Below are 72,089 nucleotides of genomic sequence, written 5' to 3' on the forward strand. Positions count from 1 at the left end.
TCAGTATCGTTTTAAAGTTCGATCCTTCATACGACAAATATCGAAACATTGGCAAAAACATTAATATCTTCCCCTTAAAGTAGACACTTTTCTACAGAGGGGATGGGTCACTTTTTTCGCCGATATTTTTTTAAAGTTATCCTCTCCTTTAGATTGTCTAGCCTTAATTTAAAAAAATGTCGGTTCCGCTTTTGTGGTGGTCGTAACAGCATAAACGTTAGATTTCATCCCGTTCTTTTCCTCCTTTGCGGTACGGGTTCGAGCCTGCCTTCCTACTACCACTGTTTTTTTTTGCTCAACATACACATCCAAACACGCGGGCAACGCCGGGCGCCCATGCTAGTATATCTATAAAAGTTAACGTGTCTGTGTATCTGTCTGTCTGTGTATCTGTCTGTCTGTGTGTCTCTGTATATTTTCCTTCACAATAACTCTAGCAATTTTCAGTCTACACACTCGAAATTTGATATACAGGGTAATGAGATTTGGGAAAATCGATGTGATCGGTTTTTGGCCAGAAATTCTGCGATTACGGGGTCAATGTTCAATGATTTGACCTTTGAGAACTCTACCAAACTCCCCAAACACTTGAAATTTTAGATATCGATTCCTTGGACATGGATCTTACTTAATAACTCAATTTGAGTCCAAAACAATAAATTTTAAGGGTAATAATAGGGGTCAAAGTTAAAAAAATTACCGTTTTTTTTGCTCAACATACACCTCCAAATACACGGGCAACGCCGGGCACCCATGCTAGTATATATATATATATATATATATATATATATATATATATATATATATATATAGACGAATATTGGCTGAAGAGAGCTCGATAAGGATACCTTAAACGGGCCTTATTATCGGGCTTGAAACCGACGGTACCAATGACCTGTCTCAACTAACAACTTTCTGTACACAAAATATATATATATATTTCTGTAGAAATATATTTTCTTATAATATATACCAATCCTTATTTAAGAAGCTCAGTGTAATACATGAGAAAAGCTATATTGCAAAATTAATGGAAAATAGTTTTGTTAATTCTCTTACTCTCTCTCTCTCTCTCTCTCTCTCTCTCTCTGTATATATATATATATATATATATATATATATATATATATATATATATATATATATATAAGCGAAAAGAAATTATAACTGTAATTGAAATTTACGATTAAATTTAATGTTCGACTGAATACGCCAAAAACAATTTACAAAGTCCATATTCCGTGGAGTTTTAAAGAATACTATTCTTGCTATTATTCTCATCAGAGGACAGAAGGAAATCCGAAATGTTTATACACACACGCACACACATACACACACACACACACACACGCACACACATATATATATATATATAAAGAAATAGATAGATAGATAGATAGATAGATATAGCATACATAGAGAAAAAGAGAGGCCAACAACCTGCTCCTTTCCAACACGACACCGCTATTAGCTAAATTCAATGAAAAATTGTCAGTGCACCCAGCATCTCTATACGCACATCTATACGTGTGTGCACCTGTATGTGTCTGTATGTATATGTATGTACTTATATATATATATATATATATATATATATATGTGTGTTACTGATAGAAATTTTGCTAAATATAACAACCTTAGCGAAATAACACCTCTTTTATAATGTAACTTGTTATAAATTTTGTTAAGAGTCGCGGATAGATAGGAATAAAAAAAATAATTGAAGTAATCCCTATTTTCGAGAACCGTAGAAATTGATAAAGCGTACGAAAGAGCGTGGTTAACTTTGACCTTTAACTCGGGTATTACATAAGCACATTTATTCAGAGAGCAGTAGAATAACAAGTGTTTCTAAATTTCGGCAAAGGAAATGCACACACGCATTACAGTGAATCAGCCTTTTCTGTCCATTTTGCGTACAATGAACCATGTGCTATAAGAGTTCCTCGAAATACCACTGATACAACAGCACACACACGCGCGTGCACACACACATACACACACATATGTATCATGTTACTTATATTCAGGAAAAACAAGACAATTTCTACTGAAAAGTAAGGTAATAATTAGAAATCTACAAATTTGTTCTAATAGACAAGTTTTGCCGATTAGCAAAATAAAATAATTATACACACAGAGACTCAACAGAATATAGAAACATTATGTATATATATATATATATATATATATATATATATATATATATATATATATATATATATAGGGTGACCCCCAAAACGTGATATCTCCATTATATATTTACCGATTGCCTTATTTTACAGGATATGGCAGAATCAACGACCGTGAGTACAGCAAGACCCCAGTGGGAGCTAGGACAAAGATTACACTGTGTTAAATTTCGTTCGGACAAAACACTAAGACAGCGCTCTAATTAGAGTTGGGGCCCGTTTTTTGGGGTCACCCTGCATATATATATTTAATTATTTGTTTTTTTTTGGGGGGGCGAACACTTTATTAGAGCTATGAAAAAGGAAGACTGTGTTTTTTGTATCCATGATAAAAAAAAAGACGGCGGGAAAATATTTAATGAAGGTAAGAAAAAATAGATAAGGTTTCGCCATCACTTTTCAAAAGCCAAACGGAGGGTTTTCTTTGTTTTTCGTGTTGTTAGAAGCTAAGAAAAAACAAGTCTTACCGTGAGTGCTCAGTACGTGAGTTCAGGCTGAGAAAAGGAAAAACAAAGATGGCGGCCAGCATTTTATTACGTGCGTTCTCGCATAATCTCGTGTGCGCGTGAAGCTGGAAACTACAAAACGAGCTTCATTTCTCGGTGCTGAGCGATTCCAGATCGGGCAAGAGAGTTGGCGCAACAGGAGTGGAGATACTTTCTGAAAGTATAATGCTTTTTTGTGTGTTTTAGGTGACCCCCTCTCCATTACGAATTTAAACTTGGGGAGCGACTTAAATAAAATAAAATTATCGGGGGGAAGAGAAAGTAAAAATGAGAGGAAGGACTAAAATAAATCTATCGTTATGATATGGAGAGAAAACGCCTTAGAGTTAAATCACATCCAAACCTAAAAGGCGATCCTTCTGCTTACAGAGAGAAGGTCTCATTAACCGGACGTGAATAGTCTTCAAGACCTTCAAATGAAATAACGAGTATGCGTGACTCAGGATAGAAAATGCGTCACTGCTGATATTCATTGCAGATCGCGGGTTTTTAAGCAAATGGTCCGTTATGGCGGAACCATATGTATTGCTCAAAATGTCCGTTGGTTGGTAGATTCCATTCCGGATTTTACGAGGTACATGTTGTTGGACGTGAACATCTAACTTGAGGGCTGTTCTGCCCACGTATTTGGCACTACAACTACATTTAAATTGATAAATAACATTATTAATATGATCGGGGGCAGAACATCCTTTCGAGAGGATTTATAATAATTGTTTTGTCGCAAACACCACACGTACATTGGAGGCAAAATAGCAATGTTTATCAGATGAGCTAATCTGTTTGCCGAATTTTTCACTTACCATCCCTAACCAAGGTAAATGAATGTTTTCTTTTTATGACGGAGTTGATCATATCAAGAGGATACCCATTATTGGACAAAGTATTAGTAATCATTTTTAGTTCTTCATCCAATTTAGATTGTGAACAAATCACGAGGCCCCGATGTGTTAAGGTCCAAATCAAATTGTACTTTCGTTTGTTAGGACAAAATGAATGCCACCTTGTATACAGACCAGCAAATGTTGGTTTACGGTTAATTGATGGTAGATAATTTAATGGAGTTTTCGTTATCAATACATCAAGAAAGGCTAAAGTAGAATTGCTTTCACCCTCATAAGTATACTTTAATACGGGATGAATTTTGTTGAGTAAAATGAAGATTTTTTTGCCTCTGTTTAATTATTGGAAAGGCAAAATGTATCATCTACGTATTGAAATAGCGATTTTATGGGTCCAGATAACAATTGTTTTTCATAGAAACCCACAAATATATTCGTCATTATTGGTCAAGGACCGAGCCAATTGCCACGCCATCTATTCGCCGATAAATTATATAGTTGAAACTGAATTCAACCGATATTCTGGCAAATTTCATTAATTCAATGAATATATTTTAAGGAATGGAAGGAGGTGATATCTGACCATGATATAAAAAATCAGTACAGATATCTATGGTCTCCAAAATAGGGACACAAGTGAATAAGTTGCTAATATCATAAGAGCACATGGATTTATTGACAACTTTATAATTTTGCATAAAATTAGCAAACTCAAATGATTCTTTTAAGCAGTAGTTACTATAATAATTCGCTACTGGCTGTAAAATGTTGAAAATCCATTTTGCAAGCTTGTGTTGTGCAGACCCTACCATAGAAAGAATAGGCCTTAAAGGAATATCCGTTTTATGTGTTTTAGTTAAGCCACACAGCCTTATGTGTGTGTGCCTAAATTCGTGAATCGTTCAGTGGTATAAAATGTTTTTTTCTTGAATGTGTATACAGAATGAATATACGTTTGTATATACGTGTCACGGTCATATATCTATGACGTGTGTATATACATGTGTTTATCTATGACCTCCAGCGTTGTGATCGTCTGATCTAGTTTTTTGCTATTTTTCGATGAATTGATTCGTGAATAACATGTAAGATAGTGTTGATATAATTACAGATACAGTTTAACAAGAGACATATAACATTTACAACACTAAACGACAAATAACAGCCCCTGAGGTTTACATTGGCTAACAGGAGAAACCCACCTGGCCCATATTAGTCTTGTTTTGCGGATCCTCAGAAAATATGCAAATAAAGATTCGTACAGCAGCTATATTACGGATGTTTTCTCCATTGGAAAGCCGCAAAACTGGTCCTAGACTTTAACATTCGATCCCTTGCCCTACTTGGAGCATCACCGTCCGTGTACCGTCTTTCTCATCCTGACCACGAACTCGGCCTGCTTATTCTGTCTCCCGACTTTTGTTACAGCTCGCAACTAAACATACACGTCGTTTATAGCTGGTCGTCAGCCAGCTCCCGATGCTCCTCACTTCGCTTTCATTTATTCTTATTCTTCAGTAACACCTTCACTTTTTTCTTTTCTTACGTCGGATGTTTCTGCGCTATATTCTTCCTTTAGTTTGGCCCATCTTTTTCGTGTTCTTTGTATTTCTCCGCATTTTCATGTTATTACTTTATACGCGAAAAAGAATTCTTCCATGTCTGTTTCTTCTGGTTATTCTCATTCCTTACAGCGTCTTCATCGTCATCTCCATCTGCTTCATCGTCAGCGTCTTCTTCTTCATCATCAGCTTCGTTTTCGTTTTTGGTGTCTTCTTTTTTCAGTGTATTATTTTTTTCATCTTCCTTTTCAACCTTTTCTTCTTCATCCTATTCTTTATTTCATACGTTTAATTCCTTTTCATCATATTGTCTGTCTTCTTCATTTTCTATTTTTTTTTCTGTTGCATCCTTTTCTTCTCATTCTTCTGCTTCTTTTTCTTATTTTACTTTTTTACGTCATTTTCTTCTTTCTCATCTTCTGCATCTAAATCGGCATATTAGCTTCATCATTTTTTTTTAACTTCTCTTCCTTTTCTTTTCCATTTTTTCTTTTCTTTTTATTTCCATTTCTTTCTTACACGTTTTCCTCTTACACATTTTCTTCTGATTCTTTTTCGTCGTTTACTTCCATAAAATTTTTTGCAGATTAAAGGCTACGCTACTGATTAATTATAGGTTATTTTAGAAATATGGCTGTCGACTAGGCAATTTAAAGGCTTTAATGTTCCTTTCAATTTTAGCTCTAAACACTACAACTTTTCTTGAGCAAATAATGACTGCCACTAGAAACAGCCGCCATCTATAACTGTTAATATTTTTATCTGTTTATTCATAGTCAGTAATTTATGTGACTCACATAACATAGTGCACTAGGTAATAATAAGTATTGTTTGCTTTAGAGGAGAGGACTTCATCGTAGCTGTTCTGACTTCGGGCGAGACTTCTACTGGGCACGGCTAGTACATGGGTCCTGCTAGTATAAAGTAAAACTTAGAAGTAAAACAATTTTCAGTTTAGAATTCACTGACCTTACGTGAACCGTTGCATAAAATGCAATAAAACGTCAAGGAAGACATCCTGCTTACGTAAGGAAATCATTCTTATACATTTTAACATTCACATAATTTTGTAGCTTAGGACTAATTGGTGACTATGTGAAGTAGCCTCAACAATTTTTAAACTCTTCATCACGGTATATCTTTCGGTTTGCTTCATTTAAAAAAAATAAATTCTCGTAGAAATGATAGCAGTAATAATTTGGATAGATCTTTTAGAACCACCTTGTATATTTGAACACTGAATGTTATTATAATTGAAGTAGTTTTATCTGCACTTAAAACAAACATATTCAATGGAAAGAACGGTTCGTTATTACTTCTATAGCATTCTCTTAATATATCTTTTCCCTTGCTCATGACACAGCGACAGTAAATCTAGCCTATTATGGTTCTCTGAAATTTTCACTATTCCTTGAGATAAAATCTTATTTTCTTAAGGTGATGGACTAGAAGAAGTCTCTTTTGTATTAGAAACGTTATCGTCTTCAGGACTGATATTATCATCGCCTTAGCACTAGATGACCAAGGCTTTTGTTAGTATTGATAACATTGTGACATGGTCCTTCTGCTCCTGGCAACGACATCCGTTGGGAGTTCATATCTATTGACTAAGTGTGCAAAGTGTCTTTTGTTAAGAATCTTAACTCACGGCAGATACAAGCACATATTTCGATAATAGTGCAAAATCCTTGTATGTAATATAGCTAGGTAATTAATAAGAATTGCACCTGTAACAATAGTGGAAACAGAAAAGTTTTACTAGCTTCGCAAACAGTCTTAAGCTTATAAAAAGTCGTACAAAATAGAAAACTCAAGTTAAGTATGTCACAATAATGTACTAAAACGAATACATACATGAATGATTATAACGATCTAATAATAAAATAACGACGAGGAAACATTACACTTGGGGTGCGTTTGCACTCTAAACTCCATAGAATTACACCATCAGTTAATTAATACTATTATTATTGTTAATATCTTCGAGGAAATGAAAAGACGGCCTGATATGATTTATTTACGACTTCATATCAGGCGACGAAATATGAATAAAATATTAATGTTTGGAATCATTTATTGATACTTTTAATGCCATATCTTCTCTCTCTCTCTCTCTCTCTCAATTTCTTTCTTTCTCTCGATCTATCTATCTATCTATCTATCTATCTATCTATCTCTCTCTCTCTCTCTATATATATATATACATATATACTAGTTTTATCGATATTAACAGTGGTTAATTAAATTCGTTTTATAAAAATGATGAATAAACAAAACATTTATTAATATGTTATATTCATTGATTTTCAATGAAAATAATAGTAATGAAAACTATAATATATATATTTTATAGTAAAGTATACAATATAAGGTCGATTATTGAAAATAAATACTTTACGTTAGATTAATTGCCATTGGATGCGGAGTAACATTTAATTGCTTATTCGTAAACGATACTAAAACACACAACTAGAAGTAGTATTTAATACAAATTTTAAATAAAAATATGATTTAATAAATCATATTTTATAATTTCCTCATCTAATAATAGTAATATTTGATGGGTTTAATAATCGGATATATACGTGATAAATATTCTAAATAAAATAATTTGTTTTCTTGCTAAATCGCACTATTATTAAACTATGTACGTACCTTAATGTTTACGGGAATTGTGATTTAATTTAATTTAATTGTGATTTAATTTAATCTATATAATTTATGTAACCATAAATGTATATATATATATATATATATATATATATATATATATTCACACATTTGTGGTTGTGGGTTTAATTTGGTCTTCATTTTAAAGTATTCTGAAATATTTATATGCAAGATACGCTTTATAAAATAATTCATATCCGTAAATTATTTTTAAAAAATATTAGAGTATTAAAATGTTATAAAGACAAAAAATAATAGTAATGTTCGCTTATATTTCTGCTTGTGTTTTTTTTCTTTTCCTTTAGGGTAGGATGTGTGTGTGTGTGCGTGTGTGTGAGTGTGAGCAGAAAGAAAGAGTGAGAGAGAGAAACACAAGACAGGAGTGACCACAGCCCAATAAAAGAGTGATAAAAATTAAACATTCCAATGAATAGTAGACACTTTCACATTTCCACCTCTTGGAAACATTTCAAATGAACTACGAAAATGCTATTTTTACATCTCCAACATATTTTGAAAATAATTTATGAGGTGGACGCTTAACAGAACGTCTGAAAAGCGTTAAGAACGATTTCAATGATTTAAAAAATTATTACAATGATCTAAACACAATCTCCAATGCAAAATCAAGACACGGAAAAATAAAATAATGTTAAAAAATACACATTGTCGGTGACCACCCCCTTATTTAAATATACATCTTTCTTTCGTCGGAATTTCTTAACCAATTATATATATATATATATATATATATATATATATATATATATATATATATATATATATATATATGTACATGTATATATAATGGAAAACATACATTTTACAGCACAATACGCCTGGGCACCATGGAAGCATTCCTATTGAAAGCGGTCGCTAAATAAACTTATGGATCCAACCTTAACAATTTTGAGAAAAACGCAAAAAAAAAATAATAATAAAAAATAAAAAAATTCGAAGACTGGAGAAGGTAAAAATGAAAATAGTGAAACAAAAAAAAACCCATGCTTCTTAATAATATATATATATATATATATATATATATATATATATATATATATATATATATATATATATATATATGTACATGTATATATAATGGAAAACATACATTTTACAGCACAATACGCCTGGGCACCATGGAAGCATTCCTATTGAAAGCGGTCGCTAAATAAACTTATGGATCCAACCTTAACAATTTTGAGAAAAACGCAAAAAAAAAAAATAATAATAAAAAATAAAAAAATTCGAAGACTGGAGAAGGTAAAAATGAAAATAGTGAAACAAAAAAAACCCCATGCTTCTTAATAATATATATATATATATATATATATATATATATATATATATATATATATATATATATATATATATATATATATATATATATATATAAACCCCCGAAACAGTGTTTCATGGTAAACAACTGATGATCCCTTAAAAAATAAATTATTAGTACTATAGTAAATTCGAGAGCGAGTTGATGCAGTGATTTCAGGTGATTAAATGACTTACTGACTGGATTGTTTTCTAACGAATGATAAAAAAATATATTTTTTCTATAGTTTTAAAGATTAAAAACTTCAAAGATTTTATATATATATATATATATATATATATATATATATATATAGTAAGTTACGAAAATATATATGACAATTAAGCTACACTGAATATTCCGTTTCATTCTCGTGATGATTCTCGTGATAATTCGCCAGGCATAAGCCTGACGAATTCTTTTAAAATGCAGAATGTTTATTCAACAGTGCTGAACACATAGGTAGAGCTAGGTGCTAAGTTATGAAAATATATATGGCAATTAAGCTACACAGAACATTCTGCGTTTCATGTATAACCTGACGAATTCTCTTACTACCTAGCTCGACCTAAGTATTGAGCGCTGTTGAAGTAAATACTGAAAATTTACGTATAAAATTATATCTTCGTATATCAATTTATGTGATTAAATGAAGTATGTATAAATATATATATATATATATATATATATATATATATATATATATATATGATGGCAGCAACCCGTTCTCGAGTATTGTGATTACTTCATATATCTCTGGTTCAAATGACGCAAACGTGAGCGCAACTAGCAGCATGTGCCAGACGGTCACCTCTACGAATTTCTATTGTCCAGCACACCCACTGATGACCAGGCCCAAGCTGTGGTGCCCTGAACACCTACCAGGCCAGACCCTGGAAGTTCCAGAGCCTTTATTGCTATTCACGCCCATATCTGCACTAGTCCTCATTGAATGTCCGTTTGCCGTTTCAGGTTACAGCCAGCTTTTTTGTTATCGAGATACACACTGATTGCAAAATGTGCATTCCATCGCTTTTTATAGTGAGGAAATACTTTTCACTGAGACAATCTCACTATCTAAATAACTGCGACAATGCACCAAAAAGATGAGCAAGTCAACATCATTGGAAGCAACAGTCGTCGAAGGTTTTATATCAGGGTTTTCCTTCTCCTAGAGAAGTTGCCTTCACCGCGGCTTAACGGAGCCCTCTCCACCCACCATGCCATTTGATCCATGACTGGGACTTAGGTTACTGGTCACCAGAGCATACTTCACACGACGGTGGGTCATGTATGCCGCAGCTGACAGGGCCCAAGTTCCTCTAAAGGTTTCTCTCAGGGTACTTCACTTTTAGCGTTTGGTTAAAAGGACCTTGGCCCACAAGGCAGTCGAGGTCCAGTTCTACGGCGCAGGGCACTCACCATTCATCAGAGCCCCGGCTGCGAGGCAATGGTCACGTGGGGTTGATTTGTCTGGGAGAAGCAGAGTATGACGCTAAGATACATATATATATATATATATATATATATATATATATATATAGCACATATGATGTATATATCCATATGCGATTTAATGTGTTTATATTTATAACTTCCAGACATTATTGAATATTTAAATAATAAAGTTCTTCGTAGCGAATATGTAGTGACACTGCCTAGAATTGGTTTTAAAATATACTTATCCATGTTTATTTTCCAATAATTATTAATATTTACCAAATTCATAAACACTTATTTTGATTGAATATTGATTATTTACTTTTTCATTTTACTTCATATTGTTTAGATTTGTATGTGACTGTGTGTATATGATATTATTTATATTATAAATCCGCAATTCTTAAGAATAAACACGTTTGCTGTTGGATTTGGTATCGTGAAGTTATTTTCCTTACATATTATTTTTGACTCAGATAGTGATGTAATTTGTGCTACAGACCCGAGACTTTTTAAATACAAGTTCTCAGTTAAAATACTCTCTATAACTGATCATATATTAAGATATAGTTGTATGCATATTTATACCATTAATAACTTTTAATCTTACTATTACAATACTATATCAACCGAACACACTATCAACAGGGCAACCACAAGCAAATCAAATGCTTTCAGATTAGTTAGAGCTCCCCAAATTAACTGCCGCACTTACTTTATCTACCATACTTCTGAACTATCCTAGCAATCTGAAACTGTTGAGACCCCTCAGCCTAAGAATTGCTATAACAACGTATTTTAAATTGCAATCAAACATTTTCATTTTTAATTATTAAAAAGGACTAAAAATAAATTTACATTCATAAAATTAAGAATAATTAAAGTAAAACCAAATCTTAAGTGTAGAATATTTGATAGATCTTCACGGAATATTATTTTGAATATGGATTTAGTGTCCGATAATCACACATAGTTAATACGTTTTTACCAAGAGGTTGCTTAGTATGTAAGTTTAACGTAACTTGGTCACACTTGCTGTGTTATTTACGTTGTCTTTTTACATTGTCGTTTAAGTTTTTTTTTACATTTTGTAATGGAATAATAGTTCGTAAATTTAGGCGAACATTTTTACACAAGCATAAATTAAGCATGTCTTAACTCCAAAAAATTAAACAACACACAACAAAAAATAATAAGGTAAGGATTGTATATATTCTTTTTGAATAGCAATGAACAAATTGAGAAATAAGCGTACAATATTGGAAAAAAAATCATCTCAAGTATAATAAGGACAAATATATAATATACACCTGGAGAAGGTTGGAGGTTATATCGATCGAAATGTTGTGAACATCACACTCAAGATGAGAAGAATAGTCCGATGAATAATAAAGACAAATATATAATAATCCATGTGTAAATAACTTTATAAGTTCGTCTCTTGCACAAAAATTAATGAGTAAAAGGACGGGTTTTTTTCCTAAACCTGTGATAAACCATGTCAACTGGTAAAGAGAAATATGTTTTATCGCAAGTGCAATCAAATATATTGTATATAAATAAAACAATATTTATTTCATATTTATCTGAAATTTCGAAAAACGTATGTTACTTCGTGATGGAATGTAATCGTAAGGAACTACAACGGATAAATGTTCGTATTCTTAATATTAGGTTGGTGCAAATATAATGTCGGTTTTAGACGTTATATATATATATATATATATATATATATATATATATATATATATATATATATATATATAAAACAACATTATTTATGCACCGGCCATATGCTAAGTTATACTTGTCCAGAAATTTGGGTCTAAGTTTACGAACTACTAATCTATTACAAAATGTTTTACAAATAGCATACTATATTGTAGATCTGTTTCAAATAAGTATACGTTGTATAAATTTAAAGAGTGTTTTTAAGCATGCAAAACAAATTAACATAATTTTTAAATATGCCTTTGTAATGATTTTGTCATAAACTTATGTTATCTTCAAATTTATAAAAACGTATTTCGTTTAAAAATTATTCAGAACTATGTGCGATGCGACATCATAAAACTACTGCTTTAGTAAGGCGTGCTCTCTATATTGTTTTTGTCAATCAATCAATATTTCTATTTATCTTCGAACACGAAGATATAAAAATGCTGTAAAGTTTTAATTCTATATAAATATTTTAAAGTAAAGCAAAAAGCATCAAAAAGAATTATAGCGCAGTTAGATACGTTTGCTGACAGATAGACACCAAGTCTCGATTATAATTACTTATATCAAAATAATAGTTTGAAAGTAAGAAAAGGTAGTTATGCAAAATTATAAAAAAGCAATCATGTCCAAAAAGGTTTAAAATAAAGTAAAAAATAAAATCGCAATGCTTTAGGGAGGACGGAAACATATCGAAGACCAATATGCGTTAAGAAATTCATGCGACGGTAAGTGAACAGACATATCGCCACTGACGCGTGTATTTGGCAAGCGTGAGAAACAGCAGAAAACCAATCGCCGCATCAATCAATTTCTTCCATTGTCTTTTAAAATCGACCAGTGAATGTCTCTTTCCACAAGGCTGCTCTTTATCGTGTAAAACAGCTCCCATCTTGAACAGAAGAGAGAAGACTGTTATTGGTCCATCGAAATCAATGTTCTTTGATTATTTTTTGGAGAACCGTTTCTTTGTTTTTACTTTTGTGGATACTCTGTAATCATTTAGTCTCAAAAATAATCATTTTCATGCAACAAATAACCAAAATAGCTTATAATTATCTTCTGCACAGTGTGTCAGTCTAATACGATTCTTGTTAGCAGTTTTAGTATAAAAACAAAGGGTTATAATTACAAATAGTTCAAATATCATTTTAGGCATTTCTATACAAACACCCCGCCATCAAAATGGTGTTATAATTGAGCCGTAAATTCGAGGGTGGAGTACTCCAATAGAAATAAATTCATAATGACTCGTTACATTTTGATAAGAAACGCATATATTTTTTATGAACATTAGCTTTGATACCCATACAGGTATCGTTATCTTGTAAGCCTTCGCACGAGACTAAAGTATCAAAAGCGCTCACTATTCTGACGTTTGTACAAAGAAAACATCTTAAATAAAGGTCACGAAACATTGAAATGTCAAAATAATTAGCTTATTTCATCCGCCCTCTCATTTTAATCCAAGTATCCCTCTCTATCGATGGCTTATACTGATGACGCGCGCGATAATCATGTTTTTTGTAAACTCAAAATCACTGACAATATGTAAGTATCAATACATAGATAGTCGGATTTATTCGTAATAATATATACACCTATAGCAAATGAAAATTTAGTTGTATTTCATCTAAAACCGATACTATACTATTATTTATATTATATAGTAATATTATAATATTTTATATACTAATATTTGTATGGAAATCGCTCCAGACAAGGCATGAAGCTACTTTATGCAAGAAGCTAAAAATAATACTTCAAGGTCAAAAACTTGCTAACGGTAATAAAATAGATTCTGGCTTAGAAAACCACATTTATTTTATTTTTGTTGAAACATTGCTCGTGAAATGTGACGAGTAAATGACAAAATAAAAGAAATGGTTGTTCGACGTCTATCGAAACTGAACCAAAGATCAATTTTGTTATGATACCATTCTTCCAGGCATTACCCCCTTTTTGTTTTCGGTTTAAAAGAGAACGGTGAAAAAATATTCAACTTTTGATCGCATATTTTTGATACTTGTAATACAAAAGGTACATGAATTGATGAGCTGCCTCGATTGAAAATAAATGTAAAGGATCTGTAATATTTAACGTGCAAGGGAAATCCCCGAAAATAAATCGCGCCCTATTTTAGAAAAGCAACTTTGCATACAGCCCTCTGTAAAAATGAAAATCTACTTGCCATATTGCTAGTAAATATACATTATTGCATATGAGCCGATACAAAGGAAACACCTGATAATATAACAGGTTTTATTAACTGACATCTCTGTGGAATGACAGGTAAGGTTCAAACAAGAAAAACACTATGAACAGAACATGGAAGATGTGGTTGAGAATGAAAACTTAAAAATGCTTTTGGATTTTATCATTTATTCGGATCTGAGAGAATGCAGGACGCTGACTATTGTCTTTATATGCAAAAAGAAGAAAGTGATATTAATCATTGTAGAAGAAAGGACAGAAAATTGGTAGCTATAAAAACTTAAAGAGGAAACGCAACTGATGTAGAATGTGAAATACATATTTCTACGAGTAGTTTTAGGGTCTTACCGTAAAATGTCAGAAGAGATGTAAAATCATGAAGATAGACTTGTTGTTAAGATAGAGATAGAAATTATGAGTAAAGCAGATGAGCACTATTGGAATATTGTCTCGATATAAAGAAGGGTAAATGCTGTATTTAGTACATTTGAACCGCTTCTAGCTAAAGAATATCCAACCCGTTAGACTCAAAGTAAACAACTCATCTAAACTAAAAAGTCATTATTATGTTGGAAGATTCCCTTAATCAGAATGCTATTTTTCGAAATTTCTGACGGCTTTAACATTAAGTAGGTATGTAAATATAATTTTAACAACCATATTGCTATTTACATCTGGTCAATATCAGATTAGACACGTGCGCTTCAGTTATAATATACCGTGTTTGAGACGAAGGCCATAATTTTAATCCATAGTTGCTTGAAAGATGCTTACAGAATCAGAGTTCACGCATGCAATTAAAAACTAGATGATATAAATCAAAAATTAAATTCTGGACTAGGAGTAAACAAATACAATTTCCAAAATTAAAATTAGACTCGAAAAGAATGCGAGTATATTACTTCTAAAAAGGAACCAACTGACGCGAGTATAGTTTCTGTGTATTGGACTATATATATATATATATATATATATATATATATATATATATATATATATATATATATATATATATATATATATATATATAACTACTTAATTTACTCACATAAGATTAATATACGAAAGTATAGATTTATGCGTAAAGTATTTACTTCAAAAGTGCTCAATGCGTAGGTAGAGCTAGTTAGTAATTTTTAAAATATATATGGCGATTAAGCTACACTGAATATTCAGTAAGTATTTACTTCAAAAGTGCTCAATGCGTAGGTAGAGCTAGTTAGTAATTTATAAATTATATATGGCGATTAAGCTACACTGAATATTCGGCGTTTCATCCACTCTAGGACTCCTCAGGCTTATGCGCGAATTCTGTGGTTTTTATCGTTTTTATATACTCCTCTCCTATTGAGATTTTAGTTAGCCAATCAGCTTTCTAGTATCCACCACGCCCCTTCCTGGGCATGCATTTTATCGGACAAAGGATCTGTTTTAAAACTAGGTTAGTGTTTTTATTTATTGTTAGTTTATATATAAATATATATATATATATGTACATACATATATGCACATATATATGCATATATATACATATATGTGTGATCGTTTATGTATATTCATGTTTATTTAATTTATTTATTTGTTTGTTTTCTATTGTTTTTGTTAGTTTTAAAACTATTTTGTATCGCTATCCTAAAGTAAATTTTATTTTGTGAACACAGTTATTTGCTGTTTCTCTTCTACATTTTAATAGATGGTGGGGTTCTTTAAGAACAGATCCTTTGTCCGATAAAATGCATGCCCATTGGCTGATAGGAAAGGGCGCGGTGAATACTAGAAAACTGATTGGCTAACTAAAATCTCAATAGGAGAGGAGCATATGAACACAGTAAACAACCACAGAATTCGCGCATAAGGATGAGGAGTCCTAGAGTGGATGAAACGCCGAATATTCAGTGTAGCTTAATCGCCATATATATTTTATAAATTACTATATATATATATATTTATATATATATTTATATATATGTATATATATATTTATGTATATATTTATATATATATTTATATATATATTATATATATTTATATATATATATATATTTATATATATATATATATATATATATATGTATGTATCGAAACCCACAATTTATTTTTTTGTAAACAAATGATGGTTTGAGCACTGACTGCGACGGGTGTGTGTGGATTTAATACACACTCGAGGAGAAATATTTACAGCACTGATTCGTGGTCTGATGGTTACACATGTCGACTGCCAACTCGACGGTTGTAGGTTCGCCCACAGCTGGAGGAAGGCGTATGTCTAGCCGAACTGATGAGCTGTGATTCAACGAAACAGTACTTTATGTGGATGACCGAGATATATATATATATATATATATATATAATTTTTATCTTGCGATACTTTTTCAACGAATTCAATTATTTATAAGAAACAGCATTTTTACCTAAATGCGAGTTGGGAATACTTTTCCGTTTGACCAATTTGGTACCCCCAATTGGGGAGACGCATATGTATTGTTTTTAAAATATAATTATCCACTGTCACGTGTTTCGTCATCTACGACTCACCAGAGTGGCTGAATCTAGTGAGATTCGAATCGGGAATTCACGGTAAGAAGCGTAAACCTTTACCACTAGGCTATCTCACGCGACTGCTGCTATATATGGCAATTCATGTTTTTGGTTTGCGAATTTAATTATTTATACGAAAGTGCATTTTTACATAAACCTAACTTCGAATCTCGCTAGATTCTGCCACTCTGATGAGTTGTAGACGACAAAATACGTGTCAGTGGATATATATATATATATATATATATATATATATGTATATATATATATTCTGTTATGTAATTCTAGACTTCTTTAGAAGACGGCTTATACAAATGCTAAGTCTGCGATAGTTTTTTATTCTGCAATTTAAACTGTTTACTGTCATATCTATTTGTTCTGACGTTTCAAGACATTGCTAGTACTCGTGCTTACGCAATCAGCCATATATATATATATATATATATATACATATATATATATATATATATATATAATTATTTGTAATTTATTCTTAAGTTTTTATATTCTTTATTTTTAATTTTTTTAATTTTTATACAATTTTTTAAATATTTTTTTGATTTTTATTCCATTAGCAATAATAATCTTATAATAATAATTTACCTGTCATCCCATCGCCAATTATAGTAAATACATCAATATCTACCCCATCAACTTTTCCTAATTATATACTAACTATAAATCTATTATCATTATATCTTCATTTATATAAAAGATCGTATCTTAAATCTAATTGACATATCTATTCACCTTCTTAAATTGGTTTGCAATAGGCAGTTCTCTCGAGTTGGAATCCACAGAGCAAAAGATTCTTCTCGTCGTGACACAAAGAAGAAAACATATGCGAAATTGTTACAGAAAGGTTTAATATTTATGGAGCAATTCTGATTTCTGATTGATTGGTAGCAGGACGTGAATTAATTTGATTCGTCAGTTCCTAGCAGCATGGTTTATAAATAGAATCTCCCGACTGTGTGAAATAATACCTCACTATATATATATATATATATATATATATATATATATATATACATATATATATATATATGTATGTATGCATATATATGAGTGTATATGTGCATGTTTTTGTGTATGTGTATGAATGCATATATATGTATGTGTATGCATGTGTAGGTAAGTGTATGTATATATATGTGAATATGTGTACGTATATGTATGTGCATATGTATGTTTATGTGTGTATGTATTTGTATACGTGTGTGTATATGTGTGTATATGTGTATGTATGCATATGTGTATGCATATGTAAGAATGTGTATTATGCATTGTGTATGTATATATGTGTATATGTGCGTATGTTTTTAGATATGTATGTGTGTATGTGTATATAAGTATGTATGCGTGTATATATATATATATATATATATATATATATGTATACCAATGACCGTCTTCAGTGTCATGTCTGCTGGAGCCTGTGAATTCGCCAGCAGGACTAAATAAGTATTTTTCGTGTTCATGGACTTTCAGTGTCTGAAGGAGTGCCACTCGTCTGACAAGACGTTGCAATCATCATTATCATGTATGTATGTATGTATGTATGTATATATGTATGTATGTATGTATGTGTGCACGGCTGGATTATTATCTAGCCGAATAAACACACTGACGCAATATCCACATGAAAATATAAAGAATGATTGTTTGATAAAATATATTTCCAAGCAAGAGAGGATGACGTAATTTGCTTTAAAAATTCAACTGATGTGTGAATTTAGAGTTTACGTAATGAAATTAAACTAATCGACCAACAAGAATGGCAAATAAATATTTGTTTAGCTCAAAAATGTAATTCTGCTAAAGTTCGTTTACGATTTCGCTGCTGAGTGCTAGTGTGCCTTTGATCATCGGTTATTTTTTTTGAAATTTTTGTTTAATTATCATTAAAGATTTGTCTTTGTGTAAAATAACGGAGGATGTTATTTCGATTAACAAAAAAGAATGTCAACTCGAAAAGCGCTAAGCATTTGATCGTACTCATGAGATCATATTTCTTCGTGGAGTTTCTTGATTTGAGAATTGAATGAATAATTATTTTAAAATTATTCTTGAATATTATTTCGATTGATGATAAAAGATATTGTCAAAACCGGAGAATAACATGTTGATCCCGACTAAAGCACAGGAAATTCTGCCATCGTGTGTCACCGAAGTCAGCCTTGCGTGCCCGAATTGACTAATCGGCGTCTGCATAATTGGGTGTGGCATGCACTGATTGGAGGATTGAGGATAGAAATCGCGGCTCTGCTCGGACACATTTTCGGGATAAATTACGGTGCAGAGCTTTTTTTAGGCAGCAAGTAGAAGAATCAGAGAGTTTTTGCAGGAAATCAGTCAAAAGAGAGGCCATCTATCAGCAGTTCCGCACTCGCCTCAAAAACGGTAGATTCCCCTAGAATTAATTAGAATATCAGTAAAAAAAATCTTAGACCTAAAAACATCGGAAAAATAACACCTTGTCGACATTGCAACGGAAGATAACCCTCTTCAAATATTAAAAAAAAGTAAACGAAAATTGAGAAAATACATCGATTTCTACCATACGTAAACCTTAGTTTAAAACGTTTCTTACACAGTCGCCCGTCACTGAAATTTGTAGACGATATCCTCGGTACACACGTTCATTTTTTTTATTCGGATTGCTGTTAATGGTATACTGTATAGACTATTGACTTTGCTTCAACGTTTAAAATACATACACCGGCTTACGTCGTTTATGACGATAGCGACTGCGTATTTTGTTGCTTTTCTTTTGATTGAGATATCGGCCTGTCGAGAAAACCCACTGCAGCTTCACAGCGAGGAGGTTCGAGAGCCACTAGAACTTTACTTTACTTGTAACATTTCACGGTTAACTGTCCGTTTTACATCACGGATCGATTGAGTGGCCAGCAAGGACTTGGTATACCAAGCAGTGTTATATAAGAATGGTATACGTATATACTTACAATGCTCTAGTGGTTTAAACTTTATTAGTCTGTTTCCTTTTTTCGTTTACTCTACTAATGATATTATCTAGACAATCACTATAACTCCGTATGAAATTATTAACGAGTTTACATTTTTTTTATATTTAAGGAACGAGTGAATAAAAATCCATTAAACTTTAAGAAAGTGCTTACAATACTATTTAGCTACTCCAGTCAGAAAATAAAAGTATTTAAATCAGTATTAGCAAAACTATGGCAGAAGACAGTAATTTCTGTTGATTTCAGTGTGTCAAGTTATTAACGAGCTTGAGAAAAAACACAATATACCCATAACTTGTTTATTGAAATAATTTTCAAACACTAAAGGAACTAGGGAACATGCTTAGAAAACAATAACTACAAAGCAATTTCTACTTTGACATAATTAGTAAGGGGTATGCGATACTTTTTATGAATTACTTGTAAAAGAGGTTGTTCTACAGAATTAGTCAAATTTGGGTTTTCGTCAACAGTTATTCCTTGAAAAGCATCCCACAACTCACGCTACCACTTGGAGAGCATCCCGCAACCCATCTTTGCTCTTGGTGTCCACTTGCATAGGGACGTCACTTCATGATACTCCAAAGATTCTCAATTCGGTTCAAATCTGGTAAATTCGCAGGCTACTCCGTCCTTTGTAGCCCAAGGAACCTCAGTTGTTGCAAATACTCTTTGTTTTTGTTTGCTGCATGCGAGGGGGCATTATCTTGCATAAAAATAATAGTTCTTCTGAACGTCAACCTTTGCTTCTTCAGCCATGGTGCAAAGTGCTCCTTCAGAAAAGCTATGTAAGCATTTGACGTCATGTTTACGCCTTCTGGGACTCTCCATGGGCCAACTAAAGTACCTCCGATTATCCCAGCACAAATCATTATCCCACCGCCATCTTGTTGGTTCCTTAAACGCTGATGACGTCAAACTAGGACCCATCCCTTTCTCCAGCTATCTGAGTTATCAAGAGTGACACGCACTTCATCCGTGAACAAAACTTTGAAAAAACATCCGTTTTCCTGTTTTCCTCTGCCCATTTCAATCGGTTTTCTCTGTGATGTTGCTTTAATGAAGGCTTTGTCACAGGCTTAACAGATTTTGCCACTTCTTTCAGAAGGCGACATCGAGTACTTTTTGAAACATTCTTCAATCCGGCTTGGTCAAAGACTTCTCGACTTGTTTGTACAAGGTTCTTAACAACTGGAGGAGAGAACGGCTTGAAACAACTCTAGATTTACCTTTACCAGCTCTCTTACGTAGTTTTGTGGGGCCCCTGTCAAAGTTCTCCACAATTTAATGGTACCTTCCTATCATTTTCGATATTTCGATGTAAGTTTTACCTTTTAATGTAATAGTACGCTTTTCCGAACTAATCAAACCACATTTACGCCCCGTTTTATTGACGAACCAAACTGCATTGTTAATAATTTGACACACCTCAAATACCGTGAATTCAGCAATTACGATGGCAAGTTGTTTACATTGCGCGGAACAGTACGGACATTTCATAGTACGCGCAGCTCAGCATTGCCAACGGCTCCGAAGCTTTTGATACGAAACTACTGATAAGTTTCTGAAACTAATAAAAAATGGCATCTCGTTACTAATTAAACACGGTGTATTATGTATTATTTATTATGGACTTCATATACGAATATATGTTTCAGTTTTTATTCAGAAATCAAACTTCATCAGATCATGCTGTCAATATACTGACCCGATCAAGTTGGATTTCGAAAAAAAAACTGAACTTTTTATTAGATTACTATCATGAAAACTACACGCGCACAAGCCCCCCATATATATATATATATATATATATATATATATATATATATATATATATATATATATATATATATATATATATATACTAGCATGGATATCTGGCGATTCCCGGGTCGACATGAAGTTCCGTTATGAACGAACCTGCTATACTAAGGATATTAATCATTTTCATCGTGGGCAACGTCGATAACCCCACAAAAATTTAAAAAATAAAAGAACGGATAAAAACATGTAAATGTAATCGCTCAAACAAAGAAGTGCATATTACCCTTTCCACCAGATATTTCGGCAGAATGGATAGAAAGAGAAGCTCTTCTCCAGATATTGAACACTGGATCCCACCCCCACAAAAATAAATAAATAAATGAATCAAAACATGTTTTGTTGATAAAATAGCAGCGAGTGCCGGGGCGACCGAAAAAATAAATAGCCATGTAGCAAGACTCCAACATGAAACGCGAATAAAGATGGAAGCTAATTTGCAAACGACTTTGCCTCCTCCAGAAATAATAACTTTTATAAACATTTACGAGTTTGAAAAGTTTAAGAACAAAACGGAATTCTTTTATTGGCGTATTTTTGTTTAGTCGTTTTTTTTTGTAAAGACACTCTCTTCACTGGCTTTTCTCTCGTAAGTAAAATACATATTTGACTTGTTTCCTTTTTTTGTGGAGGGGGGTCGATTATTGGAACGCTCAAAGATTTTGTATAGTAGTTTCAAGAATAATAAAAACAAACAAATGGGCTCTTTTACTTTATTCGTAAGTGTTTTATTTATTTATTTATTATTTTTTTAATATTTAAAAATAAAGCAAAACATCTTTCTGTCTTTAAATTATTTTTTCACGCTAGAAACTTATTAGATTACAAACTTATTTTATGTGGGGAAGAGTTTCTTTTTTATCTATCGAACTTCAAACATAAAATTCTCATAAGGGGAATAGGTCTACCAGTTTCAAAAAATCGATATCGGAAATAATAATTTCAATTAAATTAAGTTAAATATGTTATCAATATAATTGTCATTTAAAGTTGATGAAATAGCAATCTTAAATAAAACACTTAAAACAAATCTCTCGCTAGAAATTTAACCTAACATACAGTTATTTTATAATCGATAACAATCGATTGTTTTAATATAATATGCAAATGAGGTGACCTCTTAATCATATATTTTGAAAGTACCATAATATATATAGAAATAAATGAAAATTATAGTAATGGACCGTTTGTATATATTAACCAAATTGTGAACAAAGTAACAGACGGGATTACGAATATGTATATATATATATATATATATATATATATATATATATATATATATATATATATATATGTATATATATATATATATATATATATATACAGGGTGTACAATAAAATGGATACGCTTTTTAAATTTTCTCAACTTACTACTTTAATGCCACGTTTCCGAGAGATGTTTAGGAATAAAGACTGACACTTCCAGCAGGATGAAGCACTTCACCACTATAATCATGATGTATGAGCACATCTTGATAGTAATCTGCGAAACATATTGTAAAAACGAAGAGGAAATATCGAGTACTGTCCAGCTCCCCGAATTTGAATCCCCTATGGGGTTTACTCTTTTTTGGGACAAGATTGGAGGGCATGTTAAACGCAGGGTTTACGCCAAAAACGAGCTACAATGAATGAGTTGAAAGCAACCATTGATAGAACTGGTTAGGAACGTTTTCGATTCAATCAGTGAGCGTTCCGGCTGTTTATATACCTCAATAGTCAATAATTTGAATAATTTCGATAATTAGCAGGTTTCTATATTTGTTAGAGTATAATTTTCTTTATTATGATGAATGTTGGTTTTATGGTCATTTAAAGAGTGTATACATTTTTTGGGACACCCTGTAAATATATATATTTAACTGAGCCATGCTTTTGACGGATAATAGACAGAAACACGTGCTCATAAATAACATTTATGTTCTTATGCTCGTAAAGATATAAATATATCTATGGGTGTGTGGCTATGTTCGTCTTTCTATGTGCAGTTTGTATATAAATAAATTGAGGACTTTAACTAAGAAGCGAGTTATACACACTGCTGTCCAGATTAGTTACTTCGCACAGTCCTTTCGTAATACATCAATTTAGATTATCTTTAATACACTGGCAATGTACAGAATATAATGTGATGTCGTGAATGTGGCACGGCTTTTCGAGGAATTAGATGCCCAGTACCTAGGGGTTATCATTTACTCCGGCAGAGGTTAAGAAAAGAGAAAAAAGAGCTTTTAGTATAGATCGATAGGTACTGCGGCGGTTGGTGAGTAATGATGGTTATCCATGTAGTTCAACGATGAGGGGTGCTGCGTAGGGTAAGCCAGGCTTAACTTTGCGGTGTACATCTAGCTATGGGTGTCACTTGTAATTTACGAATATACTTGGAGCTTTCAGTCGCACTTAAGGAAATAATATGTAAAACAAGGGCAACTAACAACTAACACGTTCCAACATCTCCCCCGGATCTTTCTTGAAAGTGTGGATTTTGGCGCGAAAGAAAGTAATCGATTATTGATTTATTTTCATTTCTCACCGAAATTATACTCTCCTACACACAATGCTTTTCTGCAACCGTCTTCTATTGTATCACTGTCCGATCACATATTCATTTTCATTTATATAATCATTTTGTTCTTTAGAGTTTGCTCATCTGTTATAATAGTACACACACACACACACACACACACAGACACACACACACACGGAGCCACACACGAACGCGCACACACAGACACACACACACACACACATATATATATATATATATATATATGTCATCTACAGACAAGTGTTTCGCTTTTGCACTCGTCTTGCACTTAGAAGTATGATCTGTTTATCCGTAAACTCATGGACTAAATAATCGCCTGTTTATCAATATTAGCCTAACCCAAAATATGTACAACAAAAATCTAACCTGATTTATAATATACTGTATGCGCAGGGAAATAGCTCTCTAATATTAAAGCAGAGCATTCATCATTAAAGTATTTGTAGAACCAGCAGTGGGATGCAACATCTCGTCGATGGGACAGAGGTTGAAGCCTAGATGACAGTTCAGGACCTATCAGGTTGGCGACTCTTTTTTGAATCCTGTCCAGGAGCGAGAGACAAGCAGCAGATGCACCAGCCCAGATGTGACAACAGTACTCTATACATGGGCGAATGGTCGCCTTATAGAGGTATAGGATACTGGCAAGCGTAAATAGTTTTCTAGCACGGTAGAGGGAGCCAACCTTCCTTGCAGCAGCCTTGGCAATGCTCTCGCTCCTGGACAGGGTTAAAAAAAGAGTCGCTAACCTGATAGGTCCTGAACTGTCATCTAGGCTTCAACCTCTGTCCCATCGACGAGATGTTGCATCCCTCTGCCTGTTCTACAAATACTTTAATGGTGAATGCTCTAACGAACTGCAAACACTTGTACCTCCCCGACGTAACTACCCCCGACAAACCCGACAAGCTACTAAGTCTCATCCCTTCACAGTAGAGATCCCTAGGTGCAAGAAAGCCTTTTACTCCAATAGCTTCTTCCCCAGAACTGCAGGTCTTTGGAACTCCCTTCCGGGATTCTGCTTCCCAACTGCAATGATATGCAGAAGTTCAAGTGTAATGTTAACAAACATCTTTCTACTCTTCTCCCTTCATAATGACCCCGCTAATTAATTGCCTGATAGTAGCCCTCTGCTTCAAACTGGCACTGTGCCTTATTTGGGGTGAAAATTGAATAAAAAAAAATAAAAAAATAAAAAAATAAAAAAATTCACATTTTTTCCCTGAAAAACACAGTAATATATATATATAACAATTAAAACAAACGCATCAGCCTGCTTCTTTTTTTATCAAGACGGCACTGTACATGAAACCATGTCGATTTTATTCTATATTTCATAATACAATGAGTAAATATTGTGCTCTTTTCTTGGATTTCCTTCACTCAAATAAAACCATTTATATGCGAGGGACATGCAATACGTAGTGCCCCTGACCCACTTCCAGTGTTCTGATCTAGTTTAAATTTTGCATGTGCAATAATTCATATCTCTACGCGTTATGTGACAGATTACAGTTCTGAACAGATTGTGGTTTCTGTTTTACAGGTGTTTGAACTGAGTCAGGTGTGAAATGGAGCCTGTTGAATGTCGAGCTGTCATCCGGTTTTTGTATTTGAAAGGGCGCATATCACAGGTGACTTTTAATGATATGAAAGAAACTTATGGCGATAATGCCCCATCATATGACCTTGTCAAACGCTGGCATCGTTAATTCAAACATGGTCGGACATCTGTGGAAATGGCTCCCAGACCTTGTCGCCCCCCTTCTGCCGTTGATAAGGCATCTGTCCGTCAAGCTGAGACTGCCATTTTGGAGGATCAGCGCATTACTATTCGTCAAATAGCCCATGATGTCAAGATTAGTACAGCGTCTGTGGAAACTATCATTCATGACCATTTGCTCACACCATTCCAAAAGCGAGAACGCATTGAGTGCTCTAGGATGAATTTGAAGATGTGCCAAGAAGATGAGTCAAACTTTTTCAAAAGACTGATTACACATAATGAAACCTGGATCTATGATCCAGGGAGCAAAAACCAGTCAATGCAGTGGAAGCACTTGGACTCACCACCTCCAAAGAAGCAAAGGGTGTAGCCCTCCGCTGACAAGGTCATGCTAACAGTCTTCTGGGACCAGGACGGAGTAGTGATGATAGATTTCCTGGCAAAGCATACCACAATTACAGGAGCTTATTATGCTTCACTTTTGAGGAAATTAAGGGAAGCTATCAAAATCAATATACGGCGCAAGATCAACAAAGGTACCTTCCTCCTACAGGGCAACGCTCCGGTCCACAACTCGCATGTCGCCAGATCAGAAGCACGGGCGTGTGGTTATGAAATTTTCAACATCCTCCCTACTCTCCTGACCTTGCACTCTCTGACTTTCACCTCTTCCCAGCTATGAAGTTGTTTTTTAAAGGAAAGCGTTTCCCAGATGATGCAGCCTTGATTTCTGAAGTCACGTCGTGGTTGGAGGTCCAACTTGGGATGTTCTACAAAAACGGTCTCCAGAGCTGCATCAAACGATGGGAGAAATGCATAACTCTGGGTGGTTTCTATGTAGAGAAAGACTAATAACTGTGCCAATTTTCGTTGCTCTACTGCTATGAAAAGTGGGTCAGGGACATTGCTTATTGCACGCCCCTCGTATATATATATATATATATATATATATATATATATATATATATATATATATATATTGTTCAATCAATCTTTCTTGCTGCCCTTTTCTATTTCTCTTTAAACTATTTTAATCTTTAATATATTTTACATTGTATCTGCTAAATAGCAGAATTACGTTAATTCATAATATTTTTTTTGCTAATGACATTCCTTTGAGGAGATTAGCCTACATCGAAAATCCATGAATTAAGGAAAGTACTTTAAATCTTGTATTTCTTGTTCAAACAAAAATATTTGTTTCGAAAATAATATTTTTTGAAAGTAATTTAAGTATAAAACCAACAATTTATATATTTATATGTGTATATATGTATGTATATATACACACACACATATATATGAATAGTAATAGTACATAAGTATCACGTTTTACTTTTATTTTAAAGCCAAATGTATTTCGTCTATGTCATTTTGAAATATCCTATATGGTTCCTGTTTCGTGTTAAAGAAACGAATCCATGTTTATGACAGGTTTTAAGTGTTGGTTTTTATTGTAGGTAAATACACAGTTTCGAATATGTTGATTAATATATATATATATATATGTATATGTATATATATATATATATATATATATATATATATATTCTATTCCTAGACGTGTACACTTACCGTTTCTTTCTACATTTTTCTCTTAATTTATTTTCATTCCTTTTTCTGACACTCCGACTTCTTTTGCCCATCTATCTATATAAACGTATTAGCGTGAAATGATCGTGAATTTAAGTTTGTGTCAGAAAGGTGGCCGGCCTCGTATCCATCGTTTGAAACATAAAATCACATGTGTATTATGAATGCGCCTTGCTCGCGATTTTAAATATGATTTCGCACGGAACGGGAAAACATGTTTGTAATATCCTACTGCATTCAATCTAGGAAGCTCCTCCCACTAATAATACGTTATGCTCTTTCGAGTCGGTGATTGATAAGCGCACATATTGCTAAGCTTCTATCAGCGGGTTTAACGCACAGAATATTATTTTGAACTGAAATGTGACGGACAAACAAACATGATATTTCAGAAACATTGTAGAACGATTAACATGTTTTAATAACTTAAACGATACAAACACTTTATATTTAACTTAAGTATACAAAATTGTATTAAAACTTACAGATTCTAGACGAACAACAGATATGACTGTATATTGATTTAAATACAATTTTAAACTGAAGCGAGACAAACTAACAGACATATATTATAACCCTAAGTATATCACACTAATTATAGATTATAGAAAAATCATACTCCTATTTCAAACTTAAGTATGACACATAAATGAAAATGATATTTCAATCTTAAGTGTGACAGATCAACATGAATGCTTTTTTATACATTAAATTTGATAAACAAATGATAATGCTATTAAACACATGCGTAGTCTGTAGTGAACTTTATATTAAAGGTAATAGTTTACAGTCAAACAAAATTTCTAGTTCCATTCAAACATTTTGCAGGGTTCATTATAATAAAACAAAACGACTTTCATACCAATAGTATTGGGAATTGGAATTTAAACGTTACAAACCACCAAAATGCTATTTATAATGTGTTTAAAAGAGCACCGAAAATTTTATGTGAAATTTGTCACAAACTAATGAAAGTCCTATTTCAAGCTTAACAGACTCATGTAGAAATAATGATAGTATATAATAAAAAAAAACATACAAACATACTAAAAAAAACTATAAATTACAAGACAACCAGGCTATATTAAAAAAGCTACAAAAAAACGTGGCAAAACATCGAAAATGCTAACTGTAAATTAAGTATGACAGAGCGCCGAAATTATTTAAAATTTGTCACAAACAAATGGATATCGTAATTTCAAACTGAAAAAAATAAAATTCAGCCATGCAATCCAGTCTTTTGTATTGCGAGGCAAAATTATTTTTACGTTAGCGCGATATACCGACTTACGCACAAATCTTTTGATTGAGATTGGTAGACGCATCTTAAACGATGACATGTTAAAGTCCGGAAAGACCGATATTGCTGCAATATACCTAACACGCTTCTCAACATATCGTGTTGATCCGGCTAATATTAAATCTCCGTATAATGACAATCACTGTCCGTCTTTTACAGCTAAATAGTTATCAGGTTTCGTTATTAGCTTTTCTTTATCTTCTGCTTCTCTCTGCCATATTCACCCGTCCCTTCTGGTTTCCTACGTTATGATCCAGCCACAGGGATCTATTTCCGGTAATAACTTCCGCTCAATGTTCTGCGCATGCGTGGCGACATCGATTTGATTGTTTACGCGACCGTATGTTTGCGTGTGCCATAATGTGGGAAATAATTGAAGAACTGGATATGTTAGATTATTTTAAGTGCAGATCATGGTAATGGGGAAAAAATAATATAGAGAGTGATTGTGTGGGATAAATTTATATATATATATATATATATATATGCAAACAGAAACAAAGAAAGAGAGGGCATAGATAAATAAATAGACAAATTAATAGATAATGAAATATAGAATGAGAGAGTTTGGAGGGGTTTTATTTATTTCTTATATATCTATTTCATAGTTTGCTTCACAGCATACGAGCATTTTGGATTATATTAATGAATCGCTTAAATAGGGAATTTTATTTATTACACTTCATATTTAAACTATTTATTGTCAACTATTCATTTAACACAAGTTGGTAAAGTAGATGGAAATGCTTTCCTCTAATCAAATCGTATCGATTTCATACAAATTTTATATTTCCCTTTATGATAATAACGATCATAGTTGGTAACTATTCCACAACATTTACCCATCTATCACCTGTGTGTCTTTTAATAATTGTGTTTTAAATACTCGTCGCTATTGTTTAGCGAAAGCGATCAAGTGTTCATACCGGTTCGAGAGCGTGAAACTAACATTCCCCTTCTTCCTTGATTACATCTTTATTCGATCAGTAAAATGCGGGGGCATGCTTTAAAATTAAGAACGAATGCGAAGCAAACGAATAACCCAATCCAACCTCCTTATCAGTTTACATACCTCTTTATCCTAGCTCCCCTCACATCTGTTATTCATCTCAAAGACGGAGGGAGTAAGTAATTTGAAACTGAGTTTGCGCGAAAATCAGATCACATGCTTAAGAAAATATTTAAAAAAGAACATTCTGAGTTCAAATGCCGTCGAATGCAGCCGCGAATGAACGGAATTCGTGGCGGAGTAATTGCTAAATGTGCCACGCGCCTGATATAACTGCACTGAAGATAGGGCAAACCCGCCTATATGTTTCCCAACATAGTAGAAAATGACAGACACTCCAAAAATCACACTTTACCGAAAACCGATAAATGGACGTATGACTGCGACACTCAAAGGACTATAAAAATTCCTGATAGATGGAAATGGACGAATATTTTATTTCTGTTTGACCTTTTTCTTTGTAAGGATTATACCTTTTTCAACAGCTAAGTATTTTGTAATTATTAAATCACCTTTCATCCCTGCCGACTCCCAATGAACAGCCGAATTAAAATTCTTCAGACATTTGTTTTAAGACAACCAAATATTATTTTAAAGAAAAGATAGCAAAATTATTATTTTATAGTAGCGGCTGCGCCGCGTCGAAAAACAACGCCGAGTCAAACACAAAATCGAGTACACACAACATCAAGTACACTCAACATCTTCTTACAATCAACGCTTACCCTGTGAACTCGGAGTATGGGAAATTCCCATATGCGCAAAACACAATCACTGAAAAAATAAAAATACACTAACTGATGGTAAAAATTATCACGAACTTGCCAGGATTCGAACCAGAAACCTTCTGATCCGTAGTTACGTGTTATCCATTGCGCCACGAGACCTCTCTGTATGCCGAAATATGTTACCGTGACAGTGTTAAATTCCGTTGACATGGGCAGATAACTTTTTCGACAAGTTTTCAAAACGGCCCCAAAACCTTTACTTCAAGCTTTTTGTGTGACTCGGCGCTGTTCGTTACGAACCATATATAGATAAGGACAATTGAGGGATTGACACATTTCAGGAGAGAAAAAAGAATTTTTCAATTCGGTGCATTAGTTCGAAAGTTTTATTAGTATATAGGCACACACACATAAATAAATACTTAGAATTTTATTAATAGTTTAGATGATATAAAGAAAAGTGAACCAAATATTTTTATTTGATGTAAAGAAATAAAAAATATAGAAAAGAAAGGCATAGTTTAATTTGCTGATTTTTTCATTCGGCCCATTTTTGACCCGTTGGGACATTGCTTTCTATGTTTTGTATTGTGAGTATTATTTTTTTTTAAATAATAATAATAATAATAATAATAATAATAATAATAATAATAATAATAATAATAATAATAATACTATATATATATATATATATATATATATATATATATATATATATATAGAGAGAGAGAGAGAGAGAGAGTCTTGTTATGTCCGGACATTTCTTTTCGTCTTATCGAATTTTGCTCTGGGTTATTTCATAACTGTATTGTCAAAAGAACCTTGGGTTAACTTGACATTTGGAGTCGTAACATTCCACAACCGGCATAACACATATTTCCTTTCTTATAATACGATGCGAACTCAAGAATAAATTCCAATCTAGAATTCTCGATTGGGACGTATTTTCACCCGTAATTTTCATATCGATTACATAGACGATAATGTATAGTGACCAGGTAAAAAAATGTTAATTTTAAATTGAATAATTATTTATGAGAATACATCCTTACAAAAAGAAAGACAATTTACACTCATAATTTGGGATAAAAGTCTGAGGTAAGTTTATTGCTATTTAGTCTATTTCTTCGCATTTCTCAAACAATTTTTGGCAAGTATATTTCATAGAAGACTGTGTGTCATTTATTTCATTTATTCGGTAATAAGGGGATCAGTCATTTTTGTGGGACTTTTAGTACCTAGTACCTGGTGTGTAAGGCCAGTTTACCCCGAATAAAATTTACACGCGATTCTATGTCGTATATATACCCGTCAGGGAATAAAACTTAGTCAAGTTTTGTATTCTTTTTGAGAGCAGTGAGACGTTATCCTGCATATAGCACCTGATACTCCTGTATGACCACAAACATTGCACGGTCCCTGCTCACGGTTGCTTAAATTTTGCGATCAAATGAGAACTAGTGCTTAAACGTAATTATGCACGTGATCGCTAAAAGTAAATATTCATTGCGAATCGCACATTACATTTTAAGTAACACACATATGTATGCCTATGGTATCTGTTCCATGTATTATGGCCGCCAAGGTATATATTGTTAGAAAATCGTATTATTGTTTATTTCTTTGTTTATCCACAATTTGATTAATATATACAAAATGTAGCCCTTTTTCACAAATTTTCAAATCGAAAACAAACGTTTCTAAAGGTCACGTAAATATTATTTTATATACTCTCTTAATTCAAAGGAAATATTCTATTAAGAAGTCACCTCATTTGCTTATTACATGAAAGTAAATCCATTAAATTAAATATGTATGCGCTATTATCTGGGTTCAGTAATAGAACAGCTTTAATATTTATATAACACATTGTTTGGTTTAGTCGATTTATTTAATGTATTTTTATTTTTATATATTTTAAATTATTTATATAAGCCGATAACACATTCGTTAAAAGCGGAAGTAAAGCTAGTTCGTTAGAAACACAAATAAGGTTTATGAAAGCGATTCAGTAAATAACTTCATTTCAGCTGAACGGATGGAAAGAATATAACTGGCCGCCATTCAATATTATCAACATTAGCACTGTCATTTTCAAATCGAAAGACTGGAGTAAAATATAAATTGCCCACTTCGTACCATTACTTTTGTTCTACCTAGTGATATCAGGGAGCACCAAATGTACATTAAGTATCATAATTTCAATTACGTTTTGTTCGTTTTTATTTAAAAATATTACACACACTATTTAAACTAATCTGTTTCACCTTTTATGTATTGTATAGGAGATCATATTATTACATGTCATGACTTATATGTGGATATATTCTATCACGGCGTATACGTTTAATAGTTGGGTTTATCTTTTCCTCTGTATATTCGTACACGTGTAAATGTGTGTATGTATACATACGTTGTATCATTCAGTTGATAATCTAGTGTGTATATTTTAACATTTATGAAACAGTTCTCACATGAACCGATTGACGTGGACGTATCGAAACAGTTGTAGGCAAAGCGTTTTTTTTAACAGATGTAGATAACACAAAACATACCTATATTATTTATGAACATTTATTCTCATGATCTGGCCAGCATTTTCAGAGATTACGCGTTCTTACATTTTGGCTGTCCGAAGTGCCGCCGCTCCCCACGTCATTTTGGTCGTCTGTCCGCTCCGGTAATTAGCTAACGACTCTTAGAATCTCTCTTAATCTAACCTACATCACGTGTTTCTTTACGCCACATCATTATGTGTCTCAGACGAACCTAATACCTCCATCTAGTTATTTGTCTATCCAAACCCAAACATACTGTTTACATCTATTTTCTATTTTCACATTCCTTTTGCGATTCACACGTCAATCATTTCTTCCCCCAATTTAATTGTTTATTCTTCTAATCATGATAACTGATCCAGCGACCATCCGTCGCTCAAATCAATCAATTAATAATAATAATAATAATAATAATAATAATAATAATAATAATAATAATAATAATTTGAACCTTGGCCCTGCTTGTCACAGTTAACACAGATATTACGCTATGATCACAGCCTAAAGGGTCATAACATTATATATGTCTCCGGGCAATATACAATAAAGCTAACCGTCTATGTGTGTGTCTCTCTTTACACGAATACGCTTATATATACATGTACACACACACACACATGCACACACACACACAGACACACACATATATATATATATATATATATATATATATATATATATATATATATATTTAGATAATAAAGCTCATCATCAATTTGTGGATGTCTGTCTATACACGAATACGCTCCTATATTGTTTACTATTATACTAGACGAACTACAGATAATGGTAGATGCATCAAGGATAAACAATAGGCATCTTACTGTTTACACAGGGGTGATTTGTTTAAATTGTGGGGCCTGTGTGCGCGTCCGACCCTAAATAATCGAAATAAATTAATAAGATAAACTTTTACAATAGTTTTTTGACATAGATACACGCATAAGTACTTATTATATTAAATTCGTGTCTGTTTGTTTGTTTGTTTGTTCAAAGTTTGATTATTATAAACAAATGATAAACTGTTTCACTTATTAATTTTCATAAGCTTTTATTCATTTATTTCTGTATATGAGCATGTATTCAAACGAAATCTGTATTGAAGAAGTTATCCCATTTGCTTATTGCATAAACGACATCTATTTTAATAAATAGTTTAACGTAAATTAACGTTTAGCGCAATAGACTCGTTTAAGTGTTCTATTTGTTATTATTATTTAAAGTGGATTTATTAATCCTGTATATAATATTTTAATTGCAGAAATCCCCCATCTGCTTCAAAATACCGTGGTTGTCAGTAACAGCTGTTACATACAAATTTAATATGTTAACCCTACATCCCTCGTCTTATGTAACTAAACTACATCGTCTTATACACATTTATTCGTTATAATTAAATCCTATATTATATCCTAGGAGAGGCATGGTCACTATTGCCTAGATCTATAGACGAAGTAATTAATATTTTTCCCATGAGAAGTCCCCTCACTCTCCCAGACAAGACCAGATAAATATATAAGCATTACAACTATTTTGACCTGACACCCTTATTAACAGAGTTAAATACCCTTACAGATCCAACTACGATTACACTTCACTATTCGAAAATAATTATTTCTCCTAGTTACATTTCTCCTATTCTCATTGGCTGCTACCTTGAAATTCTATTATTCCGGATCATACAAAAAAACGCGAACACAGCAACACTTATTCCAGATGGCCGCCAGATTGCCATGCATTTATATAAATCATTTATAATTTAGTTTACAGTTACACAAATCAAAACCGTCATAAGTAGGGCTATAACAACAGCATATACTTTTCATTGCTTTGGCTCTCGAGTGTGTGTCCGGTGATGTCGTATCTGCTTTTATATAGAGTGCTTTGCTTCTCGGTTGATGAACTGTGTCTAACTGTGTCGGACATATACTCGACAGTCAAAACAATAAAATATGCTGTTGTCATAGACCTAATAATAACTTCCATGTGGATAAGTTAGCGCAGCAACCTCTGGTGATGTTTGCATCTAATGAAAACACTGTTGCTTTATTCTAAACCGCCCAGCTTTCTTCTTTTAATCATTTGATTTAATAAAACATATCGTTAAAACCTATGAGATGAATATATGAACGCATCTCTGGCGTACGTCTAGGAAATTGACACCCTCTTCTAAGAACGTTATATTTGAAAACTAATCCCTGACAATAAAAGTCATATTTTTTTTTTATTATTTATATACTTTTTTCTGAAATTTAGATGTGTAATCAATTCAGTTAACGTTAAACGTTAAAAAATGTAAATTATGGAATTTAGAGGGGGCAATTACATAAACGTCCGCCGAATCTCTTACTAAAAGAGTTTTAGTTTCTTTCTTGTGGGTTGATGGGTTCATTGTTTATAGCGTGTTTCCTTATTTTCGTTATTGAAAATATCGAATTTAGCAAGGGTCGCAAAAAATTGTTCCTTTCGGCAGACACGCATGTGCGTCTAGCGGTCTTCTTTCAAGCAGTTAAAACATAATAAAACAAAACGTTATATCGATGACGTCTTCGTAGAGAAATGGATATCCAGACCGCGTCCGAACATACGTGTTGAAGGTTCGCGCCATGCAACGGATTGTTTTTTATTTGTTGTCAAAAGGTTTAACATTTACACAGGGTTTTTAATGTGATTTTTTTTCGTTGGCTTCATCTTTATTTTCCTGTTTTGATGTCTTTTAAAAAATATTTTCCATTTTCTATTGTAATAAATAGTATAACCTTTCGTGTCTTTTTCTCTATTTTTTTCATGTTTTCGTTCTTTAATAAATTTATAAATCTAAATAAAACTTTAAGACAAACTATTTTTAGTCGCAGACGCCTGTAAGTAACCAATAAACATTACCACAGTTTCAACGGCTAAATGGACGTGTTTTTCACCTCTCTCCCCTCGGGTTGCCTACTGGGTCTAATTTTTTTTCTTTTTTCACTCGCTGCTAGTTTTTTTTTTATTTTTGATTCTACGGCTGAGGTTTGCTCAAAACACTTACACCACTACGTATCTCCACCTGTTATTGACATTCCGATAGCCGTTCATACAATAAGAAGTTGTGCGTGTTTATTCCGAAAACCGTTCATAAGATGAGGAGGTTCGGGGGGGGAGCGGCAACAGCAACAACAGATTAAATTAATAACATTATATAATCAATTCTTAATGCTGCAATATTTTAAGTTAATAATTTATTATATTTTTTACTAGAATATCTTGTCCTTTTCTTTTCTAGTTTTTAAAATTAGTCCTGCACTTTTCCATGTTTAAGCTTAACCATATAACTTTTCATGCTCGCATTTTTCTATTGTAATATATTTATGCATGCGTATATACATATATATATATATATATATATATATATATATATATACATTTTTTCAAAAATTGCTGACTCCTTCGTCAGTTTTGGATCTACAAACATGAAACGTAATATATACGGTATTCGAACCTATGTGAAACTATGTTTTGGCTTTAGCCGAGGAAAATCGGCACGAATGTGGGAAAATTAAAAAAAAAAATAAATTGGCCAGATGAAGGTCGAACGACGGCATTACCAATATGCATGCGTAATGTAATAGCTATTGGTTCATATTTTAATTTCAAGCCTTGCAGCAGACAGGCCTTCATAGCTCAGGTATTACCGTCTAAGGAAAAAGTAAACCGTAAGCTAAATGTCTTCGTTTTGATTCTTGGTGATGTCGCACGAGTCATTTTTTTTTTACAATTTTTAAAAATCATTACTATATGTTTGGTCCAATATAATATATCTATCTATCTATATAATTATAAAACTCAAATGACCTTGTAACGATTGATGTAACCCACTTTCCGGTTTACGACATCCGGTTGCGCATACGCGCATAAACATTAACTAATAACAACGTAAACAAATAAACACAAATCGTTTCTTTTGCAGATTTTGACATGCGCACTGAAATATTAACGTTATTATTTCAAAATTAATCTTTAACATGGAAATTCTTTAATGCAACTATACTGTCGCTATTGGCTTACAACTAAAAACTTTATTTATGTTAAGAGTGAAGATAAAATAGGTTCTTAGTTTATTAAAATGGAGAAGAAAATCAATTGCGTTAAAATAACTTAAACGTAATAAAGAAATGAACGATGCAAAAAAAGTAGACAGTATTAACAATTGTTTATTTGGATAATTTAAACGCGAAAAAAAAAAACAAAAAACAAAAGAACAATTGGGACGCTGAAAACGTATAAGTATGGTCAACAACTTATAATTTAGTAACTGTAATTTTTTTTAAAAAATAATCAATTATAATAAACAGAACGACTCATAGAAGTCTATCTATATATTTTTTTTTCATTTTAATATATGAAAGTAATAGAAAAGTTTCTGTTATGTCAAAAAAAAACTATTTTCTTTACGTCTCAGGTGTCACGCTCATACAGGTATTCTACAGGTAATATAACATACTGAACCATTGGGTCACGGGTAGTCTAGTCTATATATCTATAAAAGTGAACGTTTCTGCGTGTCTGTCTGTGTGTCTGTGTATGTGCGTGTGTGTGTGTAAATTTCCCTACGCAATAACCCTGTCAATTTCCAGTCTACATACTCGAGATTTTATATACAGGGTACTGAGATTTGGGAAATTTTTTGTGATCAGTTTTTGGCTGTTAATGGGTAAAGTTCAACGATTTGACCTTTAAGAACTCTACCAAACTCCTCCGAGACTGTTGGGTTTAAACACTTGACATTTTAGGTATAGGTTCTTTGGACATGAATCTAACTTAATAACTTAATTTGAGCCCAAAACAATAAATGTTAAAAGGTCATAATAGGGGACAAAGTTAAAAAAAAAGGCCTTTTTTTTGGCTCAGCATACACCTCTAAACACCCGGGCAACGCCGTGCTGAAATGCTAGTCTATCGATATATATATATATATATATATATATATATATATATATATATATATATAAAAGTGAACGTGTCTGTGTGTGTGTCTGTGTACAGTTCCCTATCCAATAACTCTGTCAATTTTTAGTCTATATACTCGAAATTTGATATACAGTGTACTGAGATTTGGGAAAATCGATGTGATCGGTTTTTGGTCAAGAATTTGACGATTAAGGGGTCAAAGTTCAATGATTTGACCTTTGAGAACTCTAGCAAACACCTACGACTATTTTGGGTCTACGCACTTAATATTTTAGATATAGGTTCCTTGGACATGGATCTAACTTAATAACCTGATTTGAGCCCAAAACAATAAATTTTAAGGGACCATAATAGGGGTCAAAACTAAAATTACTCAGACAATTTCTGGTCTAAATATTTGAAATTTTACATAAAGGATATTCAGAGATCGGGAAATCTTTTTTCATCAGTTCGGATCGAAAATTTTTAGTTACCAATATATAAATGTATGTATGTATGTATGTATGTATGTTTGCATGTCTGCCTTAAACTTTCAATAGAGGCGTCGGATTTTACCAAGATCAGTATCGTTTTAAAGTTAGAGCTTTCATACGACAAATATCGAAAAATTGACTAAAAACATTAATTCCCCTTCAACCAGACACTTTTCTACAAGATGGGGGGGTAACTTTTTTCGCCAATATTTTTAAAAGTTATCCTCTCCTTTAGATATTTAAATATCGCTTCCGGTTTGGCGGTGGTCGTAACAGCATAAACGTTAGGTTTTACTCCATTCTTTTCCTCCTCTGCGGTACGGGTTCGAGCCTGTCTTCCTACTACCATTTTTGTTTTTGCTCAACATACACACCCAAACATCCGGGCAACGCCAGGCTTAAATGCTAGTATATCTATAAAAGTGAAAGTGTCTTTGTGTTTGCATTCTGTCTGCCTGTCTGTCTGTGTGTCTGTGTACATTTTTATTCGCAATAACTCTGTTCATTTTCAGTCTATAGACTCAAAAATTCATATACAGGGTAATGAGATTTGGGAAATCTACCTGATCAGGTTTCGGCCAAAAATTTGGCTGTTAAGGGTCAAAATTCAACGATTTGCCTTTTGCGAACTCTACCAAACTCCTACGACAATTTGGTTCTAAACACTTGAAATTTTATATATAGGTTCCTTAGATATGGATCTATAACTTAATAACTTGATTTGAACTCAAAAGAATAGATGTTAAGGGGTGATAATAGGGGACAAAGTTAAAAAAAATTGACCTCTGTTGTCTCTACCAAATCAGTCAGAAAATTTCTGATCTAAACATAAAACATTTTTATAAAGAGTAGTCAGAGATGGTGCAAGCTTTTTCATCTGTTTGAGTCGAAAATGTTTAGTTAGAAATATATATAAATGCATGCATGCATGTATGTTTTCATATCTGCTTAAAACTTTCAACAAAGGCGAGGGATTTTCACAAGATCAGTATCATTTTGAAATTCGAACATTTAGATGACAAATATGGATAAATTTGGCTAAAAAAATTAATATCTTCACCTGTAACTTAACACTTTTCAACCGGGATGTGTCACTTTTTTCGCCGATATTTTGAAAGCCATCCTCTCCTTTTGATTGTCTAGCCTTAATTTAAACCAACGTCACTCCGGTTTGGCGGTGGTCTTAACAGCAAAGCCGTGAGGTTTTTCCCCCCGTTCTTTTCCTTCTTAGCCGCGCGGGTTCGAGCCTGCCTGCCTACTACCACTTTTTTTTGTTTTGTATTTTTTGCTCAACATACACATCAAAATACGCTGGCAACGCCGGACTGATATGCTACTCTATATATCTATAAAAGTGAACGTGTCTCTGTGTCTGTCTGTGTGTGCGTCTGTGTACATTTCCCTACGCAATAACTGTGTCAATTTTTAGTCTACAGACTCGAAAGTTGATATACAGGGTACTGAGATTTGGGAAAACCTTTGTGGATGGTTTGTGGCCAGAAATTCGGCTGTTAACGATTTGACCTTTGAGAACTCTACCAAATTCCTCCAACAATTTTGAGTTTAAACACTTGACATTTTATATATAGGTTCGTTGGACATGGATCTAACTTAATAATTTGATTTGAGTCCAAACAATAAATGTTAAGGGGTCATTATAGAGGTCAAAGTTAAAAAAATTGACCTCTGCTGTCTCTACCAAATTACTCAGACAATTTCTGGTCTAAACATTTGAAATTTTACATAAAGGGTATTCAGAGATAAGATAAGTTTTTTAATCGGTTTGGGTCGAAAATGTTTAGTTACCAATATATAAATGTATGTATGTATTTATGTACGGTTTCATATCTGCCTAAAACTTTCGACAGAGGCGACATATTTTACCAAAATCAGTATTGTTTAAAGATCGACCATTCAGACGACAAATACAAAAAAATTAGCCAAAGACATTAATATTTTCACCTTCAACTGGACATTGTTCTACAGGAGGGCGCTTTTTCCGATATTTTTGAAAGTCATCCTCTCCTTTCGATTGCCCAGCCTTAATTTAAACTTACGCCAATTCCGGTTTGGCCGTTGTCGTAACAGCAAAGACGTGAGGTTTGTTCCCCGTTCTTTCCCTCCTTCGCGGCACGGGTTCGAGCCTGCCTTCCTACTACCACTTTTTTTTTCTCAACATACATATCCAAACACCCGGGCAACGCCGGGCTGAAATGCTAATGCCTATATATTTTTGTTTAACAAATTTTGCCTACCGAAGTCCTCCTAGAGTTTTTGGTCTACAGACGGGAAACTTCATATATAAGTTATTTGAATTCATGCGAAACTTTATATATGGGATTTACCCGGGAAAAATTAAAAAAAAAAGAAATGTACCAGCTGAACGCCGAACGTCTGCATTACGAATGCATAATGTAGTAGCTATTGGTTCATGTTTTTATTTTTAGTCTTGCCGTATAAATGTTTTATAGCCCAGTCATTTACGACACAGACAAAAATAAAACGTGAGCCGAATTTTTTGGTGTCGATTCTCGGTGGTGGCGCACGAGTCATTAAAAAAAAGAAAAAAAAAATTTTCAATCATCATTAGGTATTGCGCCCAATCTGTCTATATCTATAAAAGTTGGTGTACGTTTTTCTACCAAATATCTCTGTCAATTTCCAGTCTATAGACTCAAAATTTTAGATACGGAATATTGAGATTTTGGAAAATCTTTTTAATCGGTTTTAGCCAGAAATATATAAATGTATGTATGTATGTTTTCATATCTGCTTAAAACTTGGGATAGAGGCGACGGATTTTCACAAGATCAGTATCATTTTGAAATTTGAATATTCAGACGACAAATATCGAAAAAATTTGCTAAGAACATTAATTTCTCCACCCTCAACTGGCCACTTTTCTACAGGGCGGTGTCTCTTTTTTTCACCGATATTTTCGAAAGTCATCCCCTCTTTTCGATTGTCTAGCCTAAATTTAAACCTACGTCACTTTCGGTTTGGCGGATGTCGTAAGAGATTTGTCTTTTAAAAGGGTCAAAGTTCAACGATTTGTACCTTTGATTACCGAAAAATTGGCTAAAAACATTAATTTCTTCATCTTCAACTGCGCACTTTTCCTACAGTAAGGTCGTTTTCTTCGCCGATATTTTCGAAAGTCATCATCTCCTTTCGATTGTCTAGCCCTCATTTAAACCTACATGACTTCCGGTTCGGCGGTGGTCGTAACAGCAAAGACGTCACGTTTTTCCCCGTTCTTTTCCTCGTTCGCGGCATGGGTTCCAGCCTGCCTTCCTACTACCACCACTTGGTTTTTTGCTTAACACACACCTCCAAACACCTGGGCAACGCCGGGTACCCATGTTAGTATAATAATAAATACAAAATCTGCTTTAATACAAAACATCATATTTAAGCGTGCCTTATGACCGGGCAATGCCGTTTGGCCTGCTAGTAATTATATAACATTGGCATGCATACAATTTATTCGTGCGCGATAACAATATATTGTAATACTTTTAGATTATGATTATTAAAGTGTAGTATTTACTGATTTGCAGACTTTTAAATTTTGAAGGAAATTACTCATACAATATTCTTACAACATGGCCTAATAAATAAACAATTACGATTTGATATAAGAAAGTTTTGTGTGTATCATTTTTGTAGATAAAAAATATCGCTATGAATAATGAATTAATAATAAAGGCACATAAAAGAGTCTCAGAGATAAAATACCAAGGGAATCGATGGGGATATCTTAAATTGCTGTTTTCAGTGACGAATATAGCGAGATCAGTGTCAGTATTCAGATGGAATCGATTATCTCTGATTTCCATTAGATTCGATTGATTTTCCTCTAATCTAAAATAACGATCACTATTGTGTGAACGAAAAGGGAGATAACCCGGGGAGGAGAGATCATCAGTGATATTTTAGTTACTGTACATTATCGATCAGTTTAGACTTTACCATAGATATATGGCTTTCAAAAGAAGCACTTACCGATTACAAAAACACCGAATATAATGCGAGCAGCGAGAAGTCATTGTAATATTCAAAATTCGACAGATCAGCGAAAATGACAGTTGGGATCAATATTCTACAGAAATATAAATTATATCGCAAAATGATACTCGGGAGAGTAATCATGTCCACAAAGCGCATCAGTCATTTTTATTTTAATGTTATTGCACATTTTTTCTTTTAAATACTACTTTCAAATTTATGAAATTTAATAAAAGTAAAATACGCATCAGGTGCAATTGAAAGTCAAATTACAATAATACTACAAAAATAAACAAATAATGAATAATGCACGTGTTTAAAATTTATACTTTATAAATATATTTCGAAGTTTAACTCTATTTGTGCATTTTTTATTTAATTTTTTAAATTATTTGTTTATTTTCGTGATATTTCGTTGTGATTTGGCTTTCAAGCGCACTTGATGCGTATTTATTTTCATTCAAATTAAATCAACGCTTCTATAACGGAACTCACACCCATGACGTTAATCTCACGTAATCAACCTACAGTTCCGACATTTCAAAATACAACCGTTGAGAGAAAACGTGCGGATCTTTTCTAACTGACTTTACTTTCTCAAACTTCACGACATGGCAAGAAAGAAAAAGCAAAAAAAAAAAGGAAGAAAAAAGATTTACAATATACTGAGGATGGAGTTTGTCTCCGAATATATTTATAAATTATAAATTTCAAACAAGTAAAATATGTGTTTATTTTCGTAATATTGATCTGGTGATTTGACTTATATAGCAGATATCACTTTAATTTCCTATTCCTGATATATCTTACTTATTTAATTTCGACATATGCTCTACGCTAGCAAGAAGTATCAGCCATAATGATAAAGAATTCTACCTGGAAATCTATCACGACACTTCACTTTAAACTGACATTAAGTTAAAAAAATACGCAACACAATCAAATGATGACCATGTGTTTGCTGCTTTGGCATTGTTTAAAAGACAACTAGTTTTACATCCAAATAAAATTATGAACATTTTAATTGTCTGCAATCAGTAGAATATATATTCTCACCAAAATGGATAAAAAATTAATGAATGCATTCTTTACCAGCAAATAAAGAGCGATATATATATATATATATATATATATATATATATATATATATATGTATATATTTATTTGTTATATACATGCATCCCGTCGCACAGAGGCTACCTGACGAAAAAAATGATGAAGATCTAAGTTTATACGCAAACGTTTATACCCTTCCTTTGTTTCTGTTTTCTATAAAGTTTTATGTGCTTTTTCTATATGTCTCAAATCTTGGGTTTTAAAAGTTTAAGAGTGTTTCTTTACGTTGTTATTTCTATATGTGATACACGCGTGTTCTCTAACAATTTCATTTCAAACATTAATCCCATGTGTGTCTTTAACATTCAACATAATTGTTTAAAATGTCCGCCTTTAACCACCCAACTAACAATAATTAGAAAAATATTGAGCTGAGTTCAGATTATTTAACTCCGGAAAAAGTGTCTAAAAAGCTCGTTACCTATAAAGACATATTAACGTCTTTCTCTTCCCACTTTTTTCTTTATTAGACTTTATCGATTTTTTCAGTTTCCATTCAAATAGTATTACCACTGTGTCGTCGTTGCCGTCGCTCGGTTATAATGGACTAAACGGTGCTCTTGAAATTTATAGTAAATAATTTTATCGGTGATAAACATAGAGAGAGTGCCGGAAGTGAGCCTGACCAACATCCTTTAAAATAAGTGCGTGGAGCGAAATAACATAAAGTGAAAGTATGAGTGCATGTGAGAGAGGGTAGGAGTGATAGACAGAACCATTGCTGAATCGTGAATTTAAAACGGTAAGAAATATATATTTTCAAAAAGAATTCCAAAGAATATTCCATCATATATTCAAATGATTACAACATAAGCAACACTTCTAGAGTAACACCCATTGATTAACTCAGCTTAAGTATGATAATAAATTCCACGTGTATTTGCCAATGCATTGATTTATATTTCACAATCTGCATGTGCAGTGCCTTCCAATATTACTTTGATACTTATTGACGAAAGTGGCTTTGCATTCGCATTCGATAAATGCGGATTATTTAGAGAGCGAGCGAATTGAACAGAGTGGTGATAGGATGGTGGTAGTTCGGCCCGTGTTTTAAACTGTTCTGCTGAGATAAGAAATCCCCCGCTAATTCAAGATGCGTGCGTTTCCCAAGATTTGAATAAAACAACGATGGCTTAGGGTGGTATTACGTCGTATTTATTCCGTGACAAATACTATTCCGCTTGCACATCATTTGTATGATTATGGAAAGTATTTGTATACGTGTACAGTATATAGAATCACGTATATGCAAAGATATACATTATTATATCATGTATACGTCCGCAATATGCTCTTTCAAAGCCATTATATATATATATATATATATATATATATATATATATATATATACATATATATATATATATATATTAGGTTGGTGCAAAAATAATGTTTTTTGACGTTCAACTTCATGTCAAAAAACGACATTCGATAATTTTCTCAGGGAAATCATATAATATTGCAGTACTGGACGAATGCTTAACATAATCAAATCCTGCTAAAGTAAGAGAAGAATCTCTGTGAGATGTATATTTGTTGACGACACCACGCTCTATAACAGTCACGAGTCTGTGGTGGAATAGGGGCGAAAATGGATGATTACATACAATGCCGCCAAGAGTAAGCCTATTCCCTTTAATAATTACAAGACACCTTCTTAAACACTAATAGCCATGGCTAATGAAAGATTACCTGATAGCACTTTGTTCAAACATCTCAGCTAAACATTTACAGGGAACACGAATTGGAACAGATAAATCGAGAGCATTGCTTAGCCTGCTTCATAGAAGGTGGTCGCTATCTACCGTGTTAGAAATTTACTTAGGTCTGAGAGTATGTGTATTTCTACAAGGCCACTATTCACCCATGGATGGAGTATTGTTACTTCATTTGGGATGGTGCATCTGCTACTAGTCTCTCACTTATGGAGAGGGTTCAAAAGAGAGTCGTCAACCTAATAGATCCCGCACTGTCAGCTAGGCTTCAGCCTCTGTCCCATCGACGAAATGTTGCCCCCCTCTTACTTTTTTATAATTATTTATACAGTAGGTTCTCCGACGAACAGAGCACCTTTATACTACCTCAACTTAAATACCCTCAACAAACCCGACATGCAACACAATCTCACTCCTGCATAATAGAGATCCACAGATGCTAGAAAGCCTTCTACTGTAATAGTTTCTTCCCTAAAGCGTCTAGACTTTGGAATTCCTTTCTGGGTTCCTACTTCATTGACTGTACTGACATACTGTAGTTCAAGTGTAATGTAAACATACATCTTGCTGCTCAATTCCCCACATAGTATCCCTGCAATTTAGTAGTAGTTCCCAGTAGTAGCCTCCTACATAGAAGTTAGACTGTGCCTTGTGTTGGGTTAAAATGCAAAAAATAAATAAATAAATAAATAAAAATAAACAAATAGAGCACTGTGATAGTGACGATCAATGTTTGTATAAAGTTCTGCTAGATATCACTGTGAGCGGCGCCTGTCACACCGGCATAATGAATCCGGCTACTGACTGTCAACTCGATGGCCTTTAGTTGATCCTGGGCTAGCCAAAAGGAGGACTTGTGATACAGCGAAACTGTCTGTCAGTCATCCATATCCTTATATACTATTAATTTTATCGTCAAACCATTATATGCGTTGAAGCATTGTAAAAAAGGATACACATTTATTATCTACTAATAAATCGTCTAAAGCGTGTTCAACGATAGATATAATTCATTTGTAATGGCAACGGTTTCAAACTATTCCAAATTAATGATTTACAATTGTTTATATTGGAAATAAAAATGCCCACAAATTCTGAAATTTATACTTGAAAATGTCTCGAAAATAATGTAATTTGGTGACTGCCAAAATATTTCTTCTCGGTTTGTAAGTAAGTGGTTTCGAACAGTAGTAATGCACAAGGAAGGTAAGGGATAGGTTTCATCGTCTTATGAAACTCCCAACGATATAAAAGTGAGTTACATTAATTTCAAGATCTTGTTTGTAGTGTATCAAAATTAATTCTAGTATGAAGATATATTTATAAGTGTCCCCTTACATTCTGTAATATGAAGTGCCATTTTGTTCTTATTTTCAGTATGGTATTAAAAGATTCTAATAAAGTCTACATCTTGGAATAAACACATTATAACATTTCCTAAAGCAAGAAAACTTTGTAGTGATGAAATGGATTTCGGGGTCGATATATTTCTTATCGCTCGTGTTTGCTACGATCTTTGTCTATAATTTGACAAAGTTTTTCCATGAAAAATCGCATTTGATCTCTTTCGTAGTGTGAATTCTTTTATATGCGTAGTGTTTGCGTTTCTTGTAACGAAAATATATTCTAAGTAGGGTTTCAGAAATTTCAGTACATCACCTAATGTGTCCATTACGTGATTAAAAATATCTGGAAGTCATTGCAAATTATAATTTGTACAATCCCGTTGTTTTGCTCACTCCTCGACAATAGGCATTCGTAGATAAGACTCGCTTAATCGACCTTTTAAAATTCTTTTCGTTAAGTTTAGCGAATATCTATTCTAGACTGGGCAAAGTGTATCAGGAATTTTTATATGCGTGGTCGATGGTGTGAACACATCTGCGCAAACATAGATCACTTTTTTTAGACTGTAGCTACTCGTTGTACTCTACGTTTGATAATATTCATCTTCTTTTAATCTATTTAATTTCTTGTCAACTGCATTAAAAAAACAAATGTAGCATTTCTTATCAATTAAAAATGTAACATTTCTTATCAATTAAAAACTGGTTCGATATTTGGTTTGAATATTTACTTGGTCTACACTATTTTACAACTTCCCAGTCGACCAGAAAAAAAAATTCTAAATCTTTTTAATCTTTAATTTGGTCTTTGAACTTCGCAATTTAAAACTGTTATTATTTTTACAATAACACTTAATGGCGTCATCTATACTTTAAATTTTCCCATTAACTCCGTATTCAAAAAAGCTGTTCGTAAGAAGCCTTTTGAATTGTACATTTTTTCATGTCAATGTATTCACCAGATAAGTATTTTGTTATATGTATAATTCTTATAAAAATTAAAATAACATTTTTATTCCATCTTTAAAGATTTATCATCGACAAATTTGATAGCGAATCAAGTTGTAATTTAATATTTTATTCAATACTGATTCTTGAAAAAACTTCCTATGTTTTCATCTTCGTCACTTTTAGCAATTTTAATGGAGAGATTTTTTTTCATTATACTTACACTCTACAATGTGCAACGTTGTGTCCCATTCGGTGGAAATTTAAACACTTTTAGATTTTATATGGAGAATAATAGTACTAATAGTAATGCCCGTAATAAAAATGCAGTTTGGGAGGGGAAATATTTTTTCTTTTCATTATTAAATTAAATTGTTGAATTCATGCTTCAGTTACAGCTTATTCTAATATGTGACCCTCTGCTTTACTCAACGTTTTTTTTTTAATCTTGGTTGAATCTAAGACACTTTTTGCCGTTATATGTTAAACAAGGTTGATTTAATAGAATTTTTTGCACTAGTATTGGATACAGAACCATTTGCAGAGATTAGGCATTTTCAATTTTTAGCATTCAACTCTGATAATTATAATTCATCACAGGTTTTGATTACTATGATTTAGAAGTTAGTATAATATTCTAGCAGTGTTAGCTGTCGCCATTAAAAATCAGTGATAAAAAATCTTTCGAAGCTTATAACTACTTGAAAAATGTCAAACCCTATTTTTTCATTAAAAGGGGCAAACACCAAATTTTAACATAATAAAAGGTTTAATAGTAAGTATGCAATATTTTATTTAAATCGGTTTTCTTTAAAAAAGATTACTTAGTACGAATATAAAAATATATATAAATTAAAAAAAAAATGACTTACTTAGAAAAAATAAAAATCAATGTGTGCTTCCATTCTTAATTTTTAAGAATGTGTCAATATTTATATTTTATATTCCATGTACTTTTTAAATAAAATAATTTTTTAAGCTAGTATTCAAAAAGACCGCGATTTTTAATTGTAATGTTCGATGTTAAGAACGGAGTTGTTTACCTTTCTTGCGGTGGAAAATACGGAAGCCCAAACCGCCATAATTGTGCGTGAAAAAAGCTAAATTATTTTTAGTTGTCTTCCCTTTGAATTTCTGATATGTGTCTTATCTCCCCATTGAATGTATGACATGTGCTAGTTGTGAACAACAAAGTTGGTCAATATTGATCACCGTATTTTAAAAATGATCACATTTCAGCATCAGTTAAAGAAGTAAGTGTCTATCTAAACACAAACTAGCCAAGAGCTTTTCCATTTGTTGTAATTCTCTTAAAGAGTTACATGTGTTTTTGATTTAAAATATTAGATTCTTTCATTATGCAATGAATTTTGTTCTCAAAAATCTAAAAACAGCAACAACATTGAATAAAATAGAAAAACTTGATGTGAGTGTCCAATTTCTACTGGAAAATATTTTCAGGTATAAGCTCCCACTTAAAAAAAAACATCAAAGTGTTGTTTTTTTTTAATTTTTCAACTTTTGTACTTTATAGGTAAATTTGCACATAACTATTTCTTGTGTTTGTTTTAAATTAGATTATTTTATTTATTTATGTTTTATCTTCAATTTTAAATAAGTAAGAAAATTAATTATTTTCACTTAAATAGAATTTAAAAATGGGGTGTCATTAAAAAACGTTGGTCTAGAATATTATATTTAGTTTATTGAAAAGAGCATATAATTTTACATTAAAGCTGAAAATTTCTTAAAAATTGATCTAATAGAACAATTTTGATAGATTTTTTAATTGAAAAAAATGAAGAAAAATTACGTTGTAAAATTCAATTAATTGCATTACGTAGAAAAAGTGGCTGCACGAGCGCGCACGCACTTTGTAAACACTTTTTATTTTAAAGTAAAAAATAATATTTCTATTATTACTTAAAAAAACTTTAATAGTTTATTTTGGAAGTATATACCATAAACAAATTAAACAAACCACTTAAAAGAAATTACTAGTTTTGTATATCTTACTCGCAGTTTTGTTTTAAGGGTATCAAAATTCCCGAGAAATTCTGACATACTTATTAATATTTCTCTTGTCTCCGTAACTTTTCTCTTTGCGAAAAAAAAATGCTTGCGATCTAAACAACTTACGCAATGATAGTAATGTTTCAACAAATCTGATATTTCTTAATTTTGTGACAATTGAATAATTAAGCATTTTCTATTCTGTCCAATTTTCTAAATAATAAACTGTTTTTTTATGATCGGCCTAATTCGTACAATCCATATAATAAACTTTTCGTATCGTTTGAAATGAAAAGCGAACGACATTTCGTTTTCAGAGTATTAAAACTATGAATCTGTTATGCTTGTTTATGTTAAATAATAACCATAATTTTAATTTTCAACTCTTCCAGTTCTTACCGTAAATAGGTTAATGTTTCTCACCAGAAAGTGGAATTAGGGAGCTCCAGCGAAAAGATGTCCATGCAACATCCGCTTAGGGAGATAATTGGAGGGCTATTGATGTATTTAAGATATATGAAGAGAATGCATGTGGTTGAAAGGTCATCTGCGGATGCTAATTTGGGGAATTTTAGTTAAATTGCAAGAGATTCAAATCAATAAGGGTATGAAAATAAGGGAAAATATACAAGAGGTAGAAAGATGACGATAAATACAAAAGGTATGAAAAAGGGGGAGATAACGGGGTAAATGGCATATTCAATGAGCAGAGGGATCAGATGAATACGGATTGTTAACTATAATATAGATTACTAAATATAATAGAACGAGTGATAAAATTAAGCAGATTGCTTATAGAGTAAGGCGAAATAAAATAGAATGCATAGATTGTATAGTATATATATATATATATATATATATATATATATATATATATATATATATATATATATATAGGAGTATGCGTAAAAAGTAAAGAGGAAATATTAAATAATACAAATATAATATGGCATATTTTCAGCTAATTCTAACTTGCACGACGAAGGCCATCAACTCCCTGTATTGCCCCTATAGCAGACAACGCGCTATGCAACATAAAAATATCGCCAAACTAATCAAGGACCTTGATTCCATTAAAGCAACTGGCCCTGACGGCATTCCAATTATAGTGCTGAAAAAGCTTCAACCAGAACTTGCCCCCATACTTACAAAACTGTTTAAGTGTTGCCTTAAAGAGAAGTGCTTCCCAAGACCCATGAAAACCTCGTCAGTATGCCCTGTATTTAAGAATTCAGTTGATAAGTTATCCCCCTCTCAGTACAGACTAATAAGTCTCCTGCGTGTCATGAGTTAGTTGCTGGAATCCATATTAAATAGAGAAGTAGTTAACCACCTCAGTGACATGCAATATGGTTTCTGTTCTGCTAGATCTACAGCAGATGTGCTAACGGTTATATCTCATAGGATTAGATAATCTCTTGACAAGTGCTATTGCTCTTGACATATCAAAAGCCTTCGATAAAGTGTGGCATAAGGGCCTACTTTACAAGATTTCCAGCTACGGTATAACTGGGAATGTTTTCTCGATCATTAAATCATTTCTCTCTCATAGGCTAATAATAGTAGTGGTTGATGGGCAGAAATCAGAGGCCCTCAGTATTAATGCTGGAGTTCCTTAGGGGTCCATCCTGTAACCAACTCTTTTCCTGATCTACATCCATGATCTCCCAAAACATATACTTAAATCATTCGTTGACATCTATGCTGATGGCACGACCATCTATGGCAACACATCAAAAGACGTAAATGACAAAATTCTCTCTGATTCTCTTTCCTCTGATCTTGAGCGCGTGGTACAGTGGGGCAAGAGGTGGCTGGTTACTTTTTAATGCATCTAAAACCAAGCTCCTATCTTTACATCATCAACGCTCTGATCCCCATCCAACATCAATTGAAATGGATGGTTCTAGACTAGAGGAAATTTCATGCTTTGATAAGCTTCTGGGCTTGACTTTACTCATAACCAGAAATGGAACACGTACATCAATTCTATTGCCAAGGTGGCTGGAAAAATGGTGAGATTCTTCTACCGCTCCAGAAGATATCTCACTGCTGATGCAATTTTCTACTTATATGCCATGTACGTCCAAGGCTGGAGTACTTTTGCCACATCTGGCCATAGCTGCTAAAAACTCTATCCTGCCTTGACAAAGTACAACATAGGCTTCCTGGCTTAGTGGGGGATGCCTTTTTCTCTTTCCTACAACCTCTTTCCCACAGGAGAGACGTTGCGAGCCTGTATTTGTTTTATCGTTACTTCCATGGCAGGTGCTCGTCTGAGCTCCAATCCCTGTCCCCCCCGATATTTCACGAAGAACACCCGTCTAGCTAAAACCACTGTCAAAAATTTTCTCCACTCTGTATCTGTGCCAAAATCAAAACGTAGATTCCGTGAACAAAGAGTATTTCTAAGAAGTGCACGCCTGTTGAACTCTGTTCCGTCTGCCTCTTTCCTACCTGACTAAACTTGGATGTCTTCAAGTCCAACATAAACAAATTCCTGATGGACCGCCGGCTTTAGTAGACACTTTATCAAATCTCAACATTACCGTGCTGTAGACGCAATAACTCTTATCCCCGAGTGGCTTCCATGCCTGGATAAGTGGTGACCACCTTGTAAAAAAACATATACGTAAAATGGAAAATAAAGATAAGGATTGGGTATAGGTAACCTAACCTAAAATGAAGTAAACTAGAAACAAATTTGATAAAATAAAATACAGTGAATTTAAATAAAACACACACACACACACGCACACACACACACACATATATATATATATATATATATATATATATATATATATATATATATATACCTATATGTATAAACATACACCACACACACACATACATATATATGGGTGTGTGTATGTATCTATGTATATCATTATAAAACTCAAATACCTTGTAACGATGTATGTAACCCACTTTCCGGTTTACGACATCCAGTTGCGCATGCGCTCATAAACATTAACCTATAACAGCGTAAACAAATAAACATAAATCGCTTGTTTTGCAGATTTTGTACCTGCGCACTGAAATATTAACGTTATTATTTCGAAATTATTATTTAACATGGGAAGAGTGGGGTTTAAAATTACTTAAACGTAATACAGAAATGAACGATGTAAAAAAAAGCAGACAGTATTAACAATAGTTTATTTGGATAATTTAAACGCGAAAAAAAACAAAAACAAAAGAACAATTGGGAGGCTGAAATAGTAACGTTATTATTTCGAAATTATTATTTAACATGGGAAGAGTGCGGTTTAAAATAACTTGAACGTAATACAGAAATGAACGATGTAAAAAAAGCAGATATATCAAATATGAATGTAACTATAAGTATTATAGTATCTGTTCAGTGCACATTCACCTATAAGTATGGCCAACCACTTATAATTCAGTAACTGTTTTTTTTTTCAAAAATAATCAACGACTCATAGAAATCTATCTATATTCTTTTTTCATTTTAATATATTTTCATAGAAATGTTTCTGTTATGTCAAAAAAAAAATATTTTCTTTGTGTCATAAGTGTCACGTTCATACATGAATTCCATAGCTAATATAACATACTGACCCAACGGGCCACGGGTAGTCTAGTATGATTATAAAACTCAGATCAGCAAGTTTGATTGGACGTGTAAAACGTCCATCCTGTTTGTGACTTCTGGTTTCAATACATTCGTCTGTTTATCTATTTCATGGCCCCACTGTCGTATCCGATATTAAGAGCCACTGTTAATTTTTTTTTTGTTTAACTTATTTTAACACGTTTTTCTTTTAAATAAATGTAATTTAATCCCGTGTAGTTAAAAAAAAGAACTGATTTAAATATAAATATATATTATATAACTATAATTATACCTGTAGCCATATTTACTGCTTTTAGGAATTCTGATGATTTATTTTTGCAGACCTTACTTAAAAAAATATTTTCTCTTCAAGGGGGGGTGTAAAACCTTGGTTTTAGTAGTGCTTTTAGTGGGACCTCCTTAAGTTTTATTAGCACTTGCAGTAATGCACTGGAGGCTTCCTGGGTGTTATTGTTTTAATTTATCACTTAAAAACGTTTTCTCCGGACAATAAAAGACAATATAATCTCGAAATCACTTTTTATTTTGAACATTTTTCATTATACCAATTTAGGGCCAGCGGGTATTTCAAAATAGCGCAGGTCGTTAAATGCAAACACACCTTTTAAAAAGTTACCAATAAATAAATAAAAGATAATGACGAACAGGTCAGACAAGAGTTTTCTCGACGTGAAAAGTCGAAAAAAAGTAAACCTAATAGTAATAATGGCAAAGGGGGCTGTAGGAACCAACTTTACATCGGGACTGTACATCTGTTATGAAAATGGGGGATGTACTAGAACGTTGTATGAAACTTCACCCCCTCCAAATATTTAAATATTGTTTTTTTTTCAATTTTTCTCATAATCTGGTAGATTAGTGTCAAATTATCTGCAGAATAGTTGATAAAAGACGAAAAGCAATATATTATAAGAATGGTGCCGAATATTTTAATGCAACTACATGTTTAAAAACAAATTCTTTAACAAAGTTGTGCGTGGTTAAATCTACAACTTCATTAATCTAGAACTTCATATATATATATATATATATATATATATATATATATATATATATATATATATGGGTGTTGTGTGTGTGTGTGTTTTGTGTCCAAAATTATTCATTTACAATTATTTTCTTTGTATTTTTCATTGCCAGTTGGAATTGCGTTCAAACAAACAAATAAAAATCTAAAAACAAAGCAAACATGTTTTTCTAATATAAAAAAAAATACTTAATCAATTTACATATTAAATTTTGTTTTTTGGATTTTTCACGATTAACTCAGCGTAGTTTACCTCCTAAAAAGAAATCAAAATCTAAGTTTTTTTACTTATACGTTTCAACGACCTTTAATTATAATATTAAAGACGGATTTTTTTTTAATAATTAAATTTAACATTTAAGTGTTAGGGATAACTTTCCTATATAAATTTAACGTAGCATAAGACTTCACTTCTTAGCGATGTAGCGACACATGTAATAGTTTACATTTTTTCAAGTTTGGTGGCAGGATTGGGGGCAGAAATTGGAGATGGGATGTTGTGGGATCATAAGTTGCAAACATTTTGAAATTACGTAGAAACACTTCAAAATGTGTGTGTGTGAGGACTTGTAATGTTTGTAAAGACTTGCTTTGAAAAGGTCTCACCAGTAAATATTTTTTAATCAGTAAATTATTATTTCCTGATATTTTAAACAAACACACACACAAACCTATCGTGTATCTGTACAATGCACATTCCCTCCTTGGTTTTTTTCTTTTCGTTCCCCCCCCCAATGTTTTCAATGGATTACATCCCTCTTATATAAAGGCATTTTCCATTTAATCTAAGGACAATGATGTTAAGACCTTTATTATTCAATGTATTTCACTAGTCGCCATGTTTGTTTTCGTGCGCGCGTGCATTCAATGTTTTTGCGCGCGCAAAATTGCGTATTGCTTTCATTGGTCGCTACGTTTTTTTTCGCGCGCGCATGCATGAATTAACTTTTTGTGCGTTTATACATTAATTCTGTATACTTACATGCTATTTTACACATTATATCACAATTTATATTATCACAATTCCATAGCTAGCTATAACATATAAGGACCCAACGGGTAACGAGGTGTCTAGTATACAATAAAAAATGAAGAACTAGGATAGAGGGATATATATATATATATATATATATATATATATATATATATATGTGTGTGTGTGTGTGTGTGTGTGTGTGTGTGTGTGCGTGTGTGTGTGTGTGTGTGCTCCCTATCGTAGGTTGAGGATATTGGGAAGTGATATACAAATTACCATTACCGTATGGAGCGATACTCTTTGTGTAAACAAATTGAGCTTAGGTATTTGGACAATGTCAAAACATTGTTAATTCACTGCCCGCATAGCAGCAGCCGTATGGTGCAACAGTTAGAAGTTCCGACTGTCGTTTGGGCGATCGGGTTTCGATTGGGGTTGTTGCTTGTCTAGCCGCACTGATGAGCTGTGAAACGGCGAAACAGTACTGTATGTGGATGACTATATATATATATAAATATATATATATATATATATATATATATATATATATATATATATATATATATATATATATTTGAAGGAAGAGCATACTTTACATTGTGGGGCAGCCAGGAGAGGGTGAAATAAACGTGTAAATTAATCCATATCTAACATAGGAGAGAAGGCTTTATATCGACGTATAAACTGTGTAAAAAGCAGGGTATCACACTGGGATATATTACGGTTCAAAATTTACATAAATGGTATATTATATAAGAAGTAGAATATATGCTTAATACCTTTCTTTATCTAATACTTCTTTTGTCTTCACTGCTAGGCTCTGTGATAAAAAAGCACACCTGTTTTTTCTTTTGTGAAAATACTTTATATAGTTATAATATACATTTTTTCAGCGGTCTCAGTGATCTTCACAAGGAGTCTGCTTACGTGTCTACATTCTCGTTTTTTTTTCAGTCCTGTTTCCTGACTTTGAAGTGCGTGACCAAATGCAAACTCTCAATCTAATCTTCTTGACCCCTTGACCTGCAGTTCCTTTACGTCTTCATCAAAAATACACGTCTTCTAACGTGTGACCTCTGTTACGTACGTCACTGTTAAAAGTCATTTTGTTTATTTAACTTAGCTAATTTATGTGAACATCTTCAGCTAAAAGATAAATACCCCCCCAATCTATTATATATATATATATATATATATATCACTAGATAGATATATATATCACTAGATAGATAGATAAATATATAGATAGGCAATAGATAGATCGATGATAACTAATTTAACTTGTAACTATGTTATTATCTAACACATATGGAAGAGGAGGGTTGAGGGGGTAGGGGTCTAATTGTAATATAGAAAATACTTTCATTGCACGTTTTATATTCGTTAGCAATCCGCATATGATTTATCATTTGTATAATATTTAACATCAGTAGTCAAAACTCCTAGGTTTTTAACTTAAAAATATTGGAGGGCTACAAGAACGAGAGTAGAAACATTAAAACGATCCACTGTTTATGCTCTATAACGCTTTTATTTTTACACAGTCAGTGCCATTCGCATTGCACTTTTCGCCGGGATTCAATGACGCATCCCTGCTTCCAACACACATCTTTGACAGGTTGTTTTTTTTTCTGGTCTTTTTTTTATTATCAAATTTTCACCCCAAACAAGGCAGGTTGCCACTTTGATGTAGGGGGCTCTTATCAGGGACCTAAGTTGCAGGGGTACTATGTAGGGAGTTTTGGAGCAAGATGCCTGTTCACATTACATTTGAACTCCTACATATCAGTACAGTTGGAGGAGCAGGAACCGGAATAGAATTCCAAAGTCTTGCAGTTCTGGGGAAGAAACTATTATAGTAAAAGGCTTTCTTACATCTAGGGGCCTCAACTGTGTAGGGGTGGGACTTTGCTGCTTATCGGGTTTGTCGGGAGTATTTTCGTCGAGGGGGTACAAGGGCTTGAAGTTCGCAAGACCAGACACTATTAAAATACTTGTAAAACAGGCAGAGGGATGCAATATTTCGTCGGTGAGACATGGGCTGAAGTTTAGATGACAATTCGGGACCTATTAGGGTTGCGACTCTCTAGTGGACCCTATCCAGAAGCGAGAGACTAGTAGCAGATGCACCAGCCCAAATGTGACAGCAGTACTTTCATACATGGACGAATGGTGGCTTTGTAGAGGTACAGGATACTTTCAGACGTAAGTAACTTCATAGCACTTACACTGTAAATATCTGCAACGAAGTGATGAAACTTTGAATGCATAATTTTAGTCTGATTAATTAAGCAGAATAAAAATGATGGTTATTGCTTTATAACATTCCATGTAAATATGCATATAGTTGTGTGTGTGTGTCTTTTTGCATAGGTGTATAGTATTCAATTGAAACAACGTTAATCCAGAAACATCCTTGAAACTGTCAGAAGATTTACAATACGTTGTAGTAGTCTAAGCAGTTGACAAGATGGTTTAATGTTATCCATTTTTGCCTTTCTTTGTCTGTCTGTGAAATCGGCCGAATTTTTATTTTATTTTTATTTTTCAAGGATAAATATTTCATCAATAACAAATGTGTTTTTTATCTGTTTGCGCGTTGTAGCGGACTGGTATTTTTCATCCTCTTAGTAATCCACTTACAAGAAATTCTTACACATTGGCACTGAAATACAAAAAAGCTGTTTTGCGCTCGAAAAGGATATCCTGTTTCGTTGGCCCCGCTTTTTACAGAAAACAACTAATACGCATGCGCGTAGAATAGACGTCCGCGTGAATTCTTTTATTAGAAGAATGAGTTATTCCCAAATCGCCAAAAGCTTAGATTTTAAGTGGCGCATATATCAATGTAAGCAAGATGAATGTAAAGACATACACAAAATCACACAACCATATACATAATCGCGCTCTCTCTCTCTCACACACACACACCCACACACACACGCATATATATATATATATATATATATATATAATAAATTCCACAGCCAAACAAAGTATATGTATATATATATATATGTATATATGCTTATATCAACCTACGAATCTCTCTCTCTCTCTCTCTCTCTCTATATATATATATATATATATATATATATATATATATACACACATTCACATGATGAAACTCTGTAGTCTAACGCGACAAAAACATCTAAAAAATGACAGAAAAATTTTCAATGTATAAAAGTTGTTTCACAATCAATTGAATAGCGTAGATATAAAATTAACTTCATAAATATTTAGGTCTACCATACTCTATACATGCACTACAATATTATGACATATTCATTATTTAAAATATCTGTAAAACATTCAACTTCAACAAACTTATACTGGTAAGCATATATTTCTAAAACAAATTACTTACGCTTTTCTATAACAAAATATACGAAAACGAATCATAAACTTCTGACAAATACCCCAGTCACAGAATGAATACCTAATCGAGCCGGAAATGCATTAAAAAAATTTTGCACGATATTTAACATTATAAATACTTGTCATAATATTCTGTATTAGCTAGTTGAAGCAGTCTAGGTTTAGATATTCAGTCAGAATTAACTATATTTATATATATATATATATATATATATATATATATATATATATATATATATATATATATATACTAGCAACGGGTGCCCGGCGTTGCCCGAGTGTTTGGAGGTGTATGCTGAGCAAAAAAAAACAAAAAACAAAACAAAATAAAACGGTAATCTTTAAAAAGTTTGACTCTTATTATGACCCGTTAATAATTATTGTTTTGGACTCAAATCAAGTTATTAAGTTAAATCCATGTCCAAGAAACCAATATCTAAAATGTCAAATGTTTAGACCCAAAATTGTCGGAGAAGTAGAGTTCTCAAAGGTCGAATCGTTGAAATTACACCCCTTAAGAGGGAAATTTCTGGCCGAAACCCGATCACATCGATTTTCCCAAATCTCAGTATCCGATATATCAAATTTCGAATCTGTACACTAAAAATTGACAGAGTTATCGCGTAGGGAAATGTACACAGACACACAGACACAAACACACGCACAGAAACGTTAACTTTTTTAGATATATAGATAATGTATATATATATACATATATATATTTATATATATATAGATACATATATATATATATGCATATATATAATGCATATACATACATATATATATATATATATATATATATATATATATATATAATAAATTCCACAGCCAAACAACGTCGCAGCCCACAAGAGCTATGCCAGTCAAAGAACCGAAAGTCCAAGACTAGAGTTTCGAATCCTGAGCTCGGATTTGTCTAACTGATGAGCCCAAATGAGTGCGAAACTCCAGTCTTGGACTTCCGGTTCTTTGACTGTCATGGCTCTTGTGGGCTGCGACGTTGTTTGGCTGTGGAATTTATTATATACAATCTCTCACATTCTGAAAACCATATATATATATATATATATATATATATATATATATATATATATATATATATATAAATCGCAATGGAATATCATTACCATGAAAGAGCTAATTAATTCCTTGTCGGATATAGTAATCATAAAATATGTTTAATTTGTCATTTAAAAATAGCAATATGAACAAAAAAATCGTCAGATTATAAACGCAACACAGTTTTAATCGAACCTTGAATACCTTGTAAATTTTTAAAAAATTCATTGCTATTTCGTCAGGAACTCACAATTGTGTTTCCCTGCACGAGTAGATTTGTTCGTTTTACTAAGCAGAGGTAGGCCAAGGGTCAACAACCACGTAGGAACAACGATCAGTAATAAATGATAAAGTCAGTGACTATGAAAGCATTGCCATCGCGTAAACCAACCAGCACAACGTATGTATAAAGTGACTTTTATTTTTTTTTTGGTTACTTGATCGTGCACTAGCGAAAAAGCTGGCATGCAAAAGTACGCGGTTATGAGAAGACCATGTGTTAACTCACGTTTAACGTTCACAAGTTTACATCTGTATCATCTAACATTTTTAACTACTAGCCATCTAAGCTTATATATACTTTTGTGGCACTGAGACCCTGTTATGACACGACAGAGGTGTAAGTTTCTGAAAGTGATAAAATATTAAATATATGTTTACGTTTTGATAAATGTTTTCAATATTTGTGAATCGATTGAAGTTCCACTGTTTTACTGGTCTATTAGCGATATATTTACGAAACTCCGTCTGAAATCCGTTGATTTTGATAGTAAATATATCTGTCTTGAAAACATTTAAATATTAAATGTTTTGGTGATGTGTAATTTTTAGAATATACCCGTGTACGACTACTTGTGTGGATTTTTATAAGTGGATATGCCATAAATATGTATACTATAAAAATATTCTAAAGTAATTTTTCTTAATATAGTTTTAGTTTTCTATAAAATGTGAAACATCCCTAAATAACTACTATTGTAGCTTGTTATATATGTAACATGTAAAATATATATATACTATTAAATATGATTATGTTAAATGAATTATATACAGACGTACATGTTTCATTTCAAAAGAACTTCCGTTTCCTGACCTATATATTATTTTCAGTAATGAAGCAAAATTCTTAAAATTCTATGTCTACTAATTTCTTTCATAAACTTCATCCATTATTCTCAATAATTTTGCGTGAGTCTCTATCGTTCAAGTGGAAACCATTCCATCTAATTAATCCTTATTCACGAATAAATTTGGATCTAAAATATCTTGTACTTAAAACAAAATTATCTGATAGGTGATGGTCACTTTTAGGTAAATGCTTCGTTCTCAACGGTGGAGGGTTTTGTAATTTTGGGCTAGGCTTTATGAATGTATTTTTCATGAATTAATGCATACTGCTATACAATCATACAAAACATATACAATGCTTATTGTATTCAGTGAATATTTTTGTCTTCAATACGACAACCTGATAGAAACTGCAATTTCACCCTTTCTTTTTCTTGTGATAATTATATCTTGTGTTTGTTGATAGCCTCTGCCCTATCCATTACATCTCGGCTAATTCATCTGATGTAACAACCTTATTCACATGCCTGACTCCATTAACAGGAGAAATATTTGTGTATGATTTACGTCCTACACAATTGACATTTGCACCTTACTGTAAGCCCTTTTCTATTTTACTTTTACACCAAATTACAATGTAAAACCAACAGCTAGTACTGATACTAATACTGATACAAATGTTATTCCTACTATTACTATTACTGTTATACTATTAAAGATAATAATGTTTATGATCGCATGGTAATAAAGATAATAATGGAAATAATAAAGGGAGAATCATTAAAGAGGATAGAGACTGATAACATATGCCAAGCCTTAGGTAGTTGGTATTTCTAAGCTATCGGCAGTAAAGTTCAGAGAGAAAATTCTGGTGTCTTTATTGCTGATCCCTTTTATTCTATGGTAAAACGGACAAATACCTAGTTTGCTACAGCTCTAATACAATGCAATAATAATAATAATAATAATAATAATAATAATAATAATAATAATAATTTATTATTATTATTATTATTATTATTATTATTAAAAATGAAAAAAGAAATGCGAGCAATATCAATAGTTTTATAACGTTTTCGCAATCCATGCGTACAATAATTCAATACAATGTTTGCATTTTCTGTAACACATTTTTCATTCATTTTCTCTGAGTTATTTTTCCCATCTTGCCCTGTTTATGTTTTTTTATGATAACAGCTAGTCGTTTCTTTTAAATTTGCAATTACTCCTCTTTTAAACATTTCATACCCAGAAGCTGATTTCTCCATATGGAACACCCCACGCATTTCCCTGAATAACCGTTCATTTGCCTAACACTTAAATCCCAAAACAATTATTGTTCTTTTTTTTTTCCTTGTGAGTCACGTGAAACAAAGTTGACCCCGTTGACATGGAAACGCAGGAGGAACAAACAATTATAGCGAAATTAAGAAGAGGAATAAGAGAATATGCCCCTTGAACGCACGAATGTTATAAAATATGCTGCAGACGTAATTCTCATTTCGAAAAAGAGATTGATCTTAAATATGGTGCCACATTTTCTGCGTAACGTCATCTCAAAGTAAATATATACACATTCAAATATATCTTGTGTATATGCCAGCAAGTACCCAGTTTTTTTATTTATTAGATGCATTATTAATAGGGTTAGGACAACGGCACATTCTTTTCATTGTTTGGACTCTCAAGTGTGTATCCGTTGATATCTTATATGCTTTTATATAGATTGATGTGGTTCTCGATTGATTAACTGTGCGTAACTGTGTCAGATATATACTCGAGAGTCAAAATAATGATAAGAATATTCTCTTGTCATAGCCATAATTAGAACAACCTTTTTAAACATTCCACTGATTTACAAATTGCGATCATTTTTTATCCTATTTCTTTTCGAACAAATTTTGTTAATCAATAAATATTTTCTTGAGTTCTTATTATCTTATTAAAGTTTTTTCACTGTACTCATAAACATTATCACTGTACTCATAAACATTATCACTGTACTCATAACCATTATCACTGTACTCATAAACATTATCACTGTACTCATAATCATTATCACTGTACCCATAACCATTATTACTGTACTCATAAACATTATCACTGTACTCATAAACATTATCACTGTACTCATAAACATTATCACTGTACTCATAACCATTATCACTGTACGTATAAACATTATCACTGTACTCATAAACATTATCACTGTACTCATAAACATTATCACTGTACTCATAACCATTATTACTGTACTCATAAACATTATCACTGTACTCATAAACATTATCACTGTACTCATAAACATTATCACTGTACTCATAAACATTATCACTGTACCCATAACCATTATTACTGTACTCATAAACATTATCACTGTACTCATAAACATTATCACTGTACTCATAAACATTATCACTGTACTCATAACCATTATCACTGTACTCATAAACATTATCACTGTACTCATAATCATTATCACTGTACCCATAACCATTATTACTGTACTCATAAACATTATCACTGTACTCATAAACATTATCACTGTACTCATAAACATTATCACTGTACTCATAACCATTATCACTGTACTCATAACCATTATCACTGTACGTATAAACATTATCACTGTACTCATAAACATTATCACTGTACTCATAAACATTATCACTGTACTCATAACCATTATCACTGTACTCATAACCATTATCACTGTACTTATAAACATTATCACTGTACTCATAAACATTCTCACTGTACTCATAACCATTATCACTGTACTCATAACCATACATTAAAATACAGATGGAATATTTCAAATCGTACCAACCGCCATCATACTGATTTCTCTTATGAAAATGGAATAGAGCTAGCTATTTTGTGGTGGGTACACTCATAAGTTTTTTTTAATCGCCAACCAGTAACTCATGTGATCAGATTATAATATTCATTAGTTATTTATCGTCAGCTAGTGTCTGATGGGTAAAGATCACAATACTCATATTATTTATCGTTAGCCAATGTATGGTGGTTGCGGATCACAGCACTAATAAGTCATTTATCGACCGCCAGTATGTAGTCGATTCAGATCACAATACTAATATGTTATTTATCGCCAACAACTGTATGCTGGGTGCAGATACCACTACTCATAAGTTATTAATCGTCAGCTCGTGTCTAGTGGGTAAAGAATCAAATACTCATAAGTTATTTATCGCTTGCTAGTGTCTGGTGGGTACAGATCACGATACTCATGAAGTATTTATCGCCAGACACTGTATAGGGGGTACAGACTACAATACTCATAAGTTATTTATCGCCAGCCAGTTTATGGTCGGTGCAGGTCACAATACTCATAAGTTATTTATCACGAATGAGTGCAATGTTGGTAAAATCAGAATACTCGTAAGTTATTAATCGCAAGCCAGTCCCTGGTGAATATAGATCACAATACTCATAATCATTTTATCCCCAGCCAGTGTATAGTGAGTTCAGATCACAGTACTCATAAATTATTTATCACCATCTAGTTTCTGGTTGGTGCAGATCAAGATACACAGTTACTAATTGTAAGCTAGTGTATGGTGGGTACATATCTCAATACAGTTATTTATCGCCAGCCAGTGTATGGTGGGTGCAGATTAGAATACTTATAAGTTATTTATCGCCAGGGATGATGCGTACAGATTCCAATACTAATAAGTTATTTATCTTAAACCAATGTATACTGAATACATATCACAATACTTATGAGTTATTTATCGCCAGTAATTGTTTGGTGGGTAGAGATCACAATACTGAGTTAGTTATCGTCAGACAGTGTATGGGTGGTACCGATCACAACACTTATAAGTTATTTATCACCAGCGAGTGTATGGTGCGTACTTATAAGTTTTTCATCGCCAGCCATTATTTGGTGGGTGCAGACCACAATGCTAATACGTTATTTATCGGCAGTCAATGTATAGCGGATGCAGATAACAATAGTAATAAGTTTGTTACCTCTAGCCAGTGTCTGATGAGTGCAGATCACAATGCACAGTTACTTATTAGACACCAGTCTATGGCTAGTAAGGATCACAGTACTAATACGTTATTTACTGCCAGACAACACATGGCGGATGCAGAAGTAATAATAAGTACGTAATAATATTTTCTCCTGAAATGTGTTAGTTTAAAAAGCCATCAATCTACGGAAGCTCCCTGTTTGTTTTCTTGTAATTATATTTAATTTAATGGATGTTTGGAATTAGCACTAAATTTTACATGGAAGATAAATACCTAATAATGTATACACCTGTAACGCATTGTTTAAATAATCACCAATATACTCACGCACTTTATTTTTTTATTTTTCCTAATTCTATTTCTACTGAATCATTTTCCGGGATATTTTGAATTTATACTAATTACGACATGACAGGTAAATACCTGATGGTGTTTTCAACTTTTTTTTTATCTAACATCTTTATGAAAAACTATTATGAAACAAAAAAAACAAAAAAAAATATTTCATAAGATCAGAAAACAAAAAATAAAAATGATCCCTCAAAGCAACACAAAAACCAAATTTCTAATATCTGAACGTTTAAAGAGAAATTCTATTTTTTTTTTGTAATCAGTAACAAATAACAATCAGGAGGTCTTTAAAGCGCCACAGAAAGCACTAAATAAAAGTAAATAAGCCTTCAGAGAATTAATAAAACTAATTTTTGTTAGATAATAAATTTATAAAATGTCCTCAACTAACGTGACAAACAAACTGTTCATTGGAAGATATGTGTCTCTTACTCTACATATATATTTCTCTTCCTCCGACGACCATGCAACATTCACATTCTATGCATTGACTTCAAATAAAAATAGTCTTACATTTTCAAAATGCAAAATTTGTAATTATTCTGAAAACATAGTGATTAGAATGAAATTAGAAAAATGCTTTATGTAGGTGTCATAAACAAATATTCAGTACACGACGAGGAAATCGAGATACACATTTAAAACATCTGACAATAATGTCATCGCAAAACAAAAGCACAGAAAGAAACATGGTATGCCTTTGCTCTTTTGCGCGAAGACAAAGAGTAGCTCTTTCAATTTTAAATGCTTTCTATACGAATTTACATTATTATTTCACCTTTCCCATTTTAGCCATTTTCTTTCTGTTTTCCAACTTTACCAATTTAAACCTTATTTAATACTAGCATAGATACCCGGTGTTGCCCGGGAGGACATGCGGTTCGGGTTGAACGTAGTTGCTATACTAAGAATACTGAACACTTTTCATCGATAGCCTAACTATAATTTCTAAAATAAAAAAACGAAATCGCCCAAAAAGGAAATACAACCCCCCTTCTGGTATTTCGACGGAAGAGATACAACTAGAAGTAGCTATTCTCCGGATATTGAGCACTTTTTGTTGCTTATGCGCTGGAACCCCCTAGAAATAAATAAATGAATCAGAACACATTTTTTCAATCAAATAACAGCGAGTGTCAGGGCGACCGCAAAAAAAAGGAAAGAAATAGCCACGGTAGGCAATCTCGAACCTGAAACGCAAAAGTGGGACATAAGGGAAAAGGTTACTGGCAGACGCTTTTGCCTCCAGAACCACGAGTGCTTTTCGAAAAATGTGACACGACAACGAGCCCTCTTCCAAAAAGTGGTCCAGTTTACCTCCACAGAATTAATATATTTTTTTCTATTTTTCACATATAATGAATTAGATCAATAGCTCTTTTAGATAGTACCAGTTTCAACCGAGTCGGATGCGGGTGACAAAAGTTTTATTAGGCATACCTCATTTATATAATAGGCAAGTTCCTTATATCTGGAGTAGAATCGTATACAAATATTTCTTTAAAAAATAAAACAACTCGGTAGTTTTCCAAAATTATACATAAATACATTTTTTTTTTGTTTTAAATTGTCTGTTTTTATATGGGAATTATACTGTAGAAGCATCTTATTTAAAACTCATTCTACTTAACAAATATTTCATTTTAAAGTGCAGTTCTTGACTGGGCAACATTTTAAACAAGAGACTAATCAAGAAAGTGGATAGTTTAACGGATACTTAATCGAAACATTACTAAACAGAAATAAAGATAATGCATGGGAGGAAATTATTTTGCTTTTTAGCTAAGACTACAATGTAGTATCTGGTCTCAGCATTCCCCTTAAAAAAGGTTTGATATCCTGTCATTGAGGCAGTGCAAATTAAATCGAAATGGGAGAAGGTAATTCTTGGCAGCATAGCATTGTGATAACAAAACGTATACTACTTTCCCCGCTGCCTAAAAAGAAGGTATAATTCCCATGTAGGATTCCACAAGACAAAGCAAAATAATCGTGTTTATTATTGATTAGTTTAGACTTAACTCCAACGCATGCAAATATACAAACATATACACATACTTAAAATTCATAACGATCGTTTTATTAGTTAAGGTTCCTGTGGAAGCGATGGGCAGAGAAAAATTCAGGTATGCATTACATTTTTAGACGATTATTCCAGTTTTACAATGGTCTATTTTTTTGAAAACAACTAAAAAATAATTAGCTGGCGCAAGAAAGTGTATTACCTGTGCCATTGTTACATAATTCAGTAATACAGACTTTGAACTTTTATTAATTAACCATTGTATCAAACATAAAAAAAATCGGCCGGTAATTCACCTCACTAAAACGGAACTGCGGAAAGATCGTGGCGTACACTTTTTAAAAAGCAAGATGTCTAGTAATTGAATCAAAACTCCCCCAAAACTTCTAGATGTACGCTCTTAAATACAGCTGCATTGATACGCAACCGTTCCTTTAACCAAAAAAAGAAAAAAACATTTAGAACCCCATATGAAGCTTTTTTCCGTAGAAAGTAAAAAGCAGAATGCGTGTGTTTAGTCCTACTTGCTTCCTGTGTAATATATATATATATATATATATATATATATATATATATATATATATATATATATATATATATATAATCATATACACATACTTGAAATTCAGAATAATCGGTTAATTAGTTTAGAAAAAAATCTGAAACATAGAAATAAAGCCATGCTAAAGAGTCATAATGATCAATTAATTAGTTTAGAAGTTAATCCAATACACATTAATATACAAACGTATACGCATACTTAAAATTCATAACGAGCGTTTAAATAGTTTAGGAGTGAATCATGTTCATACAAATATATAAACATATAAACACTTTTAATTCATAATGATTGGTTCATTATTTTAGGAATGAATCCAAAACAAACAAATATACAAACATACACACAATTTAAATTCATAATGATCGGGTGAATAGTTTAGAAGTTAATCTAATACATACATATATGCAAACATATACACATACTTAAAATCTATAACAATCGGTTTATTTGTTTAGGAGTAAATCCTGTTTATACAATAAATATATATATACACACGTAAAATTCATAATGATCGTTTAATTAGTTTAGAAGTGAAGTCAATACATATACATTTATAAACATATACAAACTTAAAATGTATAATGATCGGTTAATTTGATTAAAAGTGAACCCAATGCATGCAAATATATATATATATATATATATATATATATATATATATATATATATATATATATACATACATACATACTTAGAATTCATAATGATTAGTTAATTAGTTTAGGAGTGAATTCAGTGCTTACAGATATATAAACATACACACATACTTTAAATTCACAAAAATCGGGTAATTAGTAATATTATTTAAGTACGTTAAAATTAATTCGTCTTTTTGCTAAGATCAAATTGTAGTATCTGTTCTGATACTACACTTCACCTTTTTTTTGACCTGGAGCAGTGGAGAAGAAATCCTTCTATATTAAGGCAATTTTTATTTTTGTTCCTACCTAGAGTGTCTTTTTTTGGGGAGCTGGATTTTCCCAACATTATAAACATACCTTGTGTCTAACTTTTTCCTTTGTGAGAAGGCAAGTAAATAGGAAAGTGTAATGTCTGTTCTGATACTACAATTCAACTTTTCTGAACTTGATCAGCGGGGAAATGATTCTAGACTGAGGCAATATTTATTTTTGTTCCCATCCAGTGAGCCCCTTTTTGAGAGCTGGATTTTGTCACATTAAAAACAGACCGTGTGTCTAACTCTGCCTTCGTGAGGAGGCAAGTAAAAAAAGAAGGGTTGGAGCAGGGTTAATAGTCGCAGGAGTAAAACCGCAACCACTTCTGCCGCGGTCCCAACACCTGCTCTAAGGATGCAGTAGCGGCAGCAACAATAACAGCAGCCACTGTCGCGACAAGATAGGAGCCAATAGCAACCACGACCACAACAACAGACGATGAAGATGCAGCAGCCAAAAGCATAGCCTCATCCACAGCCACAACAGCAGCAGCAGGTAAAGCAGCAGCAGTAGCCGAAAAACAAGCAGCAGAAACAGAAGCAGCCGCAGAATCAGCATGAGCAACATCCAAATTATCATCATCAGCATCAATAGAAGAGGAGCAATAAGGACTTCCAATCCCCACCAACTGAGAGCTCTTCCGACAAAGAGGCAGTAAGAAGCGAAAGGGAATACCACAGCTACATTACTTCTCCCTAGTCTTTTAAAAAATGAGAAAAAAAAAGAATAAAGAACAAGGGCTAGGAAGTAGTCATTAGTGCATGTGAAGATGCACCCTCCCAAACACACTATAATAACACCACACACACACCACCAACAACACTTCTTCCTAGAACATCGACACAGACACACACATACCACAAGCTCCGGTCCCACAAGCAGAACCGGTCACCAAACTGCATCCAAATTAGGCAGCGGCACCCACACACGGAGTAATCTACCTTGATCATGAAGAATCAGAATAAAAAAAGCCAATTGGCATCTCCCTCTCACCTAAAGAAAATGGATCCAAAGCCCTACCCTTTAAATTGAGAGAGGACATATGCAAAATTGAGCCCCTGTCTGTCAGCACGGACCTTCCACTCCAGCAATTTGAAGCTGTTTCTGGAGTGCATGCAGACAGGGGGAAAAGACATTGAATCCCCCAACAACTTCCCGAATGCCATCCTTGAAACAGACTTCATCAGGTCGCCCACTGGCCGCAACCCCCCCCCCCCCGTTTGATAAATAGTGGAGGCCACCGGGAAAGCAATTCCGGAAACAGAATTAGGGAGAGACAGTAACCCTTCACTGGAAGTACTTTCGACCTAATGCAAGGGAAGGCCCAATCCTGGTGCACCATAAAAACGAACATTTTTTTATGTGATTTTTTGAATATGACAAATGACGACGAAATATATTCCGTGTCGATTTTTTATGTATTTTTGTGTTTTGTTTGTTTTAATGAGATTTATTGCCTGGTTCAAAACTATTGGATATTACGGTTACTTGGTTTTTGTCTAAGATCTGTTCTAAACATTCAAGCGACATCATAACCCTCTCCCCCTAAAAAAGAAACTAATGGTTTTTAACTAATACTAAACACAAACAACAGGAACAACAAAACAGACACTACTTACGTGATTTTCGAAATATAACTAAGGACTAAATATATTCCGTGTCGATTTTTTATTTATGTTTTTTAAGGAGGACATAATTCCTGGTTGGAAACTACTGTATATTACTGTTACTTGGTCTTTTTGCTAAGATCAAAGTGTAATATTTGTTCTAAGCGTCCAAACGACGTCATCACCCCATCCCCATTGAAAAAAAACTTACTGATTTTAATAAATGCTAAACACAAACGAAGGGGGATAATGCTTGGGTGATTGCCTTCTGACAACAAAACGGGCACTACTTACGTGATTTTTTGGAATATGACAAATAAGGACGAACTATATATGCATATTATTTTTTAAGGGGGGAGATAATGCCTAGATTTAATCTACTACATATTACGGTTAGTTTGTCTTTTGGCTAAAATCAAAGTGTAGCATCTGGTCTCAAATTTTCGGCGACCTCATCTTTTCATATAAATAGAGGATGTGGTAGCGTATTTTAACTAATAATAAACGAAAGAGTGGGGTAATGTTTGGGAGAATTGCTTTGTAACAACAAAACAACCTATCCCACCACTTCGTCTATAAGTGAAGGATTGGCAATCTCAATATAAACAATAGTAAACTACATTTTATTTCAGTATTTTATTTATATATTTATTTTCTGATTGTTTTATTTAATGCTAGCGTTTCCTCGTCTATAAATGTTTATTTATCTACCAAGTCGATCTTAAAGATAGCATATACTTAACCATTATATTTTCTTTTCACACCCCATCCTTCAATCCTACTTTCATTTTATCTCGCAATTACTTATAACGCCGTCAGATGACTTTCGGAAGACCCCCCCCCTCGCTTTTCTTTTATGTCGTAAGTTTCTTAAAACGTCATTAGCTAAAGTCCAGAATATGATCATGATTTTCTTTTAACGGTCAATTAAACAGAAATCTTTGGAACGCTGATGTTTTTAAAGCTAAAACTCTTTTCAACAGTTTGCATTCTGGAGACGGAAGTCTTTTTTCGAGATAAGTGACTTTATTAATATTTTTATCATTAGATTCAAATATTAATTAACTACATTTTATTTCAGTATTTCATTTATATATTTATTTTCTGATTGTTTTATTTAATGCTAGGGTTTTCTTGTCCGTAAATGTTGTTTATTACATCTCCCAAGCTGATTGCAAAAATAGATTACGAAATTGTATTCATTTTTAGTTCGTGAGAAGGGAATCTATCACCATACTTTCCCTTAACCATGCCAGTTGAACTTTTATTAAGTATAATACTTAACAACTTTTTTAATGGAGAGTAGAGAACGAATTGTGGATGCGCTATCGGCAGCTCCCGTTACTCTCGCTTCTCTTTATTTGTCCCTCAGTCCTCATATTTTAATGAGTGATTTTTCTGACAAAGGGAGAAGAAAAGGCTCTATTCTAGGTTGGCAGTATTTTGCGCGAACAGTTGGCAGAGGTGGGGGAAATTTCCTGTTTCTCTGACTATCCTTGTAGCCATGCCACTAGTAAGGGTGCTGGAGGAAAACGTTTTATCTGGGCTGACGTTAACCCCTGATAGTCAGGGACCCGAACCTTGGATTACCCACTAAGGAAGCTGTCCTATCAGCAGGTGT

The sequence above is a fragment of the Euprymna scolopes genome, chromosome 12, assembly GCF_053919585.1.
Source record: "Euprymna scolopes isolate OS-2025 chromosome 12, ASM5391958v1, whole genome shotgun sequence".
NCBI lineage: Eukaryota > Metazoa > Mollusca > Cephalopoda > Sepiida > Sepiolidae > Euprymna > Euprymna scolopes.